This window comes from Rhinoderma darwinii, chromosome 1 (genome assembly GCF_050947455.1).
Source record: "Rhinoderma darwinii isolate aRhiDar2 chromosome 1, aRhiDar2.hap1, whole genome shotgun sequence".
NCBI lineage: Eukaryota > Metazoa > Chordata > Amphibia > Anura > Rhinodermatidae > Rhinoderma > Rhinoderma darwinii.
Genome location: NC_134687.1, coordinates 181,105,634 through 181,177,722, shown reverse-complemented (window position 1 = coordinate 181,177,722; position 72,089 = coordinate 181,105,634). Strand labels below are relative to the sequence as shown.

General features: G+C 43.8%; 1 protein-coding gene across 1 annotated transcript; it reads left to right on the top strand.

The window, feature by feature from the left end:
* The first annotated feature begins 34,856 nt into the window (after positions 1 to 34,856).
* On the top strand, positions 34,857 to 69,134 carry LOC142757592 (alcohol dehydrogenase 1). Its single transcript, XM_075860631.1, has 9 exons — positions 34,857 to 34,960; positions 36,825 to 36,926; positions 56,377 to 56,518; positions 58,860 to 58,947; positions 60,936 to 61,155; positions 64,760 to 65,020; positions 65,239 to 65,374; positions 65,828 to 65,966; positions 68,187 to 69,134. Exons 1-9 carry the CDS (start codon positions 34,943 to 34,945, stop codon positions 68,209 to 68,211), a joined length of 1,131 nt encoding a protein of 376 aa, XP_075716746.1. The 5' UTR covers positions 34,857 to 34,942; the 3' UTR covers positions 68,212 to 69,134.
* The last annotated feature ends 2,955 nt before the right edge of the window (positions 69,135 to 72,089 follow it).

The following is a 72,089-nucleotide window of genomic DNA, read 5'->3' as shown; positions in this document are numbered from 1 at the left end:
CCGGCATTGATAGGGAGAACGGGGGACTGAAAGTCCCCTGAAGTTCTCCATCACTAACCTCTGACTTCCGGCGTCTGCGCAGCTCACTAAAAATGAAAGGAGCGCTGGTCACGCATGCGCACAAGCGTGACCGGCGCTCCATTCATTTCTACGGAGCTGCCGACACAGACCCCGGAAGTCCAAGGTTTGTGATGGAGAACTTCAGGGGACTTTCAGTCCCCCGTTCTCCCTATCAATGCCAGCGATCACACATGTATCCCCTGTCCTGTGGAGATCCTGTGGATAGGGGATACATGTCTTTTGTTTAATGGCAGAGCGCGGAGATACCTCCCTGCTCTGCCGTACTGTTCAGTGGCGTCCCGCTGTAGCAGCCATAGCGGCTGCTAGCGGAGCCTGCAGCCATGGTGGGTGCCCGTGCCGGCGGGCGACACGGGCCCCCTCATGCCGCGGGCCCCGTAGCAGCCGCTACTGCTGCTACGGCGGTAGTTACGCCACTGGTTATACATCATACATTAGAGTTATCTTTCTCCTGTCCGCTTTTATAAAATGGGTAGAAGATCTAGCCCCCAATGTCACAGATGTTTCTATGGTCCTGCAGATTTCCATCATATGATATGGGACTGTCCTGTGATTCAGGGTTTCTAGACCGAGTTTACTGCTCTGCTTTCACGGATATTAGATGTCCCAGTGAGGCTAGACCCGGGTGTCTGTCTGTTGGGGTGGATGGAAGAAGAGTTATGTTCTATACACATTCGCACGTGACTTAGAGAGATGTTGTTTATGGCTAGGAAAGCGATAGCCATTAGATGGATGAATAATATATCTCCTAGTAGATCTATGTGGATAGGCCTGGTAAATTCCATAATACCTTATGAACGCATAGTTTACATTAATAGAAAACGCCCTGATAAATTCCACTGGGTGTAGGACCACTGGTGTAATTCTAACCTTACATTTTATTCTAGTGTGAAATTTTCAACGGCTATTAGAGCAATTACTATCTGAGAGAACAAACTCTATCTATCTCTTCCTGTTGGAAACTTGCGGATCATAGCTGTAGCTTCTCCTTAGTATCTAATGACTATATGACCGGTATATTATTGATCTCCTAGAGTACCACTTCCCTTGATTTTGTAATTGATATGATGCTATTTCCAGCGGTGAAAAAGAACATCATGCACTGTATGTTATTTTCTTTCATAGTTACGATTTATTGTAATGTAATTTATTGATATTTTGCTTCTATTGTAACACAGACTTCTGTATTTCTATTGGGCATGTCCGCTGTGCGGGGGCCCAGAGGTTTCTCGTGCTTTTGTGTTTATATGACTCCTTCAATAAACGGAGTTTAAAAAAATATATTGTGCTGCATAAACTATACAATCAGCTGATGAACGAGCGATTGCTCATTCATCGGCTGATTGTTGCCCTGTTTACACAGGTCAATGATCGGGAACGAGCGTTCATATGAACACCCATTTGTCCAATCTTTGGCCCGTGTAAAGGGGCCTTAAAGAGGCTCTGTCACCAGATTTTGCAACCCCTATCTGCTATTGCAGCAGATAGGCGCTGCAATGTAGATTACAGTAACGTTTTTATTTTTAAAAAACGAGCATTTTTGGCCAAGTTATGACCATTTTTGTAGTTATGCAAATGAGGCTTGCAAAAATCCAAGTGGGTGTGTTTAAAAGTAAAAGTCCAAGTGGGCGTGTATTAGGTGCGTACATCGGGGCGTTTTTAATACTTTTACTAGCTGGGCGCTGTGAAGAGAAGTAACATCCTCTTCTCTTCAGAACGCCCAGCTTCTGACAGTGCAGATCTGTGACGTCACTCACAGGTCCTGCATCGTGACGGCCACATCGGCACCAGAGGCTACAGTTGATTCTGCAGCAGCATCAGCGTTTGCAGGTAAGATCGACTTACCTGCATCGATGTAGCTCTATACAAGCTTGCTTTTTGCAGGATACGTTATATTTTTTAATGGCACCATTTTGGATATCCTATAATTTATTGATTTAGCTTTCATTTATTTTAAGGGAAGGAAATGCAAAAAAAAACCACCAATTATGTCATAGTTTTTTGAGGGTTTTTTCCCCGCCATTAACAATGTGGTAAAAAAAACATGTTCAGATTTCTACAGGTTAGTATGAATGCAGCAATACCAAATATGTATAGTCTTTTTACGTTTTAGTACTTTTGCACAATAAAACATGTTTTAGTGAAAAAATTCATTTTTGCATTGCCACATTCTGTGATGTTGCTTTCACTGCACTTTAACTCCTTAACAACTAGGCTTGTTTTGGCCTTAACCACTTCCCGCTTTGGCCACTTTTGACCTTCCTGACAGAGCCTCATTTTTCAAATCTGACATGTTTCACTTTATGTGGTAATAATTTTGAAATGCTTTCACCTATCCAAGCGATTCTGAGATTGTTTTCTCGTGACACATTGGACTTTATGTTACTGGCAAAATTAGCTCGATACATTCAGTATTTAATTGTGAAAAACACCAAAATCTAGTGAAAAATTGCAAAAATTAGCAACAAAATTGTTGCTAATTAACATCCCCCATGTGTCTACTTTAGATTGCCATCATTTTTTGAATATAGTTTTATTTTTCTAGGACGTTACAAGGCTTAGAACTTTAGCTGCAATTTCTCAGATTCAAGAAAATTTCAAAAGGATATTTTTACAGGGGCTGTTCAGTTGTGAAGTGGCTTTGAGGACCTTATATATTAAAAACCCCCAATAAGTCACCACATTTTAAAAACTTCAACCCTCAAAGTATTCAGAACAGCATTTAGAAAGTTTCTTAACCCTTTAGATGTTTTACAGGAATTTAAGCAATGTGAAGGTGAAAATTACAAATTTCATTTTTCTTTGCAGAAATTAATTTTTAATAAAAAAATTTTGTAACACAGAAGGATTTACCAGACAAATGTAACTCAATATTTATTGCCCAGAGTCTGCAGTTTTTAGAAATATCCCACCTGTGGTCCTAGTGTGCTAATGGATGAAGCACCGGCCTCAGAAGCAAATGAGTACCGAGTGGATTTTGGGGCCTCCTTTTTATTAGAAAATATTTTAGGCACCATGTCAGGTTTGAAGGGCTCTTGCGGTGCCAAAACAGTGGAAATGCCCAAAAAGTAACCCCATTTTGGAAACTAGACCCCTCAAGGGAATTATCTAGGGTTATAGTGAGCATTTTGACCCCACAGGTTCATTGCAGAAATTATTGGAATTAGGCCGTGAAAATTAAAATCTACATTCTTTCAAAGAAAATGTAGGTTTAGCAAATTTTTTCTCATTTCCACAAGGACTAAAGGAGAAAAAGCACTGCCATATTTGTAAAGCAATTTCTCCCGATTAAAACAGTCCTAAATGGCTGTTTGGACACACGGCAGGGCTTAGAAGGGAAAGAGTGTAATTTGGATATTGGAGCTCAAATTTAGCAGGAATGGTTTGCGGAGGCCAAGTCACATTTGCAAAGCCCACGAAGGGACAAAACAGTGGAAAACTCCCACAAGTGACACCATTTTGGAATCTACACCCCTTGAGAAATTCATCTATGGTTGTAGTGAGCATTTTTACTCCATAGATTTTATTAGAATTGGGCAGTGAAAATAAAAACAATCCTTTTTCTTCAATAAGACATAGCTTTAGCTCAAAAGTTTTCTTTTTCTCAACAAATAAAGGAGAAAATGAACCCCAACATTTGTAAAGCAACTTCTCTGGAGTACGGAAATACCCCATATGTGGTCATAAACTGCTGTTTGGGCACATGGCAAGGATCAGAAGAGAATGAGCGCTATTTGACTTTTGGAGTACAGATTTTGCGGGATTGATTTCTTGGAACCATGTCGCTGTTGCAAAGCCCCTATGGAACCAGTACAGTGCAAACTGCCCAAAAGTGACTCCATTCATGAAACTACAGCCCTTGAAGAATTAATCTAGGGCTGTAGTGATCATTTTTACCCCACATATGATTCATAGATTTTATTAGGATTGGGCAGTGAAAATAAAAAAAAATCCTTTTTCTTCAATAAGATGTAGCTTTAGCTCAAATTTTTTAATTTTCTCATTAAATAAAGGAAAAAAAGAACCACAACGTTAGTAAAGCAATTTCTCCCGAGTACGGCAATACCTGATATGTGGTCATAAGCTGCTGTTTGGGTACAGAGTAGTGCTCAGAACGGAAGAAGCGCCATTTCACTTTTAGAGTGCCGATTTTGCTGGATTGGTTTCTGGTCGCTATGTCGCATTTGCAAAGCCCCTGTGGGACCAAAACAGTGGAAACAAGTGACCACATTTTGGAAACTACACCCCTCAAGGTATTCACCTAGGGGTGTAGCGAGTATTTTAACCCCGCAAGTGTTTTGCAGAAATTAGTGTGCACTCGATGTTGCAGAGTCATTTTTTCCATCGATATGCCAATATGTGGTGCCCAGCTTGTACCACCATAACAAGACACCTCTCTAATTATTATGCCGTCTTTCCCGGTTTTAGAAACACCCTACGTGTGACCCTAATCTTTTGCCTGGACTATGGACAGGACTCAGGAGTGAGAGCGTACCATGCGAAATTGATGCCTAATTTGGCAATTTACACAGTATTGGTTCACAATTGCAAAGGCTCTGATGTGAAATAATAAAAGAAACCAGTGAGAAGTGACCCCATTTTGGAAACTGCACCGCTCAAGGCATTTATTTAAGGGTGTAGTGAGCATTTTCACCCCACAGATGGTGCAAAGTAAAAATTCTAATTTTTATCTAGATGTGACATTTCAGTGGGAAATATGTCGTGCCCAGCTTATGCCACTGGAGGCACACACCCCAAAAATTGTTAAAAGGGTTCTCCCGGGTATGGAGATGGGCACACTGTAGGGCTCAGAAGGGAAGGAGCGCCATTGAACTTTTGGAGCGTGGATTTTGCTTGGTAGTAGTTCTGTTTGGAGTTTTACTGGTATTTCAGTATATAATGTGGGGCATATGTGAGCTGGGCAGAGTACATCAAGCCACTGTCGCACTGATAGATGGTGTCCTTACTTATCCCTCTTTTGGTCCACACTCCGCACCTTGCAGTTTGGGGAATTTTGCTGGGAAGTGTTGTCCTGGTATAATACGGGCGCCCTCGCTTCCAGCAGATATGTTTGGTGTCCCCCCCCCCCTTCTGGTTCCCTAATTTTAGGGCCTTGATAAATCACCACTTGAAATAGAAGAAATGTTCCCCTCGGGCCGGCACAACTGCATATTTTTCTTTCCTGACTTATTGGAGCCTTAACTAATTAATTTTTTTAATAGACGTAGTGGCATGATGGCTGTTTTTTTGCGGGATGAGCTGTAGTTATTATTGGTACCATTTTGGGGTAAATGGGACTTTTTGATCACTTGTTATCCTTTTTTTGGGGGGCAAGGTGATCAAAAAACAGCAATTCTGACAGATTTTCTGCAATGAAAGCCATTGCGGAAAATCTGCAGTATTTACGCTATGTGTGAACTTACCCTAAGGCCTGATGCAGACGAGCACATTTCACGAACGTGTGCTCTCCGTTTTTTTTAATGACATTTAATAGGGCTAGTCAGACATGCGCTGTTTTTCACGCAGCGTGTGTCCGTTGAGTGAAACTCACTGAATGTCCTATTCTGGTGGGTTTTTGCGGATCACGCACACATTAAAGTCAATGGGTGCGTTAAAATCACTGACAGCACACGGACGTCATCCGTGTGCTGTCCGTGATTCACGCACCAGTTGCTAAATAAAAAGCAAAAGGAAGACCCCTAGTGGCTGGCAGGGATGAATAAACAATGAGAAAGAAATGTGCCAAAGCACAGAGGTCCCAATTTCCCAGCCACCATAGAATTGGTGTCAATGGTAGCAGTTAAAATATAACTTTTATTAATGGATCAAACAGACAGACAGCAACACAAAGTTAAAATTGTATCAAAAGACGGCTCATGTGTATCATAAAGATCAATGTGCACACACCCAGCACATCGCTGGACGCAATGAGTGAAACTGATTCGGCAGCTGCAGACTGCCGTTCGTAGGATCAGTCCCACACAATTAGAGAAAGTGACAAAGCCGTCAGTGATTATTAAGATGGCGATAGCCCCCCCGACATGTTTCGTTGCAGAAGCAACGTCCTCAGGGGATAACACGGGGCTAATGAGCGCGCGTGTGAAATCCTGCTCCTTATATAAACTCGTATGTCTGACGTATGTGTAACGTGTGTGGCAACGGCTCTACTGTCTGCCAATCAGGCAGTCATAAATGACGAGCCCCCATGCCGAGGAGAGTGACAGGGCTGGGAGCCAATAGAACACCGTGACAATGTGTCAAATCATAACGGGAGCTGCGCGCTTGCGCACAGCAGCCGAAATGGGTAACTGTTGTCCGAGGAGCTCTAGATGCAGATAGAGTGACAGAACGGTCAGCCAATAAAGAGTTCAGAACGGCACTCAAATGAGGCAAACGAACGAGCAATTGACGCCGGGATCCTCAATAAATGGTGGCAATAAATGCCATACAAAAATAGCGTATAAATTACGCATCAATTAAAATACGAACGTCACGATATCCGCAGGGAGAGCTCAGACACAATCACGAGTGTCACACATAAGATAAGTGTACACAGGTGCATAATAAGAAATATTCCCAAAAGGGTCTAATAAGTATAGCCAGATAGTAGAGAAGAGCAAGGAGCAAATGGAGTTGTCTGTTATGACAATGACAACAATCAATAGTAATATCTACCGAACATTGGTGTAGTGAAAATAGATATGCATCAGGACTATATGAGTAGTAATCAGTGTGTCTCATAAACTGTCGGATCGACAGAAGTATCACACAAAAGAAAGAGTAATATTCAGCAAGAATGGTATATACAGCAAAAAAGGTTTACTACGAGGGAAGAAGATAGTTTAATATTCTCTACAGGAAGGCCATAAAGGTAAAACCCTCATTAAGGCCATTGGGGCTCAAAGAGCCGAGCCTATGTATCCATCGAGCCTCCTCCTGTAATAGTCTCTTATCTAGGTTGCCAGCCCTAGGGCCAAGTTTTAATTGCGTAATGCCCCAAAATTGAAGGACCTTAGAGTCGCCCCCATGAACAGATCTCACATGTCTCGAAATGGAGGTATCCTCTTTCATATTAACACTGCTGACATGTCTGGAGATCCTTCTCCTGAGTTGCTGAGTGGTTTTGCCAACATACAATTTGGGGCACGGGCATCTGGCAACATATACAACGTCAGTGGTTTGGCAATTGATAAAGTGTCTAATGGTAAATTGACAACCGTTTAGATGGTTAGTAAAGCACTTGGTCTTGGGCATGTATATACAGAAGGAACATCTGCCACAGGGGAAGGATCCCACTGCGGGAGATGAAAGCCATGTATCACGAGGGATGAGTGGTCTGGAGTAATGACTCCGCGTTAAGAATTCTCGAAGATTTCTTCCACGTCTGAAGGTCACATTCGGAATGTCGGAAATAGCGTCCGCTAGATCCGGATCAGACCGTAAAATGGCCCAATGCTTCTTCAAAATCTCAGAGACCTGGGTTGAACAGGTGTCAAAATTACCGATACACCTGATGTTGGAGGTTTCAGATCTTTCCTCTGTTTTAGTTCTGCCATAGAGCAGTTCCTCTCTAGGGGTGGCCTTAGCTCTCGCATAAGCTCGATGTAGAGTTTTTTTGGGGTAACCCCTTGCCAAAAATTTATGGAAGAGGGTGTCACATTCTAATTTAAAGGTGTGTTCCTCGGAACAGTTCCTTCTGGCCCTGAGGTACTGGCCAATGGGTATTCCCCTCTTAAGTGCTGGTGGATGAAAGCTACCATATTGTAAAAAGCTATTGGTAGCGGTCTTTTTTCTAAAGACATTAGTGTGGACACCGCCACCAGAATCCAGAGTGATCTGAAGATCAAGGAAATCAATGGTGTTTTTATTTATGTGGTGAGTGAATTTCATGCCAATGTCATTGTGATTAAGTATATCCATAAAGTCAAGAAAAAGTGTAGTGTCACCATCCCAGAAGATCAGTATATCATCAATATACCTCCCCCAGAATAGTATGTGACATGTGAAAAAAAGTAAATCTTCATTAAAAATTAAAGTGTCTTCCCACCACCCTAGAAATAAATTTGCATATGTGGGTGCGCAAACTGTGCCCATAGCTGTGCCTTTTACCTGATGGTAAAATTTGCCATCAAATAAAAAATAATTGTGAGTGAGTAAGAATTTGAGAAGAGAAAGTATCAAAGTGTTGTGTGCCTGAAATTGTATACCCTTGGTGTTCAAAAAATACTGTACCGCCTGTAGACCCAAATCATGCTTAATATTAGTGTAAAGTGATTCTACATCCACAGTGGCAATAAAAGTAGTGTCAGTGACATTGATCCCCTGGATTCTGGTGAGAGTGTCCTTAGTATCCCTCAAAAAAGAGGGTAAAGCTTTAACAAAAGGTGCCAACATTTCATCAACATATGTGCTGATGCCCTGTGTCAGGTTGTCATTTCCAGAGACAATAGGTCTCCCAGGAACTGGTCTTGTCTCCTTGTGAATCTTTGGGAGTGCATAGAAAGTTGAAATAGTCGGAGTGGAATTGTACAAGAATTTGAATTCGTCCGGAGTGATAAGTTGCCTAGATTTAGCATCGTCCAGTAAAGAACGTAACTCAGATGTAAAAAGATTCGTAGGGTTCCTTTCCAAGATGACATATGTGGATCTGTCATCAAGTAATCTGTGTACCATGGATGCATAGGAAATGCGATCCATGATAACAATATTACCACCCTTATCTGAGGATTTTATAATAATTTCATTGTTATTACACAGAGTATCTAAAGCATCTTGTTCCATTTTATTCAAATTATTGGTGCCATGTTTGTTGGCTTTTAGTTTCCCCAATTCAGAGCTCACTAATTTGACAAAAACGTCGATGTGTGCATATTGTGCAAAAGGAGGAGTCATCCTTGATCGAGGTTTTAACGAAGAAAAAGGGCCGGTGGCAGAACTAATGCGATGTTCGTTTTCATCAGACAGGTCCTCAAGGACCTGTAATGTCCTACGTTCATCAAGGTCCATGGGATGTTCATCACTGGTCTTGGTCTTAAAATATTTATGCAATGCCAATTTTCTGGCAAAAAGATGAACATCCTTAACCCAGGAGAACTCATCAAAAGCAAAGGTGGGAGTATAAGAGAGACCCCTCCGTAAAAGTGTCTCTTGGTGGGGACTTAACTGTACAGAGGAAAGATTACAGATCTGTAAATCGTCTGAGGTGTCATAAGCTGGAGTTATTTTGGTTGATTCCATGGAGTATGATGTGTCCCTAAAAAAGGGAAAGCATTCGGGGGACCACTCATCAGGGAACTGGTGGCAGATGTAGATATAGGGTTTCTCCCTAGGACATCTACACTCGAAATTGTCCCCATAATATTTGGGGTCAATGGAATATTTGTAGTCATGGTCGTAAAGGAGGGACGAGCCAGAGACGAGACTGATGGTGTAAAGGAAGTAGATGAGGTTGAACGTTGTCCACTGTGAGGCGAACATGGTGCAGAGAATTTTTGAGATGCAGCGGGTGCTCTCTTAGGCGGATTGTATTTATTGCCTCTGATTTTACGTTTTGCTCCCAGCCTGTTGTCATCAGAGGCTGGTCTCGAGTCGTCTGTTCCAGATACGTCAGACTCTGAAATATCCCCTGGTCTATACGTGCGATTAGGGAATGATGTAGCTTGAGTACGAGAGCGATAAGTGTATACCCGCCCCGTGTCAAAATCTCTGCGATCACGTATATATTTACGATGTTTTCTTTCCTTTATCTCTTTTTGTAGATGTTCTATATTTTTTTGTAATTTAAACTCACACTCAGCAAATTCAGGAGTTGAACTGAATGTACGTATATCTATAATTTCTTTCTCCAATTGTGTGCTTACTTTGCTGAAGTCTCTTTTTTCAAACTCCAGCAAGTAATGAAGCATACGGAAAGAACAATCATTCAGAATCTGCTCCCATCCCTTCGTAAAGGTGTCATCATCACGGTATGAATTTGGGATAATATTGATACGTAGGCCCCTATAGATAATTTTCTGTTGGATATAAGTTTCCAAACTGGTTATCTCCCAGCAGGAGCGCACGTATTGTTTGTAAGTTTTCTGTAAATCCTTAAAGGCCGATTGCACGTCACATTTATTCAAAGGTATATTCTCAATGGAAAAGACAAATGCCGCATCCGATGATAAATCATCAGGATTCAACTCTCTAGACAAGAAGCCAGCCATAACAGGCAGGAAGCAATGAAAAAACCTTTAATTTAGCTAAGGGTAGCTGAAAATAGTCAGAATGAGCTACTGATGCATAACATAAATCAGAATATAAAGTGCAGCGTAGCAGGGTCTAATATACGGGTGATTAACCCAATTCAATATGAAAAGCAAAAGGAAGACCCCTAGTGGCTGGCAGGGATGAATAAACAATGAGAAAGAAATGTGCCAAAGCACAGAGGTCCCAATTTCCCAGCCACCATAGAATTGGTGTCAATGGTAGCAGTTAAAATATAACTTTTATTAATGGATCAAACAGACAGACAGCAACACAAAGTTAAAATTATTATAAAATCCTCAGATAAGGGTGGTAATATTGTTATCATGGATCGCATTTCCTATGCATCCATGGTACACAGATTACTTGATGACAGATCCACATATGTCATCTTGGAAAGGAACCCTACGAATCTTTTTACATCTGAGTTACGTTCTTTACTGGACGATGCTAAATCTAGGCAACTTATCACTCCGGACGAATTCAAATTCTTGTACAATTCCACTCCGACTATTTCAACTTTCTATGCACTCCCAAAGATTCACAAGGAGACTAGACCAGTTCCTGGGAGACCTATTGTCTCTGGAAATGACAACCTGACACAGGGCATCAGCACATATGTTGATGAAATGTTGGCACCTTTTGTTAAAGCTTTACCCTCTTTTTTGAGGGATACTAAGGACACTCTCACCAGAATCCAGGGGATTAATGTCACTGACACTACTTTTATTGCCACTGTGGATGTAGAATCACTTTACACTAATATTAAGCATGATAATATTAAGGTCTTCCTTTTGCTTTTCATATTGAATTGGGTTAATCACCCGTATATTAGACCCTGCTACGCTGCACTTTATATTCTGATTTATGTTATGCATCAGTAGCTCATTCTGACTATTTTCAGCTACCCTTAGCTAAATTAAAGGTTTTTTCATTGCTTCCTGCCTGTTATGGCTGGCTTCTTGTCTAGAGAGTTGAATCCTGATGATTTATCATCGGATGCGGCATTTGTCTTTTCCATTGAGAATATACCTTTGAATAAATGTGACGTGCAATCGGCCTTTAAGGATTTACAGAAAACTTACAAACAATACGTGCGCTCCTGCTGGGAGATAACCAGTTTGGAAACTTATATCCAACAGAAAATTATCTATAGGGGCCTACGTATCAATATTATCCCAAATTCATACCGTGATGATGACACCTTTACGAAGGGATGGGAGCAGATTCTGAATGATTGTTCTTTCCGTATGCTTCATTACTTGCTGGAGTTTGAAAAAAGAGACTTCAGCAAAGTAAGCACACAATTGGAGAAAGAAATTATAGATATACGTACATTCAGTTCAACTCCTGAATTTGCTGAGTGTGAGTTTAAATTACAAAAAAATATAGAACATCTACAAAAAGAGATAAAGGAAAGAAAACATCGTAAATATATACGTGATCGCAGAGATTTTGACACGGGGCGGGTATACACTTATCGCTCTCGTACTCAAGCTACATCATTCCCTAATCGCACGTATAGACCAGGGGATATTTCAGAGTCTGACGTATCTGGAACAGACGACTCGAGACCAGCCTCTGATGACAACAGGCTGGGAGCAAAACGTAAAATCAGAGGCAATAAATACAATCCGCCTAAGAGAGCACCCGCTGCATCTCAAAAATTCTCTGCACCATGTTCGCCTCACAGTGGACAACGTTCAACCTCATCTACTTCCTTTACACCATCAGTCTCGTCTCTGGCTCGTCCCTCCTTTACGACCATGACTACAAATATTCCATTGACCCCAAATATTATGGGGACAATTTCGAGTGTAGATGTCCTAGGGAGAAACCCTATATCTACATCTGCCACCAGTTCCCTGATGAGTGGTCCCCCGAATGCTTTCCCTTTTTTAGGGACACATCATACTCCATGGAATCAACCAAAATAACTCCAGCTTATGACACCTCAGACGATTTACAGATCTGTAATCTTTCCTCTGTACAGTTAAGTCCCCACCAAGAGACACTTTTACGGAGGGGTCTCTCTTATACTCCCACCTTTGCTTTTGATGAGTTCTCCTGGGTTAAGGATGTTCATCTTTTTGCCAGAAAATTGGCATTGCATAAATATTTTAAGACCAAGACCAGTGATGAACATCCCATGGACCTTGATGAACGTAGGACATTACAGGTCCTTGAGGACCTGTCTGATGAAAACGAACATCGCATTAGTTCTGCCACCGGCCCTTTTTCTTCGTTAAAACCTCGATCAAGGATGACTCCTCCTTTTGCACAATATGCACACATCGACGTTTTTGTCAAATTAGTGAGCTCTGAATTGGGGAAACTAAAAGCCAACAAACATGGCACCAATAATTTGAATAAAATGGAACAAGATGCTTTAGATACTCTGTGTAATAACAATGAAATTATTATAAAATCCTCAGATAAGGGTGGTAATATTGTTATCATGGATCGCATTTCCTATGCATCCATGGTACACAGATTACTTGATGACAGATCCACATATGTCATCTTGGAAAGGAACCCTACGAATCTTTTTACATCTGAGTTACGTTCTTTACTGGACGATGCTAAATCTAGGCAACTTATCACTCCGGACGAATTCAAATTCTTGTACAATTCCACTCCGACTATTTCAACTTTCTATGCACTCCCAAAGATTCACAAGGAGACTAGACCAGTTCCTGGGAGACCTATTGTCTCTGGAAATGACAACCTGACACAGGGCATCAGCACATATGTTGATGAAATGTTGGCACCTTTTGTTAAAGCTTTACCCTCTTTTTTGAGGGATACTAAGGACACTCTCACCAGAATCCAGGGGATCAATGTCACTGACACTACTTTTATTGCCACTGTGGATGTAGAATCACTTTACACTAATATTAAGCATGATTTGGGTCTACAGGCGGTACAGTATTTTTTGAACACCAAGGGTATACAATTTCAGGCACACAACACTTTGATACTTTCTCTTCTCAAATTCTTACTCACTCACAATTATTTTTTATTTGATGGCAAATTTTACCATCAGGTAAAAGGCACAGCTATGGGCACAGTTTGCGCACCCACATATGCAAATTTATTTCTAGGGTGGTGGGAAGACACTTTAATTTTTAATGAAGATTTACTTTTTTTCACATGTCACATACTATTCTGGGGGAGGTATATTGATGATATACTGATCTTCTGGGATGGTGACACTACACTTTTTCTTGACTTTATGGATATACTTAATCACAATGACATTGGCATGAAATTCACTCACCACATAAATAAAAACACCATTGATTTCCTTGATCTTCAGATCACTCTGGATTCTGGTGGCGGTGTCCACACTAATGTCTTTAGAAAAAAGACCGCTACCAATAGCTTTTTACAATATGGTAGCTTTCATCCACCAGCACTTAAGAGGGGAATACCCATTGGCCAGTACCTCAGGGCCAGAAGGAACTGTTCCGAGGAACACACCTTTAAATTAGAATGTGACACCCTCTTCCATAAATTTTTGGCAAGGGGTTACCCCAAAAAAACTCTACATCGAGCTTATGCGAGAGCTAAGGCCACCCCTAGAGAGGAACTGCTCTATGGCAGAACTAAAACAGAGGAAAGATCTGAAACCTCCAACATCAGGTGTATCGGTAATTTTGACACCTGTTCAACCCAGGTCTCTGAGATTTTGAAGAAGCATTGGGCCATTTTACGGTCTGATCCGGATCTAGCGGACGCTATTTCCGACATTCCGAATGTGACCTTCAGACGTGGAAGAAATCTTCGAGAATTCTTAACGCGGAGTCATTACTCCAGACCACTCATCCCTCGTGATACATGGCTTTCATCTCCCGCAGTGGGATCCTTCCCCTGTGGCAGATGTTCCTTCTGTATATACATGCCCAAGACCAAGTGCTTTACTAACCATCTAAACGGTTGTCAATTTACCATTAGACACTTTATCAATTGCCAAACCACTGACGTTGTATATGTTGCCAGATGCCCGTGCCCCAAATTGTATGTTGGCAAAACCACTCAGCAACTCAGGAGAAGGATCTCCAGACATGTCAGCAGTGTTAATATGAAAGAGGATACCTCCATTTCGAGACATGTGAGATCTGTTCATGGGGGCGACTCTAAGGTCCTTCAATTTTGGGGCATTACGCAATTAAAACTTGGCCCTAGGGCTGGCAACCTAGATAAGAGACTATTACAGGAGGAGGCTCGATGGATACATAGGCTCGGCTCTTTGAGCCCCAATGGCCTTAATGAGGGTTTTACCTTTATGGCCTTCCTGTAGAGAATATTAAACTATCTTCTTCCCTCGTAGTAAACCTTTTTTGCTGTATATACCATTCTTGCTGAATATTACTCTTTCTTTTGTGTGATACTTCTGTCGATCCGACAGTTTATGAGACACACTGATTACTACTCATATAGTCCTGATGAATATCTATTTTCACTACACCAATGTTCGGTAGATATTACTATTGATTGTTGTCATTGTCATAACAGACAACTCCATTTGCTCCTTGCTCTTCTCTACTATCTGGCTATACTTATTAGACCCTTTTGGGAATATTTCTTATTATGCACCTGTGTACACTTATCTTATGTGTGACACTCGTGATTGTGTCTGAGCTCTCCCTGCGGATATCGTGACGTTCGTATTTTAATTGATGCGTAATTTATACGCTATTTTTGTATGGCATTTATTGCCACCATTTATTGAGGATCCCGGCGTCAATTGCTCGTTCGTTTGCCTCATTTGAGTGCCGTTCTGAACTCTTTATTGGCTGACCGTTCTGTCACTCTATCTGCATCTAGAGCTCCTCGGACAACAGTTACCCATTTCGGCTGCTGTGCGCAAGCGCGCAGCTCCCGTTATGATTTGACACATTGTCACGGTGTTCTATTGGCTCCCAGCCCTGTCACTCTCCTCGGCATGGGGGCTCGTCATTTATGACTGCCTGATTGGCAGACAGTAGAGCCGTTGCCACACACGTTACACATACGTCAGACATACGAGTTTATATAAGGAGCAGGATTTCACACGCGCGCTCATTAGCCCCGTGTTATCCCCTGAGGACGTTGCTTCTGCAACGAAACATGTCGGGGGGGCTATCGCCATCTTAATAATCACTGACGGCTTTGTCACTTTCTCTAATTGTGTGGGACTGATCCTACGAACGGCAGTCTGCAGCTGCCGAATCAGTTTCACTCATTGCGTCCAGCGATGTGCTGGGTGTGTGCACATTGATCTTTATGATACACATGAGCCGTCTTTTGATACAATTTTAACTTTGTGTTGCTGTCTGTCTGTTTGATCCATTAATAAAAGTTATATTTTAACTGCTACCATTGACACCAATTCTATGGTGGCTGGGAAATTGGGACCTCTGTGCTTTGGCACATTTCTTTCTCAGTTGCTAAATAAATGCACAGAAAAAAATTGTGCACCAACACTGACATCAAAAACTGATGCCAGTCCCTTCTTCCAAACCCTGTTGTCAATACTACACAAATTCATATGGTAATACAGAAAAAACAGAGTCTAAAGCCAATATATGTCAAAGAGTATAAAAAAACTTTATTTAAATATACAAAACAACAAACATGTTAAAAAGATATGTATGACAGGAGAAACTCTATAAGTAAACAACATAGAGATACATCAGAGAGTCAGAGGTATGAATGATAAACCCTATTGTATGGGCTGCTGTAAGAATATCGCTGATATGAAGTATTATAAATTACAATCTATACACATATTAGTACTTAAACAGGACATAAATAGTCCAATAATAAAGTAGTGTAATGGAGAGTTAAGTATAAGTCATGCCCTGAGTCTTCAGGGGGAGAACAGGATATTCTTACCCATAAAGTATCCTTCAATGTTCCTGGTGATCTATGTATGCGCCCCATAGTCACGACATGTCCTATATTTTTGCGTTGTTCGCGCATCACGCACCCATTGAAGTCAATGGGTGCGTGAAAATCACGCATGCCACACGGAGGCACCTCCGTGTGACGCGCGTGATTCGCGCAACAGCAGCCAAAACTATGATTGAAAACAGAAAAGCACCACGTGCTTTTCTGTTTACAAACATACAGAGTGTCATAATGATGGCAGCTGCGCGAAAATCATGCAGCCGCGCATCATATGGTGATGACACACGGAGCTGTTAAGTGCCTTTTGCGCACGCAAAACGCGCAATTTTTTAGCGCGCAAAACGCACACGCTCGTGTAAATCTAGCCTAATCGCGAATCCTGGACTGGTGTAGACACTCCGGGGTGAAACAATGGGTGTCTATGGAACAGGCTGTCTTTGATTCCCTTCTGCAGATACTTCCCTGGTTAGGCAAAAACATTCCCCTTCCGGCACGGACACACCCGACTGTTGGGCCCACCTTGGCGGTTGCGTCACGGCTCTATCCCAGGAAAGAAATCTCGCCGTCCCCCTCCCCATTGTTCCCTATTCTGGGAAATCCTGCGTTCCCTCCTGGACAGGATCGGGGTCCATTCCAGCACTGGTTGCGAGCAGGTATGGGTCATACGGCTCATTTCCTTCAGGGTGGGAATTGGATATCTAGCCAACAATTAGCTTCTCTGACAGACCCTCACTCCTTTACCTTCTGGCAGGTTACTCAGCTGAGGCATTTCCTCACGTCATTACCTAACCCATCTAAATACTCTCGAGACAGCTCCTTTGAACTTCTTTGCACGAGCACGGCCACAGTACGTCTTCACTATCTCGACTTTATGCTTTCCTGATTTCTCCATCCAATCTCTCTACACCTACCTATTTGTTTAGTTGGAAGAGAGACTTGGACCTCACATTTACTGATGAACATAAGGATCGTTTGTTTACAATGACACATAAATCTTCCATGGCAGTAGATTCCAGGAAGCTGGATTTAAGATCTTGTCACGCTGGTATAGAGTGGCTTCCAGATTGCATACATTGATACCTGCGGTCTCCCCATTGTGTTGAAGATGTGGCGAGCATGTGGGCACGATTTTACACACCTTTTGGGAATGCCCGAAGTTGACTGACTTTTGGTCGGAAGTGTGGTGCATCTCCTCAAAATTTAGGGACTTCCCCCTTCCATGTTCCCCAGCCTTCTTCCTGCTCCATCTGTGTGATATTCCATTAACTATGTACAGGCGTTCTGTAGTTCGCCATCTGGTGAATGCAACGAGAGCATGCATTCCCGCGCTGTGGAGACAATCTCGCCCTCCGTCGATTGCTATGTGGTTCGTCAAAATTCAGGAGATCATGAGAATGGAGGATCTCACTGCCTCTATGAGAGGGACCTATGCTAAATTCCTCAAAACCTGGTATCATTGGATTAGATTTCAATCTTCTTCTGAATTTAGGACCATTGTTGCTTCTTGACTTCAATTCCTCTGGTCTTGTTCTCTATGATAGTTTCCTATCCGCTCCTCCTTTCCCTCCCCCTTCCGTCTTCTTTATGCCTCTCTCTATCTTCTTTTTGCCCTGTTTTTCTTACAGGTTCCTGTAAATGTCTGCTGGTATCAGTGAGCACAGGCAGGGGTGAACCTAGCCCCTCGGCTGCCTGAGGCGAACTATAAAAAGGCGCCCCCCCCCCAAATCTATCTGAGTTTTCCCATTACTAGCTTTACACAAACACGCAATATATACATTTTTTAAATAGGAAAACATTTGATGTTTATTTGTTAGGCCCTGTTCACATGCGGCAAACGACGTGCAGGAAGGGACAAAATCTGCCTCAAAATCTCAAACTGAATTTTGATGCAGAATTTTCCTCCTGCAAAAAACTCAGTGTGAACATAGCCTTAAAGTGCTGTTTGAAGTATGGAAAATATTTAAAGAATTCTTCTTACTGCCAATCAGTGCAGTGCAAATAGTACAGTCTGCACTGCACAGCCCCATATCTCTCCGCGGCAGCCAGTCTCATTTGCGGCGTCACTCTCTGCAATTACATTCAGGCCAGTCCAGGACGGATCACGCTTAGCGCTGTTTTGAAGCGGCACGTCCTGGGCTGGTTTCTTTGCTCTACCTGCTGTATTGTAGTGGTCTGCTTGTGCTGGCTCGATGCCAGTGGTGGATTAATATGATCTTAGGCCCTGGGCTGTGCACAAGTTATGGGCCCACATCCCACACGTAAGTATCACCTACATGTCAAAGTACATGACATGCCACTCTGCAGACTGTCTCTTACCCTGATCATCTGCTGCCACTCACACTTCCCCACAGCCCCCACCACTGTAATGTACATAGATTGTAACACCAACATTACAAATAATACCCCCATACTGTTACTGAATAATACCCCCATACTGTTACTGAATAATATCCCCATACTGTTACTGAATAATACCCCCATACTGTTACTGAATAATACCCCCATACTGTTACTGAATAATACCCCCATACTCTTACTGAATAATACCCCCATACTGTTACTGAATAATACCTCCATACTGTTACTGAATAATACCCCATACTGTTACTGAATAATACCTCCATACTGTTACTGAATAATGCCCCATACTGTTACTGAATAATACCTCCATACTGTTACTGAATAATGCCCCATACTGTTACTGAATAATACCCCCATAATGTTACTGAATAATACCCCATACTGTTACTGAATAATACCTCCATACTGTTACTGAATAATACCTCCATACTGTTACTGAATAATACCTCCATACTGTTACTGAATAATACCCCCATACTGTTACTGAATAATACCTCCATACTGTTACTGAATAATACCCCCATACTGTTACTGAATAATACCCCCATACTGTTACTGAATAATACATTTATACTGTTACTGAATAATACCCCCATACTGTTACTGAATAATACCTCCATACTGTTACTGAATAATACCTCCATACTGTTACTGAGTAATACCCCATACTGTTACTGAATAATACCCCCATACTGTTACTGAATAATACCCCCATACTGTTACTGAATAATACCCCCATACTATTACTGAATACCCCATACTGTTACTGAATAATACCTCCATACTGTTACTGAATAATACCCCATACTGTTACTGAATAATACCACCACACCATAACCACATAGTGACTGAATAATACCCCCATGTACTATATATATATATACATATATACATATATATATATATATATATATATATATATATAAAATCCTGCCATATATTGTACATATAGAGTCCAACATATGCTGTAAGTATAATTAATCAAATCACTTTATACTCTGTACATTATATAGCGGTGTTATAGGTGTGTACACATATAATACCACTACATATTGTTTGTATAAAAAATACTGCTATAACTGTAGACATATAGTACCATTATATTCACTGCACACCTATTATACTGCTATATACTACACTCACATATAATACCGCTATATACTGCATACACCTATAATCAGGGGCATAGGTAAAGGCTCATGGACCCCGATGCAAAAGTTCTTATTGGGTCCCCCCCACCCACAAACTTCTCGTGGCCGACAGTCTGCAGCTTTCAGTTGCATCGCTGGGTCTCCTAAGTAACCCAACAATCCAGCACTAGCAGCCGGGGGCGTCACTAAGGACTTAAAATGCCAGGGGAAATAGCCCCAATACATATGTGTCTGGCCAAAAAAATGTGTGTGTGTGTATAGGAGACAGCATAGCATATCTATAGCACTACGACCCTATAAACTATGGATAGGATACATTGGCTCAGCAGACAGTATCACACATGATAGTATTAGATACAGAGGCCAAGCAGACAGTATCACACATGATAGGATTAGATAGAGTGGCTCAGCAGACAGTATCACACATAATGGGATTAGATACACAGCTCAGCAGACAGTATCACACATGATAGGATTAGATACAATGGCTCAGCAGACAGTATCACACATGATAGGATTAGATACACAGCTCAGCAGACAGTATCACACATGATGGGATTAGATATAAGGCCCAGCAGAGTTTCACACATGATGGGATTAGACATACAGCTCAGCAGACAGTATCACACATGATAGGATTAGATACAGTGGCTGAGCTGACAGTATCACAAATGATAGGATTAGATATAAGGCCCAGCAGAGTTTCACACATGATGGGATTAGATACACAGCTCAGCAGACAGTATTACACATGATAGGATTAGAGATAGGGCTCAGCAGACAGTATCACACATGATAGGATTAGATACAGTGGCTGAGCAGACAGTGTCACACATGATAGGACACTGCAGACAAGCAGTAGAAGACTGACTAAGGGCTGAGCATTTCATTGAATTCAGTCTTCTACTGCTCGTCTGTATGTTCATTACCCTGCACATAAACCAATCACGTTCTCCGAATATTCACAGCGCAACCAATCTGAAAGTTTACAGTGCTTGGGAATAAGTGACTGGGGCAGAAGAGGATGGAGACGCAGCCTTATATAGTGGATCGAGCGGGTTCCCCAGCAGAATTTTAAAAAAAACAGGATCCTGACCTGTCCACGGAGTTTAAGGCAGCACAGAGTATTTCAGGAGATGAGCGTGCAGATGTTGAGGAGTGTATGACGCTGCTGGTCACTGATTGGTCAGCGTCATACACATAAACACGCCCAGTTGGACATAACGAAAAAAAAACGCCCAGTTGTCCATTTCAAACCTCATTTGCATAAATATAAAATAGCTCATAACTTGGCCAAAAATGAACGTTTAAAAAAAAAAAAAAAGTTGCTGTTATCTACATTGCAGCGCCGATCACATGCAATAGGAGATAGGGGTTTGAGAATCTGGTGACAGAGCCTCTTTAATGTTAGCAGGTGCAGAGGCTAACACTAACCCCCATTATTACCCCGGTACCCACCGCCCCCAGGGGTACTGGGAAGAGCCGGGTACGAACCAGTACCCGACCATCTGCAGTGACGGCCAGACATCGGGGCGGCCGCAGGCTGGTAGTATTAGGCTGGGGAAGGCCAAAAACAGTGGCCCCTACCACCCTGGTAATGCTGCCTGCTGCTGCTGTGTTGTATCTGGCTGGTTATGAAAATTAGGGGGGACCCCACATCGCTCTTTCCAATTATTTTGTATTTTATTTTTTTTAAATGACGTGGGGTCCTCCCCATTTTTCATAACCAGCCAGATACAATAAAGCAGCAGCAGCCTAGCATTACCAGGGTGGGAAGGGCCACTGTATAAAGCCTTCCACAGCCTGCGGCCGCCCCATTGCCCGACCATCACTACAGATGGTCAAGTACTGGATGGTACCCGGCTCTTCCCAGCACCCCTGGTGGCGGTGGGTAACGGGGTAATAATGGGGGTTAGTGTTAGCCTCTGCAGCGGCTAACACTAAGCCCCACCTTAGCAATGGATGCTGTCAATCAGCCGGTGGCCATTACTAAGGCGGTAGTAATAAAGTTTAAAAAAAACCACAAAGACATAGAAAAAATATTTTATTGAAATAAAAATAAACCACACAACCCTCATTAACCATTTTATTGATAATAAAAAAAGCCGTCATCGAAGTAGTCCTGGAATCTAAAATCTTGTGTAAGAAAACACACAAAAAACGATTAGTAACACGTGTTAGGCTTAGATACAGGGCCCATGTGTGACACTGTCTGTGGGACCCTGTATCTAAGCCTACCACAAGGTAGGCTTAGATACAGGGTCAGGCAGACAGTAATCTTATACAGTAATACAGGGCCCATCAGACAGCATCACACAATCTGTGATCCTGTCTCATGGGCCCTCTAAGCCTGCTACATCGTAGGCTTAAAGGACTTGTCCAGTCCCTAAACATTGATGGCATTTCCTCAGGATAGGCCATCAATAGCTGATGTGTGGGGGTCCGTCTCCCGGGACCCGCCAATCAGCTGTTTTGAAGGGACCGCAGCACTCGTACGAGAGCTGCTTCCCCTTCATTTCCCTTACTCGCTCACACTGTGAATCGCCGACACCGATTCACAGTGTGACCGGAATGAAGTGACCGGAATGAAGGGGAAGCAGCTCTCGTACGAACACTGCGGCCCCTTCAAAACAGCTGATTGGCGGGTCCCGGGAGTCGGACCCCGCCAATCAGCTTCAGCAGACGGATATTAATCTTACCCTCCTCTTCAGCCGCGGCGGAAGCTCTGTCCTAACTCTATCCAGGATGTTGTGCGCGGCGCATTGCGCTGTGACGTCATGCGCAGCGCACAGCGCTTGACGTCAGGACCTCCACTGCGCTCCGGAACAGGAGGGTAAGTACTGTCAGTTACTATAGTAACAGGGGCCCGCGGCCCGAGTAACTATAGTAACTTTTTATTGATGTGGTGCGGGGGGCTGCGGGCTCCCCTGGCTTCGGGGCCCGGTCGCAATTACGACCGCTGCGACCCCTACAGCTACGCCACTGCCTATTATATTGCAACATACACTACGCACAATACTGCTACACAGTCTACACACACAATACCAGTATATACACTATATACTCTACACATCCGTTTTCCCACTATTTACACAAAAGCACAGCAAAAACAGTTTCTAAATTATTGCTGCAAAACTACAATGTGTGAATGACCTTACAGTATCATATGTACACGAGAATCAAATTTCCACATACACACAGATTATACATATATATATATACACACACACACACACACACACACATTTACACACACTTACCTTCTATGTAGGATCTCTAATGCAGACAGTCTCATATATAGACGAGAATCATATATATATATATATATATATATATATATATGCACAAACACACACACACACACACACACACACACACACACACACACACACACACACACACACACAAAATTAATACACACACTTACCTTCTATGTGGGATCTCTCATGCAGTCTCTTGAAGCAGCAGGAGCATCCCAGGACAGCAGATATAACCAGCTGCAGAAGTAGCTGATCTGTTAGACAAATAGGGGGACACAGCACACGAGAGGAGGGAGGCAGAGGAGAGGGAAGCAAAGGGACACAGGAGAGGAGGGGGATACAGGGGACACAGGAGAGGAGGGGGATACAGGGGACACAGGAGAGGACTAGGCACAGAGCTTCCTCTCTGCAGACGCTGAGGCTGTGAACTCTCCCCTCCCCCTCTTCTCTGCACCGACTGCTTCAGACGAAAGGGAGAGAGAGGGAGAGGACGTAGCTTGTATTCAAATCAGTCCACCGCTCACCTCATTCGTCTGGTCACTTGCTTGAGGAGACCACCGCTCCTCCTGCAGACCTGCTCCTCTCTGGTGGCGCGTGCTTCATACAGCGTCAGAGAGGAGCAGGAATGTTCTCACAGACGGGCACGTCTGCTAAGCAAAATAATCCCCCTCCCCGGTCCAGTCCGTCTCTGGCTCAAAATGCCGCCCCCCACTTTCAGCTGGACTGCGCCGCCTGAGGCTGTCGGCTCACATTGCCTCATGGTAGATGCGGCACTGAGCACAGGGCTATTTTTTCTAGTGCTTTTCTCAGTTGCTCAACAGTTTTTTGCTTCTGGTGTTGATGCTTTATGTTGGCCTGCATGCCGATGTGTGTGCTTCCTCATGTATACACTTTATTATCTTTTGCTTGATATTGAAAAGGAAAATAAAAGAATTTATAAAAAAACTAAAAACTGATGCCACACGGAACACACACTGATGGCACACGCAACTGTAAGGCTGGGTTTACACGTGGCGGAACTTCACTTGAATTCCGCTGCGGACACTCGGCAGCGTTAATCCGCAGCGGAGCCGTTTCTCCATTGACTTCCACTTTTATTTAGCAGTGTTCGTTTAGACGATGCGTAAAATTCCGCTGCGGAGCGGAATTTGGTGTCCGCAGCATGCTCTGTCTGTTGCGGACCAGTGGCGGACTGGTTGCGGACTCATGGCGGAATTTCTCCATTGACTTCAATGGAGATTCTACATTCCGCAATGAAGTCTGCAGCTGTCATGCACATGTTATGTGTGCTGCGGATGCGTCTTGCTTTTTTAACATTACATTTCTTCATTCTGGCTGGACCTATGTATTTCTAGGTCTACAGCCAGACTGAGGAAGTCAATGGGACTCCCGTAATTAGGGGAGCGTTGCTAGGAGACGTCAGTAAATAGTCACTGTCCAGGGTGCTGAAAGAGTTAAGCGATCGGCAGTAACTGTTTCTGCACCCTGGACAGTAACTACCGATCCCAATATACAGCAACCTGTACAAAAAATAGAAGTTCATACTTACCGAGAACTCCCTGCTTCTGTCTCCAGTCCGGCTTCCCAGGATGACGTATCAGTCTAAGTGACGGCTGCAGCCAATCACAGGCTGCAGCGGTCACATGGACTGCCGCGTCATCCAGGGAGGTCGGGCTGGATGCCGAAAGAGGGACGCGTCACCAAGACAACGGCCGGTAAGTATGACATTCGTTTACTTTCACTAGGGAAAGTGCTGTTCCTTCTCTCTATCCTGCACTGATAGAGAGAAGGGAAGCACTTTTCCCGCAGTCCGCATCAATTTACTGCACATTTTGGGCAGATCCGCCGGAGAATCTGCAACGCAGATTCTGTGCGGCATTGATGCGGACAGCTGCGGAGGAAATCCGCCACGTGGGGGCATGCCCTAATGCAGGAAAAATGCTGCGTTTTTTTGCGGATGCAAAACGGACTTGTTCGTGTGAATCTAGCCTTAGGCTGGGTTCACACGACCTATTTTCAGGCGTAATGGAGGCGTTTTACGCCTCGAATTACGCCTGAAAAGACGGCTCCAATACGTCGGCAAACATCTGCCCATTGCTTTCAATGGGTCTTACGATGTTCTGTGCAGACGAGCTGTCATTTTAGGCTGGGTTCACACGACCTATTTTCAGACGTAATGGAGGCGTTTTACGTCTCGAATTACGACTGAAAAAACGGCTCCAATATGTCGGGAAACATCTGTCCATTACTTTCAATGGGTTTGCCAATGTACTGTGCCGACGACCTGTCATTTTACGCGTCGCTGTCAAAAAACGATGCGTAAAAATACAGCCTCGTCAAAAGAAGTGCAGCACAATTCTTGGGACGTTTTTGGAGCCGTTTTCTCATAGACTCTATTGAAAACAGCTCCAAAAACGGCCGGAAAAACGGCGCGAAAAACGGCCCGAAAAACGGCCCGAAAAACACGAGTTGCTCAAAAAACTTCTGAATATCAGGTGCTGTTTTCCCTTGAAAACAGCTCCGTATTTTCAGACGTTTTTGGCTCAGCGTGTGAACATACCCTTAGGGTATGTTCACACGGCAGCCTCCATTACGGCTGAAATTACGGAGCTGTTTTCTGGAGAAAACAGCTCCGGAATTTCAGACGTAATGGCATGTGCAGGCGTTTTTCGCTGCGGCCATTACGGACGTAATTGGAGCTGTTTTTCCATGGAGTCAATGGAAAACGGCTCCATTTACGTCTCAAGAAATGACAGGCACTTCTTTGACGCGGGCGTCTTTTTTACGCGCCGTCTTTTGACAGCGGCGCATAAAAAAAATGACCGTCTGCACAGTACATTGTAAAACCCATTCAAATGAATGGGCAGATGTTTGCCGACTCTTTGGAGCCGTAATTTCGGACGTAATTTGAGGCTAAAACGCCCGAATTACGTCCGTAAATAGGGTGTGTGAACCCAGCCTTACAGTTCCAAGACAACAGGCAAGGTTGAATTAAGGGGAAAGCATACAGTGTCCACAGTTTACATTAGACTGTGGACTGACTGCAGCATTTACATTAGACTGTGGACTGACTGCAGCATTTACAGCAGACTGTGGACTGACTGCAGCATTTACATTAGACTGTGGACTGACTGCAGCATTTACATTAGACTGTGGACTGACTGCAGCATTTACAGCAGACTGTGGACTGACTGCAGCATTTACATTAGACTGTGGACTGACTGCAGCATTTACAGCAGACTGTGGACTGACTGCAGCATTTACATTAGACTGTGGACTGACTGCAGCATTTACATTAGACTGTGGACTGACTGCAGCATTTACATTAGACTGTGGACTAACCAACGAATAGACTGTCACTACATATGTTTTCTAACTGCAACCATGCTACATGTCAATAACCACTACAATGAATATATTCAAGGTTCTACTGTCTGTACAATTTACTTTAAATCACTACATAAAAAGCAAGTCCACCAAGTAGAAGAATTCTTGTAAATGTTAATAATTAACGGGTTATTATATTTTTTTCCGTGCTTTACCTTTATACTATCACCATTGCTACACAAATAAAAAAGAACTGTGTAAGGGTATGTTCACACGGAGTGTTTTCAGCTGTTTTTCGGGCCGTAAACGTCCCGAAAAACGGTTGAAAAATTGGAAGCAGAACGCCTCCAAACATCTGCCCATTGATTTCAATGGAAAAACGGCGTTCTGTTACGACGGGCCGTTTTTTTCACAGTCGTTTTTCAAAATGGCCGCGTAAAAAAACTGCCGCGAAAAAGAAGTGCATGTCACTTCTTCAGCCGTTTTTGGAGCCGTTTTTCATAGACTCTATAGAAAAACAGCTCCAAAAGCTGCCGTAAAAAAAACACAGCAAAAAATGCAGCGAAAATCAGGAGCGGTTTTCCCTTGAAAACAGCTCCGTATTTTGAGACATTTTTTATTTTGTGTGTGCACATACCATAACTGATTCTATAAGGCCATGTTCAACGTGGGAGCATTTTTCCGGTGCAAATGTTGGTGCAGATTTGGGACAATTACGCAATGAATCTGCACCAACATTTGCATATTTGACAGGTAATTCAGACGTTGCAGATATGACGGCGGACTTGCCACAGATTTAAGTTTTTGCATTGCAAAGGCTAAAATCTGCAGTGCAATTCCGCTTCTTCTCCGCAACGTCATGAGCATGCTGCGGAGGGAAAATTCTGCACTGCAGCCTGATTTCCGAACAGTTATTTTCTGCATCGTCTGACTTAACTTTCCTAAAAATGTATAGAAACAAATGTAAAAAATGGCTGCTGCAGAATTCCACTGCGGACTGTCCGCAGCGGAATTCAACAGCAATTCTGCCACGTGTGAATGTGCCCTAATGCAGCTTCAAAGGGCGGAGTACTAGGCACATAGCCCTGTTGTAGAGGGGGAGTAAAATGGGAGGTGTAAGGGTACGGCCACGCGGAGCGGCCCTGACACAGTCGCAACGCAGCCAACAACGGCGCTGGCACTATGTAGGAGCAGCTGACAAATACCTCGTTAAGGAGTATTCCAGTTACATGCACATGCGCACTTCCGCTCAATTCATTCTCTATGGGAGCGCCGGAGATAGCGGAGTGCAGTCTTCGGCTTTTTCCGGCGCTGCCATAGAGAATGAATAGGGGGTAAGGTTGTAATTTGCAAACTCGTGCGGCTATAAAGGGTTTACTAATTCATGGCCGCACGATTTTGCAGATAAAAACATTAACGTGCGGCTACTAACAGGCTGTTTGACAGCCGCACCGAACATAGTGTCGGCGTGGTTGTTAGTCACGTTGTGACCGTGTCAGGGCCGCTCCGTGTGGCCTTACCCTAATTTGGAACTTTTGTAAATAAAAAGTCTTCGTAAGATTCACATTCATCTCTGGAAACCATTGTAGAAAGAAGCATAACATGGCTACTGCTGGGAAAGTAAGTAGAAGGTGAAATGTGTAGATATTTCTACTGTTCTATCTGCTCTGCATGTTATTTCCAATTAAGAAAAGATGATGTGAGAATATTTAATATTACATTGCCTTATGCGTTATATCTAAATATTGCCTGCACTTTCTTGCAGTGTTTTTGTAGCGTTTGAAAAGAAAAAAAAAAAAAACGGAGCAAAAAACGCTTTATCTGCCTCCCATTGATTTCAATGGGAGGTCCGAGGTGAAGCCGCGGGTGGAAAAAAAAATGCCTCAGCCTCCCATTAAAATCAATGGGAGGCGGTTTCGGACATTTTTTGGCGCTGATTCCGACACGGTTTCAAAATTCGTGCCAAAAAACTCTGTGTGAAATGGTTCCTGGTTTTGGCTTAAAACATACATGCAAAATCTGTAGCAAATCTGCTTTATGTAAACATGGAATTATTCCTAATGCACATGACCGTGCCTGCCGGATGAGCAAAGATTCAGTATCTTAATACCCTACCAAAAGCAGATTTTCCTGGCAACATTTATACACCATGGTATGCCTAGTGCAGGTCCTGAAGGGCAGGAATCAAAGAACACTAAAAATAGAATCCCTGTGTCATGCACCAACCCCTTTGGTCCTGCACTAGGCATCCCAGGAGGCCCAGGAGCTGGCCGGCTAAGTCCTGCAGTTTCTCGCAGCGGACATTCCAGCCGAAAGACTGCACCACAGTTTGGTGCGGTTTTTCGTCCCTGGAATTCCCTGTGGCGCACCGGACAGATAAGCTGCGTGGTTTTACGGCTAAGGTTATGTTTACAAAGGACGGATATGCTGCATAAAAGCACACAGCCTACCCGTCCCGGTCGCCACAGGGAATTCCGGCTGAAAAAACACACCTAATTGTGGTGCAGTGTTTTAGCCTTAATGTCCTTTGCAGAAATCCTGGAATGAAAAAAATAAATTAATGGATAAACTTACCATGGTGGCGTGTCCCCCCGACGTCCTGACGTTCTGCAGCGCTGGGATGACGTTTCATGCCATGTGACTGCTGAAGCCTGTGATTGGCTGTAGCGGTCACATGGGATGAAACATCTTCCCAGGAGGCCGGCCTGGACGAAAAAGCAGAGAGTTCTGGGTAAGTATAAGATTTTTTTTTTTCCGATTTTTGTGGCAGAGTCGCAGCTTTTCCGCTGCAAAAATCTCAACATCTGCTATTTTTTTGCGGGTTTTACCTCCCCATTACATTTCTGATCGTTTTTCCCGCTTATCATTTATGCAGCGTGTGGATGAGATTTGATCAAATCTCATCCACTCTGCTCCTATTGTATTACACTGCAGATTTTCCGCAATGCAAGCCATTGTGGAAAATCTGCAGCATTTAATCTACGTGTGTACTTACCCTAAGGCCTGATTCAGACGAGTGCATCTCAAGTCGGTGTGCTGTCCGTTTTTTTCAATGAAATTCAATGGGGCTATTAAGACATGCGCTGTTTTTCACGCAGCATGTGTCCGTTGAGCGAAACTCACTGCATGTCCTACTCTGGTGGGTTTTTGCGGATCATGAACACATTGAAGTCAATGGGTACGTGAAAATCACTGACAGCACACGGACGTCATCCGTGTGCTGTCCGTGATTCACGCACCAGTTGCTAAATAAATGCACAGAAAAAAATTGTGCACCAACACTGACATCAAAAACTGATGCCACACGGAACACACACTGATGTCACACGGAACTGTAACACAGGTTTTTTCGGATGCAAAACGCACACACTCGTGTAAATCTAGCCTTACAGTTCCAAGACAACAGGCAAGGTAGAATTAAGGGGAAAGCATACACTGTCCACCGTTTACAGCAGACTGTGGACTGACTGCAGCATTTACATTAGACTGTGGACTGACTGCAGCATTTACAGCAGACTGTGGACTGACTGCAGCATTTACATTAGACTGTGGACTGACTGCAGCATTTACATTAGACTGTGGACTGACTGCAGCATTTACAGCAGACTGTGGACTGACTGCAGCATTTACATTAGACTGTGGACTGACTGCAGCATTTACAGCAGACTGTGGACTGACTGCAGCATTTACATTAGACTGTGGACTGACTGCAGCATTTACATTAGACTGTGGACTGACTGCAGCATTTACAGCAGACTGTGGACTGACTGCAGCATTTACATTAGACTGTGGACTGACTGCAGCATTTACAGCAGACTGTGGACTGACTGCAGCATTTACATTAGACTGTGGACTGACTGCAGCATTTACATTAGACTGTGGACTGACTGCAGCATTTACATTAGACTGTGGACTGACTGCAGCATTTACATTAGACTGTGGACTGACTGCAGCATTTACATTAGACTGTGGACTGACTGCAGCATTTACATTAGACTGTGGACTGACTGCAGCATTTACATTAGACTGTGGACTGACTGCAGCATTTACATTAGACTGTGGACTGACTGCAGCATTTACATTAGACTGTGGACTGACTGCAGCATTTACATTAGACTGTGGACTGACTGCAGCATTTACATTAGACTGTGGACTGACTGCAGCATTTACATTAGACTGTGGACTGACTGCAGCATTTACATTAGACTGTGGACTAACCAACGAATAGACTGTCACTACATATGTTTTCTAACTGCAACCATGCTACATGTCAATAACCACTACAATGAATATATTCAAGGTTCTACTGTCTGTACAATTTACTTTAGGTCACTACATAAAAAGCAAGTCCACCAAGTAGAAGAATTCTTGTAAATGTTAATAATTAACGGGTTATTATATTTTTTCCGTGCTTCACCTTTATACTATCACCATTGCTACACAAATAAAAAAGAACTGTGTAACTGATTCTATAATGCTGCTTCCAGGGGCGGAGTACTAGGCACATAGCCCTGCTGTGGAGGGGGAGGAAAATGGGAGGTGGAATTTGGAACTTTTGTAAATAAAAAGTCTTCAGGATTCACATTCATCTCTGGAGACCATTGTAGAAAGAAGTGGAACATGGCTACTGCTGGGAAAGTAAGTAGAAGGTGAAATGTGTTTAGAGATTTCTACTGTTCTATCTGCTCTGCCTATTATTTACAATTAAGAAAAGATGATGTGAGAATATTTAATATTACATTGCCTTGTGCTTTATATCTAAATGTTGCCTGCACTTTCTTGCTGCGTTTGTCGTAGCGTTTGAGCACCACAGGCAAAAAATGGAGTGAAAAACGCTTTTTCTGCCTCCAATTTCAATGGGAGGTCTGAGGTGAAATCGCGGGTGGGAAAAAAATGCCTCCGCCTCCCATTGGAATTCTGCCTAATGCATACGACCGTGTGCGCCGCCCAAGTCCCGTCAGTGATCCAAGGAAAGATAGAACATGTCATAACTTTCCTTGCATCGGAGAATCGGGTCAGTTTTCACTGACCCGATTCACCCGCTAAAGTGAATGGGTCCGTGAAGACTATCGGATGCCGTTAAAAACAACCCAAGTGGCACGACTGTCGTGTGCATGAGGGGTTACAGCTGTCTTTGAAGTGATCAGCTGATTTTAATGGGGGAAGCCTAGGCTGGCGGCAGCTGCAGGAAGATACAGTATTACTTGGTGGCCATTCAGATGAGACTACACCTTTTTAAATACTATGTGCATTTTTGCAACCTATCTTTTATTATTCCAATGCATCTAAAATAAAAACTTTGGCATTAGTGTTTTAATCTTTTATGTATATAGGTCCTATGCAACTATTGAGCGCTGTGGGCAAAAAGTGCAGCGAAAAAAGCTTTCTCTGTCTTGCGTTGATTTCAATGGGAGGTCAGAGGCGTAACCACGTCAAAAAAGAGCATGCAACTTTTTTTACCGCGAGCAGCTAAGAGCCACTGTGGAAAAAAACTCCTTTGCCTCCCACTGAATTTAATGGGAGATGGTTTTGCCTGTTTTTTTGGCGCTGATTCCGATGCGGTTTCCACGTCCATATCAGCGTAAAAAAACTTTGTGTGCACTGGGCCTTATAATGCATGGTAGTAAACCCAATATTGCTGTTTTCACCGAACCACTGATGTTCATAAAGCTCAATAAACATTTTACACATTAGAACTCAGTTCACACGTTGCGTAATACTGCGGATTTTCCGCAACGGAATTCGTTGTGGAAAATCCATAGAAAATACAGTACCAACAAAGTGGATGAGATAAAACAAATCTCATCCACACACTGCGTAAATACTGAGCGGAAAAACTGCTCAGAAATTGACCTCTGGTGCAGATCTTTATTCCGAAGCATGTCTATTGTATTTGCGTAAACGCTGCTGTTTTTGTTAAGGGAAAGCCCCATTGAACGCAATGGGGAGGTAACTCCTGCAACAAAAAGCAGTTGTGTTTTTTGCGGTGGGTTCGCAGCGGAAAAAAACAACATTCTTACCCAGGAGTCTGTTTCTTTTTTTCCAGGCCGGCCTCCTGGGATGACTTGTTATCCCATGTGACCGCTGCAGCCAATCACAGGCTGTAGCAGCGGTCGCATGGGCAGAAACCTCATCACTGGAGGTCGGCCTGGATGAGGTCAAAGGACCAGCCTCCTGGGATGACGCTTCATCCAATGTGACTGCCGCTGCAGCGGTCTCCAGGGATGAGATGTGAACCCAGGAGGCCGGCCTGCTAGCAAGCTGTCTAAGTGCTGCAGTTTATCGCAATGGACATTCCAGCCAAAAAACTGCACTACAGTTCGGTGTGGTTTTTCGTCCCCAGAATTCCCTGTGGCGAACCAGGTGGATAAGCTGCGTGGTTTTATCACAGGAAAAAAAAAATAAAGAAAATTGTGCACTGACATCGCAACTGATGCCACACAGAACACACACTGATGGCACACGGAACTGTAATGCTGGAAAAATGCTGTGTTTTTTTGCGGACGCAAAACGGACTTGTTCGTGTGAATTTAGCCTTACAGTTCCAAGACAACAGGCAAGGTTGAATTAAGGGTAAGGGTATGTTCACACGGCCTATTTACGGACGTAATTCGGGCGTTTTTGCCCCGAATTACGCCCGAAAATAGCGCCTCAATAGCGCTGACAAACATCTGCCCATTGAAAGCAATGGGCAGACGTTTGTCTGTTCACACGAGGCGTATATTTACGCGCCGCTGTCAAATGACGGCGCGTAAATAGACGCCCGCGTAGAAGAAGTGACCTGTCACTTCTTTGGCCGTAATTGGAGCCGCTATTCATTGACTCCAATGAATAGCAGCGCTAATTACGGCCGTAATGGACGCGGCGTTCAAGCGCCTGCACATGCCGGTACGGCTGAAATTACGGGGATGTTTTCAGGCTGAAACATCCCCGTAATTTCAGCCGTTACGGACCCCCGCCGTGTGAACATACCCTCAAGCATACAGTGTCCACAGTGACTGACTGCAGCATTTACATTAGACTGTGGACTAACCAACGAATAAACTGTTGCTACATATGTTTTCTAAGGGTATGTTGACACGCACTGTTTTCAGACGTAATTCGGGCGTTTTACGCCTCAAATTACGCCTGAAAAGACTACTCCATTACGCCTGAAAACATCCGCCCATTGCTTGCAATGGGTTTTACGATGTTCTGTTCAGACGAGGTGTAATTTTACACGTCGCTGTCAAAAGACGGCGCGTAAAAAGACGCCCGCATCAAAGAAGTGCAGGACGCTTCTTGGGACGTTTTTGGAGCCGTTTTTCATTGACTCCATTGAAAAACAGCCCCAATTACGTCCGTAAAAGACGCCGCGAAAACGCAAGTACTTGCAAAAATGTCTGAAATTTGGGAGCTGTTTTCGCCTGAAAACAGCTCCATAAATAGCTACTGCGTGTGAACATACCCCAACTACAACCATGCTACATGTCAATAACCACTACAATGAATATATTCAAGGTTCTACTGTCTGTACTATTTACTTTAGGTCACTGCATAAAAAGCAAGTCCACCAAGTAGAAGAATTCTTGTAAATGTTAATAAGTAACGGGTTATTATATTTTTTTCCCGTGCTTTACCTTTAGGACCCATTCTGACAGGTTTTTTTTTTACACATTTTTTGACTCGGTAACCGCGCAAAGAAACAGCTGAAAATGCCTCCCATTGATTTCAATGGGAGGCGGAGGCGTTTTTTTACCGTGAGCGGGAAAAACCGTCTCGCGGTAAAAAGAAGCGCCATGCCCTATCTTCGGGCGTTTACGCCTCTGACCTCCCATTGACATCATTAGGAGGCAGAGAAAGCGTATTTCGCTGCGTTTTTTGCCTGTAGCACTCAATGGGCGCGAAAATTGCAGCAAATGGCGTGCAGGCAGGTCAAAATCTGCCTCAAAATCCCAAACGGAATTTTGAGGCAGAATTTACCTCCTGCAAAAAACTGTGTGAACTCAGCCTTAGGCCTTATTCACACGAACGTATAATACGTCCATGCTACGCACGTGATTTTCACGCGCGTGGCACGGACCTATGTTAATGAATGGGGCCGTTCAGACTGTCAGTGAATTTCACGCAGCGTATGTGCGCTGCGTGAAACTCATGACATGTCCTATATTTGCTCGTGTTTCGCGCTGCACGCACCCATTGAAGTCAATGGGTGCGTGCAAATAGCGCTCGGCACACGGAAGCACTTCCGGGTGCCGCGCGTGATCCGCGCTACAGTAGTAAAAACTATGAATGAAAACAGAAAAGCAGAGTGTCATCATGATGCCGGCTGCGCGAAAATCACGCAGCCGCGCACCATATGCTGATGCCGCACGGACCTTTTGCGCATGCAAAACGCGTTTTTTGCGCGCGCAATACGGACAGGTCCGTGTGAATAAGGCCTTTATACGATCACCATTTCTACACACATAAAAAAGAACTGTGTAACTGATTCTATAATGCTGCTTCCAGGGGCGGAGTACTAGGCACATAGCCCTGCTGTGGAGGGGGAGGAAAATGGGAGGTGGAATTTGGGACTTTTGTAAATAAAAAGTCTTGGTAAGATTCACATTCATCTCTGGAGACCATTGTAGAAAGAAGTGGAACATGGCTACTGCTGGGAAAGTAAGTAGAAGTTGCAATGTGTTTAGAGATTTCTACTGTTCTATCTGCTCTGCCTATTATTTACAATTAACAAAAGATGATGTGAGAATATTTAATATTACATTGCCTTATGCGTTCTATCTAAATGTTGCCTGCACTTTCTTGCTGCGTTTTTCGTAGCGTTTGAGCACCACAGGCAAAAAACGGAGCAAAAAATGCTTTTTCTCCCTCCCATTGATTTCAATGGGAGGTCCGAGGTGAAAGCGCGAGGGGGCAAAAAAAAATGCCTCCGCCTCCCATTAAAATCAATGGGAGGCGCTTATGGACTTTTTTGGCGCTGATTCCGACACAGTTTCAAAATCCGTGCCAAAAAAACCCTGTGTGAACTGGTTCCTAGTTTTGGCTTTAAAAAAAATACATGCAAAATCTGTAGCAAATCTGCTTTATGTAAACAAGGAATTATGCCTAATGCACATGACCGTGTGCGCCGCCCAAGTCCTGTCAGTGATTCAAGGAAAGCTAGAACATGTCATAAATTTCCTCGGATCGGAGAATCGGGTCAGTTTTCATGGATCCGATTCACCCGCTAAAGTGAATGGGTCCGTGAAGACAATCGGATGCCGTTAAAAACTGCCCGAGTGGCAAGACGGTCGTGTGCATGAGGGGTTACAGCTGTCTTTGAAGTGATCAGCTGATTTTAATGGGGGAAGCCTAGGCTGGCGGCAGCTGCAGGAAGATACAGTATTACTTGGTGGCCATTCAGATGAGACTACACCTTTTAAATACTATGTGCATTTTTGCAACCTATTTTTATTATTCCAATGCATCTAAAATAAAAATAAAACGTTTCCATTAGTATTTAATGTTTTTTATTTTCTGTATATAGGTCATATGCAGACCTTTGTCTGAAAACATGTTTACAGTACGGGACAGTTGTCCTGCAGCGAGGAAGGGACTCCTAGCATCGTACGTAAGTATGATGCTAGGAGCCCGGCTTCCTACACTGTGTTCGGTCCGGGACTTGCGGCCGAAATACGTCTGTCAATTACGGACATAATTAGTGTGTGTGCACATACCCTGACAGGACTAAAAGGTGCTGAGAGCAGAGAAGCAATGGCAGCTAGTTTTCAGTACTTCGCTACTCTAGTCTGTACTGCCGCCTGCTGACAACCTATTGAATAGCAATCCCTTTTCTATGGGCAAATTAGCAAAATTGTATTTTGCCTCTCTTTACTAGGTACAGTTTCAGCTCTGTTCACACCACGTTGGTGGGGTGTGTCCAGTGCAAACACCGGTAATTCCTACCCCGAACATAGCTCCGACATATACAATTGTATGCCATACAGTTTCATATGTCGCTCATTAACTCCTTGTGTTCAAAGAACAAAAGCATAACCTGCTTTTAACATGCATACTTTTAAGAATGTCTCGGTTTAAAGAAGTCTACGGATGCGTTCGCATGAATACGTTTGGAGCATTTCCCAGTGTATATGCCGTACATACACCACAAGAATGGTAGAACAACAAAAACTGGGAATAGAGCAAAACTGATTATTATGTACACAAGATGAAAAGGAAAAATAAAATAAAAATATGCTCGCAATACTGGTTTGGATTTGCGCAAAATACATGATGTATCTTACAACCCTTAAATTCTATTAGTAAAACCGAAACTATTTCTGCTTTGACTTTAGAGAATATATATTTTAGTATCTCACGCAATAACATTCTTAGGGGTGGGTTTGGCTGGGGTGAAAGCCATTTATATTTAAAATTCTAAAATTGTATATGAAAATTGGGTGACAAATAAGATGTGGGAAATGCGGTGGATGTTTTCTGATTTATGCAGTTAAATATATATTCAGTTCTATTATTTCACATTTAGGTAATCAAATGTAAGGCTGCCGTGTGCTGGGGACCTAAACAACCACTCAGCATTGAAGAAATTGAGGTTGCACCACCAAAGGCTCATGAAGTTCGCATAAAGGTGATATTGATGCTTGAAAATATTTGTAATTATGTTAATTAGTTATATACATTAAAGGTAAATTATAAAAAATCTTTAAAATCTGCTAGGGATTTGCAATGGTTCTGGAACTTCTGTTGAAATATCGCCCAAGAGTATGTTTTCAGTTAAGAGTTAGGGAGATCTTATCACCGACTATTCAAATAACTTTTGCTAATCTAATAGTGTACCTGATATAGATCAACTCTGTAATTTACTTACTATTAAAATTCAGTAGTCTTATCCATGCAAATTCTGTGAAGTTACTGCCACTAGGTGTCTCCCTTCCTGTAATCTGCTGTCTACCCCCTGTTGTCAAGAAAAGTCTGTCCCTGGTTACAGAGCAGAATTGACGGGCTGCAGAATATGCGGGGTGGGGGGTGTCACTTCACTGCCTGTCCATACAAGTCTGTGGAGAAGTGAGGGGCAGGAGGAAGGAGCAGAAAGAAAGTCGGCAGCAGAGACGCTGCAAACAAGTCTACGGAGAGGGGAGGGGTGAGCAGGCGGAGAGAGCGGGAGCAGAGTGAGACACAGGCTGCTGATAAGATTTCGGTCACCCCAGTGCTGGATTCTCCGCTGCACTGCTCATTACTGCGGTATATAAATTAATGGCCCATCCTCAGGATAGACCATCAATATCTGATCGGTGGGGGTCCCACTTCCCACACCCCTGTCCATCAGCTGTCTTGAAGAGGCCGCTGCGCTCGTACGAATGCTGCGTTCTCTTCATTCCTTACCTTCTCGTACTGTGAATCGCCGGCACACTGTAGTGGCCGTTAACAGTATTACAGCCTTCTCCCATTCAAGTAAATGGTAGAAGGCTGTAATATTGTGAACCTCCGCTACAAGTGTGGTGGTGATTACCCTTCAATACTTGTCTGCTTGTACTGTGAATCAGCCTTGGCCCCTTCAAAACACCGATCAGGTATTGATGGCATATCCTGAATATATCAATTTCTTAGGACTGGAAACTCCCTTGAATACATGCAAATCGTTTTTAACACGTTATATTTATTTACAAAAATGTTAGGCAGTTGTGGAAAACTTCTGCAAACTAAGAATGCTTTCAAAAATACAAGTGCTAATATATTTTTTTTTTTATCAATTAACAAAATGCAAAGTCAATGAACAGAAGAGAAATCTAAATCAAATCAATATTTGGTGTAACCACCCTTTGCCTTCAAAACCGCATCAATTCTTCTAGGTACACTTGCATGCAGTTTTTGAAGGAACTTCGCAGGGAGGTTGTTCCAAACATCTTGGTGAACTAACTATAGATCTTCCGTGGATGTAGGCTTCCTCAAATCCTTTTGTCTCCATGTAATCCCAGACCGACTGATGTTAAGATCAGGGCTCTGTGGGGGCATATCCTCACTGCCAGGGCTCTTTGTTCTTCTTTATACCCAAGATAGTTCTTAACCCCTTCCTGACATTTGATGTATCCATACGCCAAAGTCTGGTAGGGAGTAGTATGGAACGGGCTCACGGTGTGAACCCTCTCCATACGATGCCGGTGTCTGCTGAAGGTTACAGCCGACACTTCAGAGTAACGAGCGGGATCGTGCTCGAGCGTGAGCCCGCTTGTTTAACTCTTTAAATGCTGCGGTCAATAGTGACCACAGCATTTAAATCGTTAGAGGGGACGCTCCCCTCTAACAGCTCATCGCGCCCCCACAATGCAATCGCGGGGGGGCGATTGTTGCTATGGCTAGGGCTTAATAGAAGCCTGTTAGTCACGATATACTGCAATACATTAGTATTGCAGTATATCGTGCAAGCGATCTAACGATTGCTGGTTGAAGTCTCCTAGGGGGACTAATTAAAAGTAAAAAATGAGTAAAATAAAGTTGTTTTTTTTTATGTAAAAATAAATAAAAAGTTAAAAAAAAAAACATTTTCCCCCTAGATCATAAGAAAAAAATAAATAAATAAACATAATTGGTATCGCCGCGTCCGTAAAAGTCTGAACTATTACAATATAACATTATTTAACCTGCACGATGAACGCAGTAAAAAAAAAAAAATTGTAAACGGCAGAATCTCAATTTTTTTTTTATTCATTTTTTTTGGTCAGCTCCTCTCCCACAAAAAAATGAAATAAAGTGATCAAAACGTTGCATGTACACCAAAATGGTATTATTAAAAACTACAGCTTATCCCGCAAGACATAAGCCTTCATACCACTTAATCGATGGAAAAATAAAAGTGATGGCTCTCGGAATTTGGGGACACAAAATTAATTTTATTTTTTACAGTTCGGTTTTTACTTGTAAAATATAGAAAAAACTATATATATTTGGTATTGACCCACAGAATAAAGTTAACATGTTGTTTTAATTGCACAGTGAATTCCGTAAAAACGACGCGCAAAAAACAATGGAGGAATCACTGTTTTTGTTTTTTTTTTTTTTTCAATTTCTACCCCACAAATAACTTTTTTCCCCGTTTCCTAGTACATTATATGGCACCATAAATGGTGCTATGAAAAACTACAACTCGTCCCAAAAATCAAGCCCTCATAGGACTATATCGACGGAAAAATAAAAACGTTATGGCTTTTGGAAGGTGGGGAGGAAAAAACGAAAATAAAAATCTGAAAGGACTGCGGCGGGAAGGGGTTAATGACATTGGCTGTATGTTTGGGGTCGTTGTCCTGCTGCAGATTACATTTGGAGTCAATCAGACGCCTCGCTGTTAGTATTGCATGATGGATAAGTATCTGCCTGTAATTCTCAGCATTGAGGACACCATTAATCCAAACCAAATCCCCAACTCCATTTGCTGAAATGCAGCCCCAAACTTGCAAGGAACCTCCCCCATGCTTCACTGTTGCCTGCAGACACTCATTATTGTAACACTCTCCAGCTTTTCGGAAAATAAACCGTCTTCTTTTACAGCCAAATATTTCAAATTTTGACTCATCAGTCCAACACCTGCTGCCATTTTTCTGCACCCCAGTTTCTGCATATTCTGACGCAATAACTTGGCTGCGAGGGTATGTTCACATGATGTGTTTTCAGATGTAATTCGGGCCATTTACGCCTGAAAAAACTGCACCATTACGCCTCCAAACATCTGCCCATTGCTTGCAATGGGATTTACGGTGTTCTGTTCCCACGAGGCGTAATTTTAAGCGCAGTCAAAATACGGCGCGTAAAATGACGCTTCGTAAAAAAGTGCAGGGCATTTCTTGGGACATTTTTGGAGCAGTTTTTCATTGACTCCATTGAAAAAACGGCTGTAAAATACGCAGCGTAAGATGCGAGTTGCTGGAAAACCGCTCTGTATTTTCAGAAGTTTTTTGCTAAGCGTGTGAACATACCCTAAGGCCTTATTCAGACGAATGGGAAATACTAGTCTATGGGGCCGTGCAGACATGTCCGTGATTTTTACTCAGCGTGAGTCCGCTGAAAAAAAGTCACCACATGTTCGTTCTTTGGGCGTTTTTCGCGCATCACGCACCCATTGAAGTCAATGGGTGCGTGAAAACCACGCATGTCGCACGGAAGCACTTCCGTGCGAACAGCGTGATTCACGCAACAGCTGTCAAAAGGATGAATGAAAACAAAAGCACCACGTGCTTTTCTGTTTACAAACATCCAAACGGAGTGTCATAATGATGGCGGCTGCGCGAAAAGCACGCAGCCGCGCATCGTATGCTGATGCCCCACGGAGCTGTTAAGTGCCTTTTGCGCACGCAAAACGCCACGTTTTTTGCCTGCGCAAAAACTGCACGCTCGTGTGAATCCAGCCTAAGTCTAAGGCTTGTCAAAGACCGTCCTGTGTCTGTATTAAACCAGTACTCACACCGAGAGATGTCTTGTCAGACAGTATTCACTCTACCATAAGGCATGTAGAAAGATCCAGTTCTTTATTCCAGGCTGAGTTCTTGTAAAATGCTCAGTACAGTAGGTAAAAAAGGGTGATCGCTGCCAGGCTGCTGCATATACAGAGAGCACATGAAGAATGAAAAGATGGCTGCCACCAGCAAGGAGAGGGGAGAAGCTATTACATCACAGCTAGAGTACAGGAACACGGGAGGGCCAATATTAAAACACAAACCCACAATAATAGCAGTATAACAGATACATGTCAATGAATGAAAACAAGTTGTCGGACATGACACTCCCTGCATGAAATCTTTAGATTTCACTATAATCATAATTGGAACGATGTCCTAATGTAGTCCAGAAGTTCTTCTTGAAACCTGAAAAACAAAGAGAAGAAATGTGCAAACTATAAAGAACAATACACCACAATAGTCAAAATCTTGTGGTTGAAGTCTTGAGGTTGTAATTCACAAGGTAGAGAACCGTATGTAGAAGTTCAAATAAATAACCCATCTTCGGATTAGGGAAGCCGTGATTTGCAAACACTTCCACCAACCCATATTGCAATCAAGAGGTAAAACGTTCCAGTGATGACACAGCTGTAGTTTGTGGTGGTATGCTCCGCGCCATGAGCTATGTAGGGTGTCCACGTCTTGCCTTATGCGACTTCTTCTTTTGGAAGAAGAAGCACAAGTTCATTGATTGTCCGGAAGAAAATGCGAACTGAGCCTCCTTTGGTTACTTTGATCTCCACTTTCTGAATCTTCCCGTCATCGCTAGTGACAACTTTAGTGATCAGACCCATAGGCCATTCATTCCGATGGGCTTCTTTGTCCTTTAGAAGTACAAGATCGCCAACCTGGAGATTAGGCTTCAGTCTGCCATTTGTGATGGCTTTGAAGGATGTGGAGATACTCTGTCTTCCAGCAGTGCCAGAACACATTGGACAGATGTTGAACCCGTTTCCATTGGTGTTTGTAAATGTCACTGTAGTTAAAGGTGCCTGGAGGGATAGCAGCAGTCCCAATCTTCTGAGAGAATCGTTGCTGAGGTTAGGATGATTGGAGAATCTGGGTCTGAAGATACTGGAACTAGCGGCCTTGCTTTGATTATGGCTGATATTTCTGCAAGGAAGGTGACCAACGTCTCATGGGTGAGCGTTGCAGACTTATGATCCAACAGCATTGAGTAAAGGATTCTGCATGCAATCCCGATCATACGTTCCCAAGTGGGATGAATGTGGAGGGTTAAATGCCCCCATTGTTGGACAAGAAGCTGTCTAGCTGTAGTTCTTTGCAGGCTCCTACGAAGTTAGTGCCGCAGTCGGAACCTCCGTTGCTTGAGGGGTCCACGAATGGAGAAAAATCTTTGGAGGGCATTGATGAAGCAAGAAGAGTCCATAGATTCAATAACTTCGATGTGCACTGCTCGAATGCTGAGACATGTGAATAGCAAGGCCCAATGTTTGCTGTTTGCAGCTCCACCACGAGTTCTTCGCGTGACTATTGACCATGGGCCAAAGACATCCACCTCAACATAAGTAAAAGGCGGATCAGTACTTAGACGGTCTGCTGGAAGGTTCGCCATTTGTTGGTGTCTTCCCCCATAATTTGTGACACTTAATGCATTTATGGAGCACAGAAGAAATGCATCTCTTCAGTCCTACTATCCACAAACCGGCTGACCTGATGGCACCTTCAGTAAACTGTCTGCCTTGGTGTTGTACTCGTTCATGATGGTGTCGGATCAGCAGCGTAGCAATATAATGTCCACCTGGTATGATAGGATTTTGTTCCTTGCTGCTCAGATCAGATTTCTCTATCCGGCCACCCACTCTCCATAATATGTGGCGATCGACCACTGGGTTTAGTTTATAGAGTGCACTGTTCTTGGACAGATAGACAGTATCTCTAAGAGTGGCAATCTCCTGACGATACACCTCTTGAACATACTGGATGATAACTTGCTCGGCATGTTCAATATTTATGGCTGTATGGTGTTCCATACACGTATGCCAGCCATGACACTCTGGTGATGTCCTTTTGTAAAGCAGTGGGTGATGTGAATCAGTCGTGCGATGGTCCATACAAGAGATGTCCAACTTGAGAAATGTTCAAAGCTATGTGAGTTCAGCTACAGCGAAAAAAAGGGGGTGGTAGAATCCAGCGCTGGGTAGAGTAAAATGGAAACGGTTTCCAAGTTTAATGGTCAAAGTTCGATAAAATCCAATGCAATGAAGTCCTGGTGTGGAGAAAGTGAGAGGGAGGTGTCCTCAGAGCCGAGTTCAGCTACACTTTAGAAGTTACGGACGTGTATAGCGTGGAACTCGTAGGCCTGATTTCTTTGTCAGACTTGGGATCCACCAGATCGTAGACAGTATTAGTAGGATTCAAACGGGGATCATCACACAGGAAATTTGAGGGTAACGACCAGATATGGTCTAGAACGTGTGCAGCCACTGCAGGTCTTCCCTGGTCAGCTGGGTTAAGTTCGGTGGAGATGTAATGCCGCTGCTCAGGATTAGGGAAACTTCTAATACATTCTACTCTGTTGCTGATGTTCACATAAAAAATTTTTGTTTGGTTGTATGTAGAGATGAGCGAACCGGGACAACCGAGACCGGTTTCGGTCCGAACTTCGGGAAAAGTTCGGTTCGCAGCGAATCCGAACTTCACCGGGTTCGGCCGAAACCGTTTTGACCGAACCCGGCTACATTTACGCGCCTGCCACATGTTAGGTGATATTGTGAAATCCTCCATTTTACATCTGACATCAGGCTACCCCATAATGCCTTGCTAACGGCTCTCCCAGCCAATCGGGAGGCAGCATAGGGGCGGGCTCAAGCCTGCAATAAAAGTCTATGCACGGAGCTCAGTGGCCATTTTAGAGACAGGAGCTGTACGGATAGCATCTCTGTGCAGTAAGGGAAAGCTTTAGGAATCTAAAAGCCAGGAATCCAGCAATCGAAGGGGCTCATCCACTACTCACTACTCAGCCAGTGTGTGAATACGCTTTTATAAGGGGCTCATCCCCATTGCATCCAACTTGCAATACAGGCAGCCTTTGTAGTAGTACTACAACGCCCAGCATTCCCTGAGTGCACAGTGGCTGATAGAAATTATCATTCATTGCCATTTGCCAAGCCAGTTTCAGTGTGAATACGCTTTTAGAAGGGGCTCATCCCCCGGGTTTTGATTCAACTTGCTTCACTCCAGCAGTGAAATGTCTGGTAAAAAAAAGGTTGTGAAAGGACGGGGTAGAGGAAAAAACACCCAGGCCGTGTCCTCTTCCAGTCCAAATTTTGGATCTGTTGGTGCCAGACCCAGTACCAGCATTTGTGGCACAAGACATGTGCCCAGTTCCACTAGTAGCAGCAGCCATGTGCCTGCTGGTGGTAGTAGTAGCAGTATCAGCCAGCCAGACTTGTCCATCTCCTCCGGTGGGCGGGTTACTTTAGACAATATGGCCATTGTGGACTGGTTGGCTGGCTCGCGGTCATCTCAGCAGGAAGACTCTGATGATCTGACTTCAAGCCAGGTTACGTTGGATTCCAGATCCTCTACAGTTCCTTGGCACAGTGACAGTAGTAATATGGGTATTTCTAGCGTTTACATTCCATCATCTGTCTTCACTCCCCCTTCCTAGCGGGAAGCCATCTTTCCTGAGAGTCCTAAGAGACATCTCCTCGGGTGCGAAGGAAGATAATGAACAACATAGTGATGATTTGTTTTCCGCGAGTCAGCCAACGGAGTGTGTTGCGGCGGTGGTGGAAGCGGTGTCCGAGACGCATAGCTGTGGTAGTGGGGATGTTGGTGGTGGCAGACGCAGTAATGAGGGGGGGCATGGAGCCCACCCTGATGTCACATCACATTCACAACACAGTGACAGAAGTGGCGGGGATGATGAGGAGGGCTATGATGATGTTGTGTAAGACAGGACGAGGGAACCAGGTGACGATGTGATGACGGCGTCAGAGGAGGAGGGTAGTAGTGGCGGCACTGGCCGTGATAAACAGCCAAGCCGAGGTAGGGGCAGAAGTCAATCTGTAAAACGTTGCAGCGGTAGGGTCAGCTCAGGTGACGGCAACACTGATGCTGGTGTAGGCTCCCGAAAAAAGACTGCCAGACAAGGGGCAAGCTCGGGTGGTGGTGGTGGACGTGGTACTACCTCTTTTAAGGTACTCTACCGTGTGGCAATTTTTCTGTACCTTCCCGGAGGACGAAAACATGGCACAGTGCCGTATCTGCAAGCAGAAAGTAAGGCGTGGGCAGGGCAGCAATGTAGGAACTACCGCTCTACGTAAACACATGGAGCGGCATCACAAGGCCATGTGGAACAAACGACATGCCCCACCATCATGTACATCTAATGAAGAACCCTCTGCCGCTGCTGCTCCGAGTCCCTGTCATCTAAGTAGTAGCCAGGCCTTATCCACCATGTCGTTGTCGTCATCATCCTCACTGTCATCTAGTGCTCCTCCTACGTCCCGTCCAGTTATCCATTACGGAATCGTTGTCCAATAAGCAACAATGTATACCCAGTCATCCACTTGTCGTGCGGCTTAATTCACACCTGGCTAAGTTGTTGGTGATGCAGTCGCTGCCATACCACCTGGTCGACTCCACCGGCTTCAAGCAATTGATGGCGTGCGCTCAGCCTAGGTGGCGAATACCTAGCCGACATTACTTCTCCAAAACAGCTGTCCCTGCCTTGCACAAGTACGTGGAGGAAAAGGTGTGCCAGTCCTTGCAATTATACGTGTGCAGCAGGGTACATGCCACCGTCGACACGTGGCGCAGCAACTATGGGCAGGGACAGTACATGTCTTTCACGGCCCACTGGGTCAATATTTTTCAGTCCGATGCACCACCGCAGCAATGCCAGGCATTACCACCTCCACGCTTTTATCTTTCTGGTTCAACTCCGGACACCAGGCGCCTACCATCCTCCCACCTTGTCCTCCTCAATGGAGGTCTTCCCGTCCCCGACAGGACACAGCGTATCTTCCACTCCTCCTCCCTCCTCTTTTCATAGGTGCAAGGTGAAGCGCCACAACGCTGTCTTACACCTGCTGAGCCTGGGCGAGAAAAGCCACACAGGGCAGGAGCTGCTGCTGTGCATCAAGGAGGAAATCGCACGGTGGCTGTCTCCTCTGAAACTCACACTGGGCAATTTGTCTCTGATAACGGGAAGAACGTTGTGGCTGCACTGCGTCTAGGTCACCTGACACACGCTCCTTGCATGGCACATGTGATCAATCTGGTCATAACACGCTTCTTAAAGTCATATGTTGGTTTGAAGGGTGTGCTGGCCATGTCCAGGAGGGTTTGCGTTCTCTTTAGACGTTCATATGCATTTAAGCACGCCCTCCTGGACTTGCAGCGTCAAAACAATCTCCCAGAACACAGCCTGATTTGTGACGTTCCAACACGCTGGAATTCCACCCTGCACATGTTGGACCGTCTGTACGAACAGCGGAAAGCCGTGAATGATTTCCTGATGCAGCAGACGGGCAGCGTTTGGAGCCAGTGTAATTTTGAGCTCGGGCACTGGCAGCTAGTTAGGGACGCATGTTGCGTTTTGAGGCCCTTTGAAGAGGCCACACGATTTGTGAGCCGTGACGCTAGCGGAATGAACGATGTTATGCTGCTGATATTCATTATGCAGCAAACGCTCACAGCGATGATTCAGCAAAGGATGGAGGAAGGATCACATCTGGCTATGGATGATGAGGATGAGGAAACAGGACCTGAAGAGGAGCTGGATTTGGAGATGGAATCACAGGAAGGGATAGGGGACGAGGCAGCCGCACAGCATGACAGTGATGACGAGTCGGACGACTACCTTGATGCTGGACAACCATGGCAGTATGGGGCGGAGATGGAACCAACCGGGCCCTCTGAAATGCTGGCCAGGATGGCGAGCTGTATGCTTCGTTACTTGCGCGCTGACTGTCGTATTGTTAGCATGAAGCAAAGAGAGTACTGGATAGCCACACTTTTAGACCCTCGGTATAAAGCCAGAATGGGGGAGTTTTTTGCGCCTTCCGAGAGGGAGGCAAAATTGGCTTATTATCGAGAGAAGCTATTCAGCCAGCTTGTCACGGCTTTCAAACGGCAAACACCTGCTGCAAGCATGTCTGACCGGGGGGCCACTCTCCACTCCCCACTGTCTCATCTTTCCACCGCATATGGCAGAGCTACCTCTGCAATAGGCGGCGGCAGCAGCAGCAGCCAATTCAGTTTGGAAAATATGATGACAACATTTTTACATCCAATACCCCGACCTGACACACATCGTATTCACCAAAGGGATGTTCACCATCACCAGGTGCAGCACCTAAACAACCAGGTTCACTCGTACCTGGACTGTGCCCTTTCTCCGTCAGAAATTCTGATCCCAGACCCCATGGACTTCTGGGTCAGCAGATTGGATCATTGGCAAGAACTGGCCCAGTTTGCCATGGGTGTACTGTCTTGTCCACCCTCCAGTGTAGCGTCAGAGAGGGTATTCAGCGCCGCAGGGGGCTTTGTCACCCCTAAGCGAACAAGATTGTCCGCCAACAGCTTGGAAAATCTCACGTTTCTGAAAATGAATCAAGCGTGGATCGGTGAGTATTTTAAAACCCCTGTGCCTGATGCCACTGATTAGATCTCACATTGCTGCTGCCGCCTGCTACTGCCGCTGCCGCCTGCTACTACGGGATTCTGTCCTGTCCACTCTTTTTTAATGTGCCGCTGTTGGTGCTGCTACTACTTCTACCACCACCAATCCACCCCCAGTGCCGTCTGCTACAAGCAGGCCTGCCCCACCACAGGGCTTTGTCCTGTGACTGTCCAGTCTCTTAATGTGCTGCTGCTACTACTACTACTACCACCACCCTTGCTGTCTGTTGGCTACCTCTACTACTACCACCAATACACCTCCACTGCCGTCTGCTACAAGCAGGCCTGGAGGGCTTGTGAAAAGCCATTGCTTGTTGCTTTTACATCCATGTATGGATGAACCCCGGCAGGCATCTGCCAATAAAAAAGGTAAATTTTTAGAGGGCTTGTGAAAAGCCATTGCTTGTTGCTTTTACGTCCCATGTATGGATGAACCCCGGCAGGAATCTGCCACCATAAAGGGTAAAAAATTTTTGAGGGCTGGTCAAAAGCCATTGCTTCTTTTACCACCTTATATGTATGAACCCTGGCAGGCATCTGCCGCCAAAAATGGTTTAATTTTTGTACCTTTTTTAACAATTCATTAAGCATACAACATGCACAAGTGCAGTGGTTTCTGTTAGTTATCACCGTGTCCCATCCGTTTTCCTATAGCCATACATGTTGGCGTAACTTTGACACTAACTTTGCCTTAAAGACAGCTCAAAAGTACTTGGATACACTCATGGGTGACCTAAGAGTGTTATACAGGGCTTCTAGGGCTTTTAAACGGTGTTATACACGATTTTTAGGGGCTTTCTTGTATTACAGGTTCGGTCAGAACTAGTTCGGTCCGAATCGAACTTTTTCATGAAATTCGGCGAACCAGCCGGACCGAACTTTTCATAAGTTCGCTCATCTCTAGTTGTATGTATAACTAAGCACAACTCTACTATCTGTGTAAAACGTAAACCGATCAATTGCAATGTCTATTTAGTCTCTTACTACTTCAGCAATTTCGACTGCTAGTACAGCTGCACGAAGTTCAAGTCTTGGTATGGAATGTGCAGGTTTTGGGGTTAGCTTGGCCTTACTTAGAACAAATCCATAGTGTGGCTGATTATCAACTCCTGAGATCCTCAGATAGGCCACTGCAGCTATGGTTTCCATTGATGCGTCAGAGGATGTGGATTTCCTTTCTGACGGCAGCTGAAAGCGCGCTGGGAGCGTAACAACGTGGAACTTGGAGTTGTTCTAATACCTCCAGAGATCTCTTCTATTTTTCCCACCTTTGTTGTTTCTCAAGAGTGTCCCAGTCCGTGTTCTCAGAGGTAAGCTGTCTCCGTAGTATCTTGCCTTGAATGGTGATTGGGGGAGGGGGCGGGCTATGAACCCAAGAGGATCATAAATGCTGTTCCCAACAGATAGAACTCCTCGCTTGGTGAAAGGCTTGTCACAGGTTGACACTTGGAATGTAAGGGCATCTTGTTCAATGTTCCACAGCAATCCTAGGCTGCGTTGCATAGGAGGAGCATCAGAATTGAGATCAAGGTCCTTCAGGTTGATCGCATGATCGTCAGAGGGGAAGGCTTTCATTGCCTCCTCGCTATTAGAGATGATCTTGTGAAGTCTGAGGTTTGCCACAGACAGTATTTCCTGCGTTCTGGTGAGGAGATCAATCACCTCTTCACTTGTGGGTAAGGATTTAAGTCCATCATCTACGTAGAAGTTCTTCTCAACAAATTGACGAGCACCGGATTTGCACTCCTCACCTTCTTGGGCTGTCCTTCTCAGTCTGTAGATTGCTACAGCGGGAGATCGACTGTTGCCGAAGACATGCACCCTCATCCTGTAATCTATGACATCATTGTCCTTGTGCCATAGAAACCGGAGTTCCTGTCATCTTTCTTAACAATGAAACATCTGTTGGATGTCTGCCATTACTACAACAGGTTCTTGTATAAAGTGGATAAGGACGCCCATGAGACTGTTAAGATTAGGACCAGTAAGTAGCAGGTTGTTGAGGGAGACACCCTTACACTGAGCGCTGGACTATAATACCACTCTGATTTGTTGAGGCTTGTGAGGGTGGTTCACGCCAAAGGATGGACGATACCAGCATTCTTTTCCTTCCTTTAGTGGTGGTGCAGGTTCTGCATGATCTCTGTCAAATATCTTTTGCATGAAATCTACAAAGTGTTTCTCCATCTCTGGTTTTCTCTTAAGAGTGCGTTTTTTAAAGCGGAAAATCTAGTGGATGCTTGCTGTAGATCGTTTGGTAGTTTTTGTTCTTGGGAGAACAGAACGTTAAAGGTGCTACCCAGCTGTTGGAATCATCCTGGGTGTATTCCTTAACCATAACTATAAGAAATTATTTATCTTCTCTAGCAAGTGCCAACTTGTTGTCGTCACTTGTATTGAACACTGTTGATCCAAGGCTGTTATCCCAGGACAAGAAAGTGTTCATGTTATCTTGCCAGTCATGCTGCCACTTAGTGTTGCTCAGCTTCTCTTTCACCTTGTAATGATATGGGCATGGCTGAAAATAAGTGCTGTGACCGTTTGGTAAGATGTGAAAATTAAACGAGGAAATATTTGTAGGCCTTCTCATCCTGTCTATACAGACATTGCCTATGATAACTCAACCCAAATCGAGGCGCTAGCCAAATGGTGCATCATGTGGTCCATTAATTTGCTGGCAAAATATTGTGTACTCTGAGAATGTCTCTCCCTAGCAGAAGTAGAATCTCTGCACTCTTATCAAGGGCTGGTATCTTATTGGCTATAGCTCTTCGATGAGGGTGGTGAAGAGCAGCCTCAGGTGTAGGAATCTCTTTTCTGTTGGATGGTATCTGGTTGCATTCAACAAATATGGGTAAGGGTATCTCTAGATTTATCTTTGAGAGAAGCTATCATGAGTCCACTGGCTCTCCTTCCGGAAACCTCTAACGCCGCTACAAGTACCCAAGTTATATGGGTAAGCATCCCCCTTTAAGTTAAAAAGATCAAAGAGTTCTGACCTTGCCAGTGATCGGTTGCTCTGGTCATCCAAGATGGTGTACACCTTTTAAAGTATTTTCTGGCTGACCCTTGGGGTATATGTTGATGAGACAAATCCTTGTGCAGGACTTGTCACAAAGGTCTTCTCCACAGACTTCTGTGCAAGAAGATACTGTGGTCGGATTTGCTGCTTGGTCTGTGTTCTCCCCGCCATGCCTCGTAGGGGAAGGGGAGACTATAGGCAGTGTATGTCTAGATTGAGATTAATGAAGAGCTTGCACATGGTCCTCACAGCCACACTCTATGCACTTAATAACCATTTTACAGTCCTTAGCGAAATGTTCAGTAGAAGCACAACATCTGAAACATACCCCAAATCTCTTTAGGAGCTCTTTGCATCCTTAGAGCAGTTTCTTCCTGAAGCCGATACACTTCTTGAGGGGATGTGGTTTCTTATGAATAGAGCACAGCTGATTAGGGTTTTCAACCTTTTCACCTAGGCTGTTCTTGCAGCTGGTTTCTTCAGGAGCTGGTGTGGGTGTAGGAAAAATATCAGTCTTATTCACTGACACTGGACCTCTGCGGTTTCTGTAATCAGATTGTGGGCTGTCATACTTAGTGGGAGGTGAACCTGGACTCATCGAAGGAAAAGCTAGGCTCGTTCTTGGAATCTGCAATGTTCCTGATGAACTCACAGAAGTAGGAGAATGGAGGAAAAGAGACTTTATTTTCTCTTTTGTATCTGGACCCAATTGTAGTCCACCTTTCTTGAATATTGTGTGGCAGCTTGGAAACTATTGGGTTCACTCCACAAGCAGTATTCAGGTAACTGAGGCCAGGTAGGTGAGTGTCTGCCTTAGCCAGCTGGAGTTCTAACAGTAGGTCACTGAGCTCTTGGAATTTCTGATTGTCCTTACTAGATATTCTTTTGAAAACCATGCAACCGTTTAGAGCGAACTTATGGCAGTCCCGAAGCAATAGAGAATTCGTAGTCGCTCCTAAACAGCGGTGAGGCCTGCTTCAGGATTATAAATATGTACGGCTCAAAGTCTCACACTTTCTGTGCACTGAGGGCCGAGCCACCGGATCAGCAGATCTAGCTCTTCAGCAGCGATAATGTCGAGGTCACTAATTGCGGTTCTGAAGGTACATTTCCAGCCTCTGTAGTTCTCAGGCTGGTCATCAAACTTTGTAAGGCCAGTCTTGGTAAGTTCACGGCGAACCATGTATCTTGCAAACTGAGACATGTCCGTTTTCCCTGACTTTTGGTGGGGAATTGCTGTAGTGGTGATTGCGGTGTTCTGGCTGCGAGATGTAGGTAAGTATGGTGTTGTATAGGCATTCAGTCAAGGAGGTGGTTTAAAGTCCATAGATTTATCCACACGTTTGTATGGAGCTGTGTAGTTGCCACGGGTTTGGAGATTTGTCGGCATACTGGCTTGCACCTGGATGTCTGTGTATTGAGCTTGCTGAGGCGCAGGTCCTTGGCGCTCTGAGATGTATGGAGAAGGGTCGGGGTAATGGATGGGCAGTGTATTGTACTGACCTTGGATGCGAGGTGCTGCAGAAAAATCTGTGGCTTGTCATTCTGTAGAAATGTTTTTACAATCGACCTTTGTAACGATCAGGGGTTCACTGTTTTGGCTTAGTACATAGTCTCTTGTGCGTTTGAGAGGATCCTCTGCATCTATTACACTGAAACTGATGTCCTCTCTTTCACTCCCACTGTTTGCTTGTTCTAGTACCTTTTTAACCTTGCCATGTAGCGTGCCTGTAGCATGCTCACATTGTTTTTCTAGAGCTTCTATTTCTGCCTTGTTTGAGCCGCACATGCTTCCATATCTGCTTTTCTTTGAGCTGCAGCTGCTTCCATTTCCACTTTCTTTTGTGTGAAGGCGGCCTGTATCTTAGTAGCTTCCGCTTCTGAACGTGTCCACTAAGTGTGCAATATTTTGTGACGATTGTGACTTAGACGTACGTTTTGAGCACCTGGTGGGCTTAGAAATGTGAGAACGTTTCCAGATGTTTCACAATTCTTGCCTCTGTTCTACATTTAATTTTGCGTACTAAGCTGTCTCGTTGAGATGTTGGAAGATTTGCAACTCCTATAAAGAATCCTGAGTATCAAGTTTCTTCAAAATGCATTCATATTCTTGGCTTTTCATTTTATAATGTTCATGCATTACACAAAGCTCTTCCAAAGCTCCCTCTAGTGGTAACATATCATGTGCAGGAAGAGATATGCTGGAGACATGAACCTGCAATCTTTGCCAAAGTTTCAAGAGATCAGCAGAAAGTTTGTGTTTCATACTTTCAAGATTCTCTTTAACCTTCCAGGTAGGATTAGCGGAGCGTTTGGCTTTGTCACTGGACTGCAGACTGGGATCCGTGTCAGCCATGATGCATCAAATAGTAGATCTGAATGCTCCTGCAGTGAGGTAGCCGGCTTGCTGGGAGGTTCTATGTTATGGGAGCAGAGCTGTGCCAAACGCACTGATGATTACTGCAGGCACTTGCTATGCTTGTAGCTGTATCTCTGTAGAAGCTGAGCGCTGTCTTATAGTTGTGTCTGACAGCCACTAACTCTCCTTTTTTACTATTCTGACTCCATAACCTAGTTAGAACAGGTTACTTTCCACAGATATTAAGCAGAGGACGGGTGATTATTAAGCTGTAATAACATATGCAGCAGAGTGGAGCTGGTCATAGAATAGTTTTGTGCACCAGTTTCCAACAGTCCTATGTAAGGATGCTCGGCACCATCTGTATACAGCCAGGGTCTGTACAGTCTTATTACTGACACAGAAATGTGCTGCTGATTTTTGTTCAAAATGGCCAACATTGTAACAACCAATCGGCTGTGAAAGCAGGACCATGTCAGAACAGGACTGTCAAGAACATGGTTGTAAGTTTAAGGCTTGTGAGAGACCGTCTTGTGTCTGTATTAAACCAGTACTCACACTGAGAGATGTCTTGTCAGACAGTATTAACTCTACCATAAGGCATGTAGAAAGATCCAGTGCTTTATTCCAGGCTGAGTTCTTGTAAAATGCTCAGTACAGTAGGTAAAAGGTGTACATGCAGCAGCCTGGCAGCGATCAGAGCACATGAAGAATGAAAAGATGGCTGCCACCAGCAGGGAGAGGGGAGAAGCTATTACATCACAGCTAGAGTACAGGAACACGGGAGGGCCAATATTAAAACACAAACACACAATAATAGCAGTGTAACCATACCTCCCAACTTTTTGAATTCGGAAAAGAGGAACATTTAAGCCACGCCCAATATCCCGCATAAACACCTCAAATCACGGCCAGATCCTTCTGCAAATAACGCGTGCACATTATCATTGCAGATCTCTAGACTGTCTCGATATCACAGATATTATGGATCCGGTTGTATCGTCTTTGTGTTACTTTTCCTATCTTGGTATAACATTTGCTCATCACGGTGGCAGCAGCTGCAGGACAAACCAAAAGGCTGAGAACAATGAAAGTCAAGAGGTAGACCCTGTGGTGGATGACTTTTCAATTGACAGGTAGCAGAGTTACATGATGGGGATTTTTATTTATTTTTTTCCAGTTGTGTAACTCTGTTACCGGTCAATGGAATAATCATCCACCAGAGCCCCCCATAGATTGCTCCACACACAGCCCCCCCCGTGTAGATTGCTCCACACACAGCCCCCCCCCCGTGTAGATTGCTCCACACACAGCCCCCCCCGTGTAGATTGCTCCACACACAGCCCCCCCCCGTGTAGATTGCTCCACACACAGCCCCCCCCCGTGTAGATTGCTCCACACACAGCCTCCCCCCCCGTGTAGATTGCTCCACACACAGCCTCCCCCCCCGTGTAGATTGCTCCACACACAGCCCCCCCCCCGTAGATTGCTCCACACACAGCCCCCCCCCCCGTAGATTGATTGCTACACACACAGCCTCCCCCCCTGTAGATTGCTCCACACACAGCCTCCCCCCCTGTAGATTGCTCCACGCAACTCAACCCCCTTATAAGAGGTAGCCGGCCCTACTGCCGCCACTCTCTGCTCTGCTTTCACTCACCGTCCGAAAAAGGCAGGAGTCTTGCGGCAGCGTTCTCACTGGTGTCGATGCCGGCCCGGGAGTGGATCAGTCCAGTCACCTGACCTGTCACCTGACTGGACTGGCCTACTCCCGTGCCGGCATCGATTGCAGTCGTCCGGCATGCAGGACACCTGTCAGCATCAATCAGCTGTTTTGATACAGCTGCAGCGCCCGGGACACTTTGCAGACCGCCCGGGACAGCGGTGAGAAATCGGGACTGTCTCGCCGGGTCCAGGACGGTTGGGAGGTATGGTACAACAGATACATGTCAATGAATGATAACAAGTTGTGGGACATGACCGTGCATAATGGAGTCGCTTGGCCTTGTTATCACATTGAAGATATGGTTTTTGGCCACAATTCTTCCATGAAGACCACTTCTGGCCAGACTTCACCGAACATTAGATGCATGACCCTGGGTCCCACTGGTTTCTGCCAGTTCTGAGCTGATGGTACTGCTGACCATCATTTGATTTCAATGGGAAGTAAGCATGATGTGTCTTTGATCTGATGCACTTAGTTTTCTTGGCCGATGACTGCGTATACGGTTCTCAACGTTGCCCGTTTCTTTGCCTCTTCAAAAGAGCTTGAACAGATCTTGAAGATCTTGAAAACCCAGTCTGCTTTGAAATCTTTGCCTGGGAGAGACCCTGCCGATACAGTATAACTACCTTGTGTCTTGTTGCTGTACTCAGTCTTGCCATGGTAAACCTGTGAGATGAAATTGTCTTCCACAACCTCTCCTTTCTAGCAGAGTTTGGCTGTTCCTCGCCCAGTATTAAGCCTCCTACACAACTGTTAGTTAATGACTGTTTCAATCTACATATGAACATGAGGATCATTATCGCGTGTTTGATATAATTGGTTAACCATACACCTGACTATAATCCTACAAAATCCAAGAATTTGCATGTGTACCTAGAAGAATTGATGCTCTTTTGAAGGCAAAGTTTGATCACACCAAATTTTATTTAGACTTCTGTTCTGTTCATTCATTTTTTTATTTTGTTCATTGATAAAAAAAACAAAAACCTAACACTTCCATTTTTGAAAGCATTCTTACTTTACAGCATTTCTCCACAAGTGTGTGTCGGATTTTTATTTTAAGTTGTATGTTTTATCATGTATTTATAGCCATATTCACATAGGACAACATGATGATTATTATTACCGGCCCATAGTGGTTCCATGTGTAGCTTTATGGTGCCTCAGTGATACAGTATGGCTTACAATGGCACATTTCATAATTTATTATTTTTTTGGGGTCCTTCCCCTTGTCTGCTAATCAATGTAGGCACCAATATATAACTATCAAACTCAAGATTTACAAATATGGAGAGGGTAGTGGAAGTAGGCAAATACCAGACAATGGGTGAAACTTCTCGACCCCAGTTACAGAATGAAAGCAGTGGTTTGTGCTCCACAACTGCTCTTAACAAGCGACTGTACAGTCTTGTAGAGGAAGAACATTTGCTAGCGCATATATACGTTTTAAGGCACCATATCTTGGTGGATTTGAATGCAAAAGCAATATCCATGTATTTCAAGTTTGATCATGTTTCAAGTAGCTCAGCCTATTAACAGTTCTATGTAACATTTATTAATATATTAGTGAATCGTACAGTAAAGTCTGTGTGTACTTTACAGAACACCTAAATCCATGACCACGTTTGTGAATAGACCACAAATTTACATGGAACATTTCCAATTCCCATAAATACTAACAGAAAATTTCTTCTTTGATAAATAAACAAATTCATTTTGGAGACTGTAGCCACCCATTCTGCTGTAAATGTAACCATGGTATATGCTGTTTGTGTTATTTGGTGTCTGACTTCCCAAGAGTTCAATGTATAATCTTCTCTAATCCTGCAGATTGTGGCGACTGGAGTTTGTCGTTCAGATGATCATGTTATAAGTGGTGCATTAAGTGAGGTGAAATTTCCTGTTATACTCGGCCATGAAGCTGCAGGGATTGTAGAGAGTGTTGGTGAAGGAGTAACAAATCTGAAACCTGGTAAGGCTTGTTATTTAAAGGATTGGAAAAAATAATGGTAAAGAACATAAACTTATTTTGACATTAAAGAATATGTACAGTTTTGCATCCAAACATATATATATATACTGCTATACCACACATATTCATAACACCACTACACCCAAATAGTATCAAAAGACACATCATGGTTTCTTCCCTTCGAAATCGGAAGAGGTACAGTCCAGCAGTGCCTTCAACTCAGAACTGCCAGAAACCAGTGGGACCCAGGTACACCCATCTACTGTTTGGAAAAGTTGGGTCAGAAGAGGTCTTCATGGAAGAATTGCGACCAAAAAGCCATACCTTTTGATGTGGAAACAAGGCCAAGTGACTTAACTGTGCACGAAAACATAGCTGGGGTGCAGAAAAATGGCAGCAGTTGCTCTGGACTGAGGAGTCAAGATTTGAATATAACAGAAGGTAGTTTGTTCGCCAAAGAGCTGGAGAGCGGTACAATGAGTGTCTGCAGGCAACCATGAAGTATGGTGGGTGTTGGGGATTTGGTCAGGATCAATGATGGCCTCAATGCTGAGAAATACAGGAAGATCCATCATGCAATACCATCAGGGAGGAGTCTGATTGGCTCCAAATTTATTCTGCAGCCAGACAACCACACCAAACATACAGCCAATGTCATTAAGAACCATCTTCAGAGTAAAGAAGAACAAAGAGCTCGAAGTGATGATATGGCCCCCACAGAGTCCTGATCTCAACATCATCGAGGCTGTCTGGGATTTAAATGTAGAGACAAAAGGATTTGACAGCCTACATCCGCAGAAGATCTGTGGCTGGTTCTCCAAGATGTTTGGAACAACCTCCCTGCCGAGTTCCTTCAAAAACTGTGTACCTAGAAGAATTGATGTTCATTCACTTTGTATTTTGTTAATTGATAAAAAAAAAAAAAAACTATTTAGAAGGGGTTTTCCACTTTCTGAAAACTGACTTCTCCACCGGATAGGTCATCAGTATATGATCGGTCCGTGTCCGACATCTGGATCTGGCACTCTGGCTGCCTCCGGGCGCTGGACGATGTTGCCAGAAGCAGATGGCTCCGGTCAAAGAATAGTGGCCGGGCAGCAATATTGCAGCTCTGCTCCTATTCAAGTGAACAGGAGCAGAGCTGCAGTTCCACCGAACGGCCGCTATGCAGTGGTCGGAGCCATCTGCTTCCGGCTCCAACTACTGGATCCCCTACTTCTTGCTAAAATGCATTCAGTAGTAATTTACTGATTTCAATTGTCTCCTAGACAGTCCTACTGCATGATTGACTGCTATTTCTAAATGCATGCTCTGACAGAGGCTGTCAATCATTGAGTAGGACCTCCCACTGGACTCATAATCCCAGTGAGAACCAGGATTTAAATGAATAATTAGCAAATTAGAAAACCCCTTTTACCCAAAACTATACATAAATCTGCGCAGATGCTGCTCCATCTGCGTGCAGTAGGATGTTCAGCATTAGGCTGAGTTCACACGACCTATTTTCAGGCGTAAACAAGGCGTATTATGCCTCGTTTTACGCCTGAAAATAGGGCTGCAATACGTCGGCAAACATCTGCCCATTCATTTGAATGGGTTTGCCGACGTATTGTGCAGACGACCTGTAATTTACGCGTCGTCGTTTGACAGCTGTCAAACGACGATGCGTAAATTGACTGCCTCGGCAAAGAAGTGCAGGGCACTTCTTTGCAACGTAATTTGAGCTGTTCTTTGAACTCAATGAAGCACAGCTGAAGATTTACAAGCGTCTCAGACGCCTCGTAAATTACGAGGAGGAGCATTTACGTGTGAAACGAGGCAGCTGTTAACATTCTGTCTTTTCACACGTAAATGCCTCTCATCGTGTGAACATACCCTAAGGCTACAATACGTCGGCAAACATCTGCCCATTCATTTGAATGGGTTTGCCGACGTACTGTGCAGACCACCTGTCATTTACGCGTCAAACGACGATGCGTAAAAATACAGCCTTGTCAAAAGAAGTGCAGGACACTTATATACATTATATGCAGGACACTTCTTTCAGACGTAATTTGAGCCGTTCTTCATTGAACTCCATGAAGCACAGCTCAAAATTTACGGCTGTCAGAGAAGCCTCGCAAAATGCGAGGAGGAGCAATTGCGTCTGAAACGAGGCAGCTGTTTTCTCCTGAAAACAGTCTGTCAATTCAGACGTAAATGCCTGCTAGCGTGTGCACATACCCTATCTGTTCCTCTTTAAATGTCAAAATAGTTAATCTACTTGACTGAACATGTAAAATAAATTTGTATACTAAACTGTAAATTAACCATATTAATTCTTATATTTCCCTTCTTACAGGAGACAAGGTCATCCCATTGTTTGTTCCTCAGTGTGGAAAATGCAGATGTTGTGTAAATCCACATAGTAATCTTTGCTACAAAAACGAGTAAGTAGTCAAAGGGTTATTTCCATCTTCTAAAGTGATGGCATATTGCTAGGATATGAAATTACATGCTGATCGGTGGGGGTCCGATCTCTGAGATCCTGATCCTAGAATGAAGGGGCTGAATTGCAGTTGCATCCCCTTCACTGGTTTCCCTGCACAGTGGCGCCCCAGTCCATTCAAGTGAATGGGGCCTGCTGCAGTTCTCTGCACAGCCGGGTGCTCGGTGGAAGCACCGCTGTGCAGGGAAAACTTAGAATCGGTGCTGCGGCCCCTTTTCCAGGAATGGTGGGGATCCCAGAGGTCAGACCCTCACTGATCATAAAGTGATGGCATATCCTAGGACTTTTAAATATTACATTTCTATGTTAGATCACGCAAAACATAATCTTTCAATGTACTTTTATTTTTATTTTTTTTATAAATGGCCACTAGTGTTTTAATTCCCCTTTAAAACATCCACATAATGTGTTCAGGACACAAATGTACAGTCCCACTGCCTAGATCTTCTTGCACACGGGCAGTGGAGTGATTCCCACTAATGTGCAGGCAGACAATCAGCGCACTAAAAGTAGCTTCTTCAAAAGAACACCAGGGGGTGCCATAACAAAAATGTAAAGGCAATATTTAAATATGAGATTTAGGAATGTACAACATACTTATTTAATAGGGATACTCTCATAATGTATGTTATGTTGGGAAGTTTAGTCATCACCAAGGGGGGTAGCTGTGGGGGGTGTCAAACGTAACCGTTGCACCCAGGCCCTGTTACCTGAGAAGACCCAAAGGCTACTCTGGTACATAAGAAGAGACCAGTGTTAAATCTGGCATATGGTAGATGGGGGGGGGGGGGGGATCCTGTGAAAGAACTTCAAGTTACGTCTCTGGTTATCCACCAACAAGATGGTGCTTAAACACTTGGGCTCTATAAAACAATATTGGTAATCTTTTCTCTAGCCCAGACAGAAAATTCACTGTCCTGTTAAGCAGAGTCAATTGTGTGCTCATATTACAATTAGGCTGAGTTCACACGGGGCAGATACGCTGCGTAAAGTTACACCGGTAGCTGCAGGGAATTTTGGGCAAAAAAAAAACGCACCAAACTGTGGTGCAGTTTTTGCCCAGAATGTCCTCTACAGCGACGGTCACATGGAATGAAACGCCAACCCAGGAGGCCGGCCCTCTGACGTTATCCAGGCCAGCCATCTGGGATGACGTTTCATCCTGTGTGACCGCCGCTACAGCCTGTGATTCGCTGTGAGTTGTATTTTTTGCGGAGGAATACCCCGCAACAAATAAGCAGTGTTTACTCAAATCCAATTGACATGCTCCAGAATAAAACTGCACCGCATATAAATGTCTGAGCGTTTTTCCTCATTATTTACACAGCGTGCGGATGAGATTTGTTCTATCATCAACTTTCCTGCTACTGTATTATGCTGTGGATTTTCTGCAACAAATTCCGTTGCAGAAAATCTGCAGTATTTACGCAAAGTGTGAACTGACCCTTAGTAGCAATAAAGTAAATGTTACTTTGCAGCTAGAGGTGGATTTATTTTATTGGGTTAAGGCCCTATGCACACGACCATAGTTCTCATCTGTAATTACGGATCAGGTAATTACGGATGGAATTGCGGACTCCATTTCTATTGGCCACGGATACCTTTACGTATATTTACGGATGTGTGTTCGGGCTATAGAAATGCAAAATATAGAACGTGTCCTATTCTTGTCCCAATTGCAGCACAGACTTGCCCATAGAAGTCTATGGGCACTACTGCTTTTGCAGACTGCTACGGATGTGCATCCTTATTTGCGGATCCGTATTTGCGGTCAGTAAAAACCATTACGGTTCCATGGTGCCTAATTCTCTAGAAAACCCTGTAACACCTACGGTACACCATTTGGAATTTAGTAAATACTGATATAATCGTAAAAAAAAACATAAGTTTCCATTCAACCATTTCCTTTTTTTATATTTTTTTAAACAGCATTGGGAAATATAATGGCTTGCTACTGGACAACACTAGTAGATTTACCTGCAAGGGGAAATCTATTCACAACTTCATCAGTACCAGCACTTTTACTGAGTACACAGTGGTTGATGATATTGCTGTGGCTAAGATACACAAGGATGCACCGCTGGATAAGGTCTGCCTCATTGGCTGTGGATTCTCCACCGGGTATGGCTCTGCTGTGAATACTGCGAAGGTAAGTGCTACTTGTGTTTTAGTTCTATACATTAACCATTTAGTTTGTTTAGTTTTACAGTCCCTTTTTGTTAGAAGGGTTCCCCCGAAAAAAATAAGCTAGTCCAAGTTTGTCCAGGTGCTAGGTTCCCTATGGATCAGCTGTAATGTGCAGGGGAGCCGGTCAGCAAATGTTTTAATTCCCCTGCAGTGTCACCACAGGAGACATGCAGCATTACAGAAAGTCCATTCAAATCAATAGGTAGTATGTGTAATGTGCCAGGTCATCCACAGAGAGAGGGATGCTTTTTGTAGCGGCTAATTGATCAAGGGTCTATTAACTCAGAAAACAAAACGCTCTTATTATTAGAGCATTCTAATTCAGACAAATCCTTTAAGGAATAGTAAGTAATTACAGCACAAACCCTGGGGAGTAAACTTCTAAATAGGTTGGGGCCTCAGTAAGCTAATTATGATTAGTGGTTCCTCCCGTTAGACCCCAGTTTATGCTGTTTGAAGGCTGGTTCACATCAGCGTTGGGCTCCGTTGATGGGTTCAGTCAGACCTTTCCGTCAGGGGAACCCATCAACGGAAAGGCAAATGGAAACCATAGCTTTCCATTAGCATCACCATTGATTACCAATGATTGCGTTGCTAATGGTTTCCGTTTGTCCGTTCCGCAAGGTTTCCGTTTTTTTGCTGGAAACCATACTGCAGTAGACTCGTTTGCCTTACCATTGATGGGTTCGCCTGATGGAAAAGTCTAACGGAACCCACCAACGTTACCTAACGCTGATGTAAATACACCCTTAGTCCCTTTATGATGCAGCCAATTTTAGGCCTAAAGATGCAGCTATTTATTTTTATTTTTTTTCGTTTTTGGCTTCATTGCACTTCTACAGCCATAAGCAATTCTCACTTCCTCTTCTCTCTTCTCCTCTCTTCTCTCTTCTCTCTTCTCTCTTCTCTCTTCTCTCTTCTCTCTTCTCTCTTCTCTCTTCTCTCTTCTCTCTTCTCTCTTCTCTCTTCTCTCTTCTCTCTTCTCTCTTCTCTCTTCTCTCTTCTCTCTTCTCTCTTCTCTCTTCTCTCTTCTCTCTTCTCTCTTCTCTCTTCTCTCTTCTCTCCTTTTTCCATCCACTTTGTTTTATGGGTTGTTAAGAATATGTACCCCTTTTTTTTTTATTGCCTGTGCATATACATGCATGTCCTAAAACTGTCCATACACATGAGCGAGAAGTCATCTGCACCCGCCATGTTTGGGGACCTGCCGACTGTCTCCCATAAGCAGGTGTCGAAAAAAACAGGATCCAGCATATTAGATTGCGATCTGGCCGGACATGTGCAGCTGCCAAAGGGGTCTGTAAATTACAGCACCATACATTTACAGTGCTCCATATTATGGCCCTTCTCTCTGCGCTATAAATAAAATTTAAATTGCAGGACAGGGCGAGTTAGTATTTTGGCTTTTTCACTTCTTTGGGTAGATGTCCTCTCATGACTTTATAACATCCGATGTATTAGAAGGATGCGCGGCAAATGCAACAACAGTTTCTTTGGATAATGAGGGAAATAAGGCCTCATGCACACTACTGTAGCCATGTGCACGGCCGTGATTTTCGGGTCGGCCGGCCACTGAGCCGCCCGCAAATTGCGGGCCGTGCACATGTCCGTTATTTTCTATGAGCCTGGACGATCGTGTGCATAGGCCCATAGAAATGAATGGGGCCGCAATTCTCCCATGGCTTTTAGGGGGAATTGCGGCCGCAAAAGCACGTTAGTGTGCATGGGTCCTAAGGCAGGCGGCGGCAAAATTAAATTGCAGCACAATTTTACTGTACATATCATACACTCTTCACTCCACAGGAGGAACAAATTATTGACTGTTGCATCACAAACGCCACGTGCAGTTCTCACGTGGCACTATTGGTGACCTTGATGGCTCTCTCTACTGGTGGCAATGTGACTCCTCTCTGGCATTTTCTCTATTCTGAGTCCTCAGTGTGACACAAACTGCGTTTTGTCAAAAGGAGGCACCTGCCTAACCCCACACCTTAGGGAGGCCCCAGGCACGTTTAACCTGGCAGCACCAAACAGACTCCCAGTCTCTAGACGCACATTCCCACCAGAGGTCTCTCACCGCACTGCAAGTTCATTCTCTCAGTCACCCACATTGGGTCTACTCCTGTTGCCACCACTCACAGGCCACGCTGATTCGTCACCTAGGCCTCTGCTGTCTTTAGGCCTTGTCACACTGTCTTTCTTCTCTAGTACCGCAGCTGCGGTACTTCACAGCTATCCCTACCTACTTCCCAGGCCCACCCTACTGCTCAGGCCGTACTTCCCTTACTTACAAGCAACAAATGGGGAGACTCCGTCTTGCACCAGTCTCTCCAAGGCCCCACATACTCAGGCCTGCCCCCGCGGCTGTAGTTTCTCCCTAACGCACACCCAGCAGCAATGTGTGCAGTGCTACTGTTCCACACTCTGGCCCCCGGTCTACTTTGGTCTCTGCTTCTGCAGGAGGGAGCTTTACGCTACTCCTGCACACTCTCGCCAGCAGTTTCTGATTTCGCGGGTTGCTTCCATTGTCTCGGGAGCAGGCTCCCTTCCTGCTGTAGCAGCCTTTACAGCAGGCCTAATGGCCCGGACCCCTAACTAAGGAATGCAAGCTTTCACATGGGCATGTGCATGACTCTCCCTAAATGGCTCCTTCTCATTTATTAGGGCCCCTCCCACTCCTTTTACTACACCTCCTCACATGAGTGGAGTCCCAGCAGCGCCTTCTTGTCTTTGCCTCTTCTGTCAGATTGTAGCACCATCTAGTGTCTGTACCGTGTGACACACACGCATGCACACTTTACAGGGGCAACAGGTGGGCTCCGGACAGACAGGTACATGGGGGGGGGGGGGGTGACACATCTGCTGCAACAGTTGGATTTGCCTCCCCCATAAATATTTATAAAAATTTCACAATTGTTTTTCTTGTCAACTGCCATAGATTTCTCATGTGTCAACTTATTAACAGATGTCACTTGAGTGCATTTTGATGAAAACAATAGCAAGTCATAGCACAATGTTTTAAATTGAGCGTATTTGTAAGTATCGTGTAGCCATGTTCTGAGACAGCTGTATATCCCGATTACACCCTCAGATTATTGTGCTAATATATTCTACCTCTGCTATGCTGCACGTCTTCCATTATGTAGAGCAGTGCTTCTCCAACTGTAAGGTGAGCCTCCTTGAGGCACCCAACAGTTATTGGTGAGGCCCAGCTATGTGGGCAGTTTTGCCAGGAGTGCTCATACGTTACACAGGCCATTCTAAGACTGCCCCAATATCTGATTTAGCAACATAATTAACTTATTTTATGATTATTTTAGAGTTATTCTGGGTTCGAGAGATGATCAAAAAATAGATTTAGATAAATATCGACTTTTGGCATGAACTTCGACCAATGGTGAGGTCCATTACCATGTTCTGACCCCACTATAAAAAGGTTGAGAAGCAATGATGTAGACCATAATAATATAGCTATAGAATTAGGTCATGTACACAGCAGAGTTGTAGGTTTATATTTTGCCAATAGTTGCAGCAGCTGTTCTACTGTTTTTTTTTACCTACTACAGGTTAAGCCCGGCTCTACATGTGCAGTATTTGGATTGGGAGGAGTTGGTTTGTCTGTGATAATCGGATGTAAAGTAGCTGGAGCTTCCAGAATTATTGGAGTTGATTTAAACAGCGACAAATTTGCAAAAGCCAAAGAGCTTGGAGCCACTGAATGTATCAACCCCAAAGATTTTAACCGTCCTATCCATGAAGTGTTGGCAGAGATGACTGATGACGGAGTGGACTATGCCTTTGAGGTCATTGGAAACACTGGAGTCATGGTACGTTGATGACAAAATCATTTTAATTTTAGTTTCAGACTATTATGAAATGTTAAATATTTGTCTCCTTTTTAAATAAAAACCCTTCCCATCTTTTTCTTTTACGATTTAGTGTGGGTCCTAAACCAATATTGTCTACATCATAACTATAGTAGTCCTGTTTCTCCTAAATGCTGAGCTGCATCTTTTTGTGATATTTATATATTTTTTTCCACTAGACATCTGCTCTTTCATCTAGTCACTTTGGATGTGGAAAAACTGTGATTGTAGGTTTAGCTCCTTCAAGTGCTACAATGACCTTTGATCCATTGCTAATTCTAACTGGCCGTGTTCTGACAGGAGCTGTTTTTGGAGGTAATGTGCTGTATAGAAGTAATTCCATTCTCTGAGCTAGTGTTTTATAACTCATTAGTGACGGTTTTTATTTGTATTATAAAGCAGATCTTCAGTTTAATTACCACAACCTCTTATTCATAAGGGCTATTGAAGGAAGACCAGCAGGGAGCCATTATTTTGCTATCCGAGTCTTCTTCTTGGGCAACTATATGATTACTACATTTAAAGTTTAACTAAACTTTCATAAAACTTCTGACATGTCAGAAGTTTTGATTGGTGGGGGTCGGCGCACTGAGACCCCACCGATTGCTAAAACAAAGCAGCAGAAGCGCTCGGGTGAGCGCTGAGCCACTTGGTTTCTGATCGGCTTTTCTCGGACTGCTGATGTAATGGTGTACGTACTCAATAGAAAGTCTAAGAGTCCGTACACTGTTACATCGGCTTTACTTCTACTTCTCCTTGTTACAATAGGTTGGAAGAGTAAAGACGATGTACCAAAACTTGTGTCTGATTATTTGGATAAGAAATTTGAGTTTGATGGACTGATAACACACAAATTGCCATTTGAGAAGATCAATGAAGGATTTGAACTGCTGCGTAATGGAGAGAGGTATGCTTTATGTGTATGTGTGTGTATCTCCTCCCCAAAACACAAGCTTAGTTTGCTACAAGAACTTGACCAGGGATAATAGAGTTCGGTTCTGTCTTACCCTTTTTCTTACCACTGTACCAACTCACACCAGCTCCCCCTCAGAACTTCACTTTTATCTCTGTTTTCCTTAACGAATGACTAAGGGCTCATAAAGACTAACATGAATAACGCCCGTGTGCTGTGCAGGGAAATCACGCGCAGCACACGGACCCGTTTATTTCAATGGGGCCGTTCACATATGCAGGAGTTTTCATGCAGTGTCCGTTTTGTACAACCCACTGCATGTCCTATATTGGTGCATTTTTCACGCACCTATCGCCCATTGAAGTCAATGGGTGCATGAAAATCACGCACAGCACACGGATGCACATCTGTGATTTACGCATCTATTCAATTGAAAATAATAAAATAAAAAAAAGATGTGCTTTGTGAGTGCGTGAATAACACATGCCACTCGCAAAGCACGGATGCAAGAACACAACACACTGACCAGATTCACGCGCGGTTTTACGTGCGTGTATCTTATACGCGGTTACTAAGGGGCCTTTGGCTAGGCTGCCTTTTCACGGCGGCCCAGTCTAAGCCCTGCATGGGTGTCCCGTGCAGGCTGGAACCAGGACTCGGCTGTCTGACAGCCGGGCTCCTGCTCCACCGGCCACAATCGAAGTTTACTTCAATCGGCCGTTTAACCCGTTAAATGCCAGTCATTACTGACCGCGGCATTTAAATTTGCAGAGGGAGTGAGCTCCCTCTGTCATCCATCAGTGACCCGCAAATGAAATTGCGGGCCTCCGATGGGGTGTCATGGCAGCCGGGAGCCTGATAAAGGCCCCCAGGTCTGTTCTGGGCATATGCCTATTAGGACGCGCCAGAGGCTCGTCCTAATAGATTGCCTGTCAGGTTTACACTTACAGGCAAGAATGTTTTGGTATACTAAATATACCAAAGCATTATAGCCGCGATCTGAGGATCGCATAGTAAAGCCCCCTAGTGGGACTAAAAAAATAAGTAATAAATGTGAAATAAAGATTATTAATAAAAATTACGGTAAAAAAAAATATCTAGTAATAGAGTAAAAAATAAATAAAACTACATATATATTATCACTGTAATGACCCAAACAATAAAGTTAATATGTAATTTAAACTGCAAGGTGAATACCGTAATAAAAAAAAAACGCAAAAAACAATGGCGAAGTTTGTGTGGGACTTGCAGCACATCGAGATCACGCTGTGCTGTCATTTACTCGCTAATTCATGCTTGCTGTCATGGAGTCCCACTCAAATGTTACCGAAGTTTCGGGATTGTGAATAGACATTGCGTCCTGGCTGGAGGTGATGTCTATTCACTCTAAAGACACTTCTGTCACTTACTCACACATTAACGTTCCTGAACATCATGATCTTGCGAGACCACGATGTCTGAGTACATGAATGGAGAGAAGTGTATGACGCTGATTGGTCAGCGTCATACACTTCTCTTTACAACGCCCACTTGGTCAAAAAGTAAAAACACGCCCAGTTGTCTATTAAGAAAGTCATTAGCATAAATCTAAAATAGGTAAAAATTCAGTCCAGAATTTATCGTTTTTCGAAATAAAAACCACTGCTGTGATCTACATTACCGTGCCGATCACATTATGTAAGAGATTGGGCACTTAAAGAGGCTCTGTCACCACATTCTAAGTAAAAAAAAAAAATTCTGGCTGCCACCACTAGGGGTAGCTTACTGCATAATTTTTATATAGAAAAGCCTACGCTCCCCCTAATGGTGGCTGCAGGAATCCGGCATTTTATAATTTATTTCATCTTTGACGATCAAGGAATTTGGAGCACTGACCATTCTAAAGATACATGTATATTAAGAAATGAATCGGTGCAGAATTTTGGACATAAAAACAACACGTTAAAAGTTTGATATCTTCGCTTATAAGATTCTCTAGAGAAAATATTAAGGAACTCATTATAACCAAATATGTAAATATGTATGTAGTTCTGTAGTATAATTTGTGTTCTAGATGTTACCAGCAAAGGGAATATACTGTATGTATCATTACATATGATCACACCGAATATGTAATGCATTGGTCCTTAAAAGGTGAAAAGATGGCTATAGATAGATTATTACTGTGTGTACCATTCAGGATCTCTAAACCATGTGGGTTTTTTTTCTCTATAGTATCCGCACAGTGCTGTCTTTTTGAAGAGCCTTATTCTGGTCATCGTCTAACGAAGAAGTCCCTAATGTTGTCTACTTGCAAGATACAATATTCATTTATCACAAGAAAATATTATAACATTCTAATATATTACTGAGAGGGCTAATGTTACAGAAATGGCCTGTGCATACTGGATCTTCAATATATCTTATGTAATGCTTATACATCTGCACAGAATGTCTCTCTAGAGACCTGAAAATTGCTTTTTGTCCTCCCTTTCATTTTCCTACATCTAGATTCCATCGGTGCCCAGGTTAGCTGCCACAAAAAAATACTTTTTTCTGCTTCAGAGTGCAGGTCATCAATATCTGGCGCCAGCACCTCCTTATTCTAGTAGCAGTTTCCATGTGTGCATGGAGATCTGGCAGAGTCACCCGAGAACTGCAGCGTTTGTTGCTAGGCAACACATTAGGGCCTAGTCCTTATGAATGATTACAATGTGAAGCTCCAGTTTTTGTAAAAGTTCCCCTTTAAAATGTAGGCATAACATCTTTAAGAAGGATTGTTCAGAGTTAGAAAAACAGAATAGCTTTCTTCCAAAATCAGCACGACCTCTGTACACAGGTTGTTTCGTGGTACTGCAGCTTTAAATGGAAATGTGTGGCGCTGTTTTTTCGAAGAAAACAGACATTGTTTTTCTATTCCTGGAAAACCTCTTTAAAATGTCACTACTATCTTTATTGTGTCATAAGAAATGTGCTCTACGTAACAATGGTAATAAAAATATAATATTTTCCTGCCTTTTCATTTCATGTAGAAAATGTTCCTACTTTTACTACCAATATATGTGCACCCATGATTAGAGGCACAGACATAACTGTTACACTACGTTATGCATAGTTTTACCCCACCTAGAAAACCGTATAACTGTGTGATTGTAATAAATATGACTTCCTCATATCCAGTAATGAATGATCTCCTCTTGTGTTTTGTCTTTTATGCCTTTTCTGGTGTCATTATGGATTCGGCATGTACTCTTTAGATATATGGTAATTGAACTTGCAATTAAAATATAATTTATGAGAACCAATTTAAACACTAGTGACCCACATTTTATAATTTTAGCCAGCGTCTAAGTTAAAGCTCCCCTAACTTGTCACATTTGTCAATAAATTAGCCAATGTGCCCTATTTGACAAATTTTTCACAACATTCATCCCTGTCATTATCCTTCACAGCTGGTTAAATTACCACTTTAAGGATTTTCTTTGTTGCAATGTAAATAATACCCAATACGGAGGAGAATGGATCTCCTCACATTACTCATTTATATTTACTAGCTTACACTTTCTTTACGGTCTTATCATATTTAGGCTCTGATCACATCTGCGTCGGAGACTTTGTAAGGGTGCCGCTGCTGTCCGTCATGTGATGGATCTGTAACAACATTGTGGCCTCCGTTCTTAACTGACGCCACAATGCACTTGTGGACAGAGCCGTACACTAACATTTGTATACAAAATTCTGCACTTTTTTTTGTTTTGCTCTGGCTGGGGACTCCGGCCTGGGTGTAAGCTCTTGATGTCACTTTACCAGGGCCGGAATCCACAGGCAGAGCGCTACCTGATGCTCTTCCTGAGGAATACGGGGCTGACACATGGAGCTGTTAAGTGCCTTTTTAGCAACTTGCGTTTTTTACGGCCGTTCTTGGAGCGGTTTTTCTATAGTCATTGAGAAAACTGCTCCATTTTATCGGCTGTTTTTTGCTGTGCAAACATACCCTTAGCGTGTACGTTGTAAATATTTTGCTCATTTGGAAAGCTCTCAAGTCGGCGCAATCTTTTGTGCGCTATACCATATATGTTGTAAACCTAGAAACTGAGTCCGACACACCAAGGTTGTTGAAATATAACAAATTTTATTAAACACATAACAAAAAAACATTAAAAAGTTAAAGATGATAGCCACAGTATGGAAAGGATGGCAGACAGTAATATATACGATGTTAAAATTGAATGCATTAAATAACAAAGTGACAAAAGGAAAAAATGACAATTCCCACTTCATAAATGATTGAATGCATAAATAAATATATGTAAATGTAGTTATAGTGCACAAAATCCAGCATCTAGTATAATGGGTGAAGACCACACCAAACGGTGTATATTAGTCCAAACCAGATGCAGGAGTTAAAGTGCAACAACAATCCACTCACATACATATAGATGTCACTAGATATATGCATGGAAGTAACAGCAAAAGCAATCAATTGAGAGCTCAAAAATGAAGTAGGGCGTCTTACCCATGTCACACACAGCACTGTCTGGCATCAGCCCCATGTACTGAGCTTGGTTCGGCTGAATAAATGTACTGAGCTTGGTTCTGGTGTTGTATAAATGTACTGAGCATGGTTCTGGTTATGTACGTACGTACACACTGATCTTGGTTCTGGAGTTGTATATATGTTATGAGCTTCTCTTTGGTTGTGTTTATATGTCTTGAGCTTGGTGGTATATAACTCCAGAACCAAGCTCAGTGCATATATACAGCATCAGAACTAAGCTCAGTGCATAAATACAGCACAAGCACAAATGCAGTTCAGTACAGAGATCATTTGCAAATTCAGTTTAACCCCTGTCATAAGTTTCTACGGCATAAAACTACAGCTCCCAGTATAGCCTGAATGATGGTAAGGATATGCTGAGAGTTGTTTCACAAAAAAAATAACGATAGTACTGATCAGTCACAGAGAGAATAAGCATGTACATTTAGTGACTCACCAGTGACGACTTCTCAGATTGGAGTCGGTCTTTTTCTCTGGTTCTCTATGATGATGGCTCCCGGCCACTACCCTTTTCTGAAGAGTTTGCCGCTCAGATGTCTTCAACTTCTCACTTTTCCAACGTTTCCGCACATATAAACAAAAATAAAATTCTCATGGTGCTGCACACTATAAATATAATACTATCATACACTGTGCTCCTAAATATAATAGTACCATACACTGCGCTCCTGAATATAATAGTACTATACACTGTGTCCATGAATTAAATTGTGTCAAACACTCTAAAGTAATGCACCATACACAGTGCCCCTTGTAGATAGTGCTCCTCATAGAGCCACCTGCCAATATTCAGTCGTTGCAGCGAGCACCGATCAACGATACATCGTTGATCGGCGCTCGTTTGCTCCTGTCACACGAGCTATGGATGGGGACGAGCGGTCCTTACTCCGATCGCTCTTCCCCATCCATTACCATAATGTCAGCGCGTCTCCCAGTTTACACACAAAGATGTGCTGCCGACAACGATAATCTTTTAACATGATATGATCTACAGATGAATGAACATTTGCTGATCGCTGCCCTGTTTACACAGGGCAATTATCAGGAACGGAAATTCTATGAATGCTGCTCTGCCTGATAGTTGCCCAGTGTAAAACACCCTATAGTGCCTCTCATAGAGCCCCCTGTAGATAGTGCTCCCCATAATGTCCTCTGTAGATAGTGCTCCCCGTAGTGCCCTCTGTAGATAGTAGCATTCCCTGTAGATAGTGCCCCCCTGTGGCATCCACTGTAGAGTGGCCTCCCCTGTAGACAGGGCCCCCTGTAGAGTCCTCCCCTGTAGATAGGGCCCCCTGTAGAGTCCTCCCCTGTAGATAGGGCCCCCTGTAGAGTCCTCCCCTGTAGATAGGGCCCCCTGTAGAGTCCTCCCCTGTAGTTATTGTCCCCTATAGTTAAGGCCCCCAACACTGCCCACAATAAAAGGAAAAAAAACATATGTTTACCTGTCCCGTTGCCGCGCCATTCACCAGTGATGCAGTCCTCCAGCAGAACGACGCAGCGGCGACTGCATCAACACTAAAGCGCCGAATGGCGAGGCATCATGTACCTCGCCAGGGCAGTGCTAGTGAACTCAATTGTAT

Bases quoted from the DNA above. Each gene is read 5' to 3' on its own strand.
- LOC142757592 (XM_075860631.1), top strand. The intron at 56,519-58,859 runs GTAAGGCTTGTT...CCCTTCTTACAG, and splicing joins AGTAACAAATCTGAAACCTG to GAGACAAGGTCATCCCATTG. The intron at 65,021-65,238 runs GTACGTTGATGA...TTTTTCCACTAG, and splicing joins TTGGAAACACTGGAGTCATG to ACATCTGCTCTTTCATCTAG.